This window comes from Pseudophryne corroboree, chromosome 5 (genome assembly GCF_028390025.1).
Source record: "Pseudophryne corroboree isolate aPseCor3 chromosome 5, aPseCor3.hap2, whole genome shotgun sequence".
NCBI lineage: Eukaryota > Metazoa > Chordata > Amphibia > Anura > Myobatrachidae > Pseudophryne > Pseudophryne corroboree.
In genome coordinates, this window is record NC_086448.1 from 238,142,343 (window position 1) to 238,214,431 (window position 72,089).

Below are 72,089 nucleotides of genomic sequence, written 5' to 3' on the forward strand. Positions count from 1 at the left end.
ACATGGAGATATTAAACATGTTTGGTTGTTAAATTAAAATTCAAATAATGTTCTTTCTTTTCATCCAAGAGTTGGAGATATTCTGTAAAACAGAGCAAACAAAAGACTTTCTGCACTGTAATGATAGGCACACAGCCATCCTGGAAGACATTCAGCAACTTAACCACATGACAATATTCTGCATTGAGATATTATGTTCAATCATAAATGCTAAAGTTAAAACTACATTTTATCCTGGCTACCTACAAACTCCTTTTCCTTTTTTAGGATGACTGGAGACTACACTTAAAAAAGAACCGCTGACCTCCAGCTATTTCCAATGTTTCTATTCTCTGTGTGGGGTGTAGCTGGAAAAACTAGTCACATTACATTTGCCTGCACCTTGTTGCAGCGTGGTGTATTCAGTGACAGTGTAATTAATTGAGTCACTGTCGGATGCAATACTGGTGTTCGTCCACCAGGTGTCTCTTTTGAAAACCACAGTTGTGCATGTGTGAAGTCTCCATTGTAAAGTCAAACGATGCTTGTAGTTTAAGAATTACTTTTTGTAGATGATCTCTACATTAATTAGAAATATGAACACAGAAAAAGATTGGCTCAGTATCTGCAACGCACACAAAGAAAAGCACAGGTCACAGTTCTACACAGCTCTCTATAAGAAATAAAATCATTACAATCAGCGATAGAGCTGGGACACACAGCACTATAAAAAAATTACAATGAGCGACATCACTATGTCACTGCTGGTGTCAGTCACCTGTATCCATGGCTCTCTTGGCATAGTGGTATCGCCACTACGAAGAGGCCAGGCCATAGTGGTAGCTTGTTTTGGAAAAATTCTAAAAAGACTGTGGATACTACTTTCTACACAGATATAAAATACAAGTGTATCCTTTGTGGGAATCGAACCCTAACTCATAGGCATGGTAACCATCGCTGATACCACTATGCCAAGAGAGCCATGGAGACAAGTGACTGACACTTGCAGTGACAAAGTGATGTTGCTCTTTTAATTTTTTTTGTATAGTGCTGTGTGTTCCAACTCTATCGCTGAATGTAATGATTTTTTTCTTTTCTTTTAGAGAGCTATGTAGAACTGTGAACTGTGCTTTTCTTTGTGTGCATTGGAGATGCTGAGCAAATCTTTTTCTGTGTTCATAGTTCTACTTAATGTAGGGATTATTTTATTCAGTGCACTAGGGGAGCTTTCAGTTGTAAGGCATGTGTCACTGGGTGCCTGCTGTTTCGGTGATTTTGTACTCCACCCTACAGTATTATTGTATTAAAAAAGAACTACTATATTAACCTTGCACTGGCCCACTTGTTAGGGCTAGATACATTGTTCAGTATTCTGTGGTGCCATAACAATCCACTGCTATTCAGCACTGTACTGTAGTTTTAATTAATGGAACAATTGCCACCCAGTGATGAAGCTGTATATTGCATGCTGTGGATCCTCTTGTGCCTTATCACGCCTTACTTTGCCTACCTGCACTTTTTGTATGGTGGGACTAGGATGTCTGTATGGTGCAGCAGCAGCAACATTGAGCATGGCTACAGCTGTACAGTATATAAGCACATTCCCCGTACATATTGCCTTTATGATTACTAGTAATATGGTTATAGATTAATGCCTCTTGAAGTATTATATACTTATAATTTAACACCCAACTGGCCTAACTCAATAGTAGTTGAAGGTGCCCCCTGTGCCATAAAGTACCAATTATCAGTACTTTGCGCATGTGCAGGACCTCTTCTGCATATGTGTAAAGGGGTCCTGTGACACAGGACAGAGGATGGCAGCAGACTGTCAGTGACTGACAGTCTGATGCCATAGGGGGGCTGGGAGGGGACATTAGGGAGAGGGAAGAGGCCATCGAACTCCGTCATAAGACAGAGATTTCCTGGCTTCTGTGATGGACAGCTTGTGTGTCATCATGAGTGCCGCAAGGCGCCTGATGGTGTCAGTTATCCGATGCGCCGTCCGTGGATGTAGGTTGTATCACTATTGCAGCAGGAAGCATCTACTTTTAATAGACACCTTCTGCTGCATTACCATACAGCGCTAATAGTAGAACAAGTGATAATCAATTTCAGTGGTCTGGGCATAATTGAGACACTTTTTTTTTAATAAAGGCATATCCTTTGCCAACACAATGAAATCCGTTCCATTCAATTGATGTATTGAATGGAAAATATTAAAAAAATGGTGCACAGACCACTGAAATTGATAATAACTTGTTCTACTATTAGTGAGGCTTTTTGGTGAGTGGGAAAAGCCACTCTTTTAAAGTTACACTTGTTCTTTATCTTTGTATTTGGGTTTTCTGTAAAAATGTGGGCAATGGTAAATCTTTGCATTTACTCACTCTTTCCATCTGTCCAGTTCCATATCTCTGGGTTAATGGTGATGCAGCCAATATTCATAATGATTACTGACTTCACTAGCATACAGTATCTGTCGCTTTTAATCTGGTAATACATTAGTGATCAAATTTATTTATTTTTCCAAGTGGGCATCTTGATTAATTTGACCTGCATCGTTCCTTTGATCATAAACTTGATTATTTCTGCCAATTGTATATTGTATGTATTTCTTCCTGTATTCCTGGGTAAGGTATGGTTGTTGTTCATAACCCCTTTAAAATAAATAAATAAATATATATATATATATATATACCTACAGTATATATATTTGGATGATTATGACAAAATTGAGTATAGAGACACAAATAATTGCTGTGATAATCATGTCAACAGTAAATTGTAGTAGGCAAATATCAAGGCCAAAAATACTGGGTAGTCGGGTAGTTTTCATAAACTTTTTTTCTTCCTTTTAAGGGAATGATTTCCAGTTCAGTTTTCTCTACTTTATATACATTATATACTGTGCTTTTACTATGCTTATTTTATTATGCTGATTTTAAACCTCCCCATGTAAGTTCATTGACCACATCGCAAATTAAGTTAATAGAGGCTTCACTAAATGCATTATGTGGTATAAGAGAAAAATTGTGAAACAGCGCGTGTTGTGTCTGGTACTTTAATATTGCAAATCAGGACTAAAATGTTTTAACTTTATACCATGTGAATGGTTTCAAACTTTTTGATTAATTTAAGTTGGTACTATACCAATTTGAACTATTACTTTATAATGAATAAAATATTTAACTCAAGTGACGGTCTAATAAGATTTACTGCATTTTAACATATAATAAGTTCATGTCAAGAAAATACCCAAGATGAGCGAATCCTCTGTAAATGTCCATGTATCACCTAAAATCAGGTGAGAGGCTCAATTAAAAATGTTAAGAAAATAACTAGTGGGAACATATGTCACTATCATCTCTTTTGTTTCCCCTTTGGTCTTGTGCTGATGAATAGCCAGATCTTCTTTCCAAATGTCTCAGATAAATACTATACACCCCCTCTTTGCTGCATCGAAAGAACAGAGTCTCTCAATAAATTAACTTTTTGATCAAAAGCTCTTTTTTTTTTTTAAAGAAGGGGCATTTTACCCTTGGAAGCAGCACCCCCTTAGAAATGGCACCCCCACACTCATAAGTAGCATTCCCACCCCTGCTATTTCTTACCTTAGCAGATGGAAGGGGGCAACACTTCCTGCTACCTTTAGCTTTTGACTGAGAGTTTGGCAATGACATTAAACATATAACAAATGTTAATAAAAACTCCTGTTATAATCTTATAATCCCCCTCCCCCCCAAAAAAAAATCAAGGACTGCTCTCAAGGATCTTCTGTCATGCATGAGTTATTATCTGGTATGCTGGTCTACTTAGTAGACAGGCAGTCATACAGCAGTGGCCTCATTTCTATCGGATGTAAGTTAAAATCATATGCATGGGGGCACTATTATTTTTTATTAAACATACTGGGGCACTATTATTTATTAATAAGGACATGGGAGCACTATTATTTATTTTATTTCCATGGTTCCCACCGGTGAGGGGTAATAGGAGGGGCACAATGCTGCTAGGTATTGGGATAGGTTCTAGGAATGTTTGTTTGGGCCTCATCCTCAAGGTCTGGGACTATGGTAAGTAAAACAGCCCATCAATGGAGGTGAGGGAGTTGTTATTTTGTTTCATTACTAATGGTGAAATCCCCTAAATCACATGACGTTTTGGGGTGTAAAAACTGTTGCACATTGCCAACAGGTTCAGTTTACACCCTCCAAATTGATGGAGGATACAACTGCCTACACTGTGTGACAGTTTCAAAAATCACAAACAAAATAAATGTTTGCTAAACATTTCCACCTATGGCTCATTTACTAATATTGCCAAAATGTGCACAGCAACCAGTCAGTAATGAACTTTTGCAAAATCTAGTGCAAATTTTACAGTGAAAGCAAATGCAGTCACTTTACTTCCAAGTGTGGGACCCGGCTGCACTAATGTGCATGCACAGTCATCAGACCACACAATTGCAAGTGGCCACTGCCAGAGAGGGATCCTACAAAACCATTTTTGATCCTTCAATGTCACCTCTTCCTATCATTGTGAAACAGGATTCACCAAACGTTGGACTGCTCACCTACTTATAGAGAATGTGAGCTGAGATACAACCCTACTGATGAAGTGTTGTTGCCATAGTAATTCTATGGATCCCTCTACTGGAATGTGTTACAGAATAAAAAGTAATTGTGAAGCATGCAATATCACAAGAGAGCGCTAGATACCGATCATTACTATATAAACATTTTATTCAATCACATAAAATAAAAGCATAAAAAATGCAATGCATTTTCTGATGAAACCGTGGTTTGATTTTCACGGAGAAACATGTTAAGGACATCTCACGCTGCTGTTTTTCCCTGAGATCTACACAAGCACAGCACCACAGTCCAGACTCCAGCACACGGCAAACTGCCTGAATTCTACAGCTACGAACGGCGCCCTCCCTCCCCGGTGAACTGAATAGAACACCGCCGCTCCCACCAACCACAATGGATTCCGCATGCTGACAGCCAGCCTCACATGAGACTCTAAGGAATAAGTGGTGAGCACAAAATTGTTTGGCGGTCGGGGGAGGTAGTAGCATAGCGCTCATCGTTTATACAGCTGAACATTCACCATCTAGTGAACACCATTCACATTCCCTAAAACAAATTGGGACTTTATAATTTGCTTTGGAGCGAACCAGCCACACTGGTCTTTTGGATGTGGACATCTGTGCAATATACAATTGGGATACAGTATATGGCAGCGTGTAAATAATATCAGCAGTGAGAATAATTCTTGTATGAAAATATGCATTGCATTTTTTATGCTTTTATTTTATGTGATTGAATAAAATGTTTACATAGTAATGATCGGTATCTAGCGCTCTCTTGTGATATTGCATGCTTCACAATTACTTTGTATCTATTTGAGTATCGCAGAATACTCATGTGGGAGCAGCTATAAGTATATAGATATCAGTATATCAATTCTATTATATAAATTGGGTGACCAACAGCTTTATTTTGTGCCTTATATCAGAGCGCCTGATTATCAAGCACTATATTACAGAATAAAACTCATAGGCTATAATCGTTAACACAGTGGTTCCAAAACTTGGGGCGATGGGGCACTTGCAGAGCTACCTCAGGTTGGTGGTCCAGGTCCAACTCAAATTATTTAAGGTCAATGTAATAGGCAAAACCAGTGCTTGTGACTTCCAATCATAAAATATGTGGACAAACAGAAGTGAATCCTTTCCCTCACCACATAACTGAATCTAATAATGACATATAAATACAATTTACTTAATTTAATATATTTTTCTGAATTTCTCAATAAGACCCTTTTGGTCTAGGAGTGGCGTGAAAATAAATTCTGACACTCTAGGGCACAGCAAAAATGTTTGGGAACCTCTGGGCTAATGTAATCTGAAGATGGCATTAGAAGATGGCTACTGAGGCCAAGCTCCAGAAGTCTATATTTGGCATTCTAGCAGCCCCATAGAAATATAAAGCACATTAAAATGACATCATTATCATGTTTTAATACATTAGTCAGGCTAGTATTACTTTCCAAAGATATGATCAGATGGTGGAGCTTTCAGAATATCTGCAATCCTATGAGAGATATAAATCATAAAATTAATGTTTAAACAACTTAAAGGAAACAGCATTATAACAATGTTTGCAAAAGTTGAATGGAAAATATTGCATTAATATTCAGAAAAAAAAGTGATCATCTATACCTTTGAATCTAGAATGTCATAAATCGCATACAAATGAATTGCTGTTTTCATATGATTTGAACCACTTCGTTTTAAATTGTTGTGTGATATCACTAGAGTCTGGCTAATTGATACTGGTTTAAAAAGAAGCCATAATTGAAAATACAAGTGTCAAACTCGGATCTACAATTTCTTGAGATGAATTTGTTTTCTTTCAATGTCAAAGGCAAAACACCTTCTACAGATGTTTCAGCATAAACTGTTGCTGCAGTTGCGCCAGACATCCTTTCTCAGTGTTCCAGGTCCCATGCATCTTTTTCAATCAACGTTGTGTCTTAGTTACAGCACAATGTGACAGAACTGCTTCACGTGACTGCATTAATTCATTTGATATGCGACTAAGTCTGCATCTGTATGCAAAGTACTGTACTACGATGAAGCGGCTGCTACTTTTTCATGCCAAGTTCTGTTATTCTTTGTATGCAGATTCAGACTGCCGTGCACATATATACAAGTGTCACATATCAAATGAATCAGTGCAATCTCATGAATTGGTCCTGTCTCATCACATTGGGAAAAAATACGTGAAACGATGATATACATCTTGTGACGCACAAAGTATTAAGGCTGTATGTGTGAGTACACATCTGTATGTTATCAAAATGTTACAGTCTTCTCAGAAGCGGTTAAAGATGAGGAGAGAGCCCATGTGCAGGCTCCGTGTAGGCATTCTCTCCTCTTGCAGTGTAGTAGACTCTGGCTTTATGTCTTTGAGCCTATTGCGCTGGTCTCTGCAAACACGGTGCTATTGTGCAGTACACAAACCAGCAGCCGCTGTGCCATTATCCTGGTGATTTTTGTTGTTCTGCAATGCCACCAAGGGTGGGACTATAGAGAAGTATGCATTGCAAAATTATAAGTGCAGGGTGTGCAGTGTGGGCTCCCCATGGACAGAGGGGCCCGTGCAAGCATTTATACAGTAAATGAGTGTTCAACCTAATCTTTAGCACAATGAGAGCCACTCTGAGCCTTAGTAGATATATTTGCAACAATCACAGATATGTATACTTTCTGATACAATGGCAGACTTTATAGCACAAATAAGCCAGTTTTCTATTGTTCCAAAGAAGAACATAACATGTCATAATATCTATAAATAAACCCTCAGAATACTGAACTTCACTAGATCAGTGGGTAAAGCACTAATCCTGTACCCTGAATAGCTGTCTTTACTTTGGAAAGCCACTGAAGCTAGGCAAAGTTTTGCAACTTCTTTACATCAATCTCACCTTGATTCATAATGTACATAATGTACTGAACATGTTCTGTTGAGACTATCATTACAAGATCCCATTGATTAGGTAGAGCTACACAAACAACGTGCACTTGCTGCAAGGAAGCGGGAAGCAACAAAGGAGCAATTCATTGTCTACTGACAGAGGTCTGACGTACATGAAAGGATCAGTGAGTACTTCCCGTATGTGCTGACATTTCAAAGATACAGATAACTGATCTTCCTTAGCAACATCTTTAAACATAGGAATAAGCAGCGCATCAAAAATGGGATGCTAAGATGGTCAGCAGTCAACAATTTTTGAAAAGGCAGCAACAATGTGTTTCTGATTTCAGGAAAAGGTGTTTTCAGGAAGAAGTCTTATTATAAGTATTAGATATTACTACAGTAAATTGTAGTAGCTAACATACTGATTTTATTACTCAAAATTATGTCATAGTAGAGTCAAAAATTACCTATGAAAGCTTAGAAATTAATTGAGCGCTATATGTTTTCTATGTGTGGTATACGTGGCACCTGTGGAAAAAGATTGGTTAAGAAGTTATAAAACATCCTTCTTTTTTCAAGAATCCTCAAAAAAGTGCACTGCTAGTGCACGAAACGCGTTGGACAAACAGAACGTGGAGACCATAATCAGCAACCGCTACCACTGTCCGGGAGCCACGATACCATCCAAAGCCACGGCTGAGTTGCGTCATTGGAAGTGGCCGACCGGGATAAGACGTACTCAGTCGGAGCAGTGGAAAACAATACAGCCACACTGAAGGTGAACGGAAGAATCAACCCGTTGGAAGAACTTGCCCGGACCTGCTGTATGGCCATAAGAGAGGACCTATTCTTCCCACAATTCCGGAAGGTAGGAAAAGATAGGTAACAGCACAAGTACAAATAAGAACTACTGGATTAAAAACAACTGGGGATCAAAACTCCACCACTTACCCAAAAGTGGGATGTAAACATATGTTTTATAACTTAATAACCAATCTTTTTCCAGGGTGGTATTCATGTGACCACCGGTCAGCTGACGGACAGTCACATGACCTCCTCCACCAGCCCGACGGGTCACTGTCCCGATGGTCGGCATGCCGACCAACAGGGACTATTTCCACTCGTGGGTGTCCACGACACCCATAGAGTGGGAATAGAACCCGTGGCGACCGCAGCCCCCCGAGCCCGCAGCGTGGTGAGCGCAGCGAGCCCGCAAGGGGCTTGCTGCACTCGCCCCTCCCCGCCGGGATCCCGGCGTCGGTATGCTGCCGGGATCCCGGCGTCGGTAAGCTGACCGGCGGTCAGGAGACCGCCGGTCAGCCGTACTACACCCCTTTTTCCACAGGTGTCACGTACACCACACGTAGAAAACATATAGTAATTAATTTCTAATCATTTATCTCTGTGGACTGAGCAGCTTAACTTACAAGCACGGAATAAACCTCAACCCTAAGTACCTATGAAAGCTAAAACATGTCAGGTGAGAATCAGGCTGTAGTTTCCTTAATTCCTTAGAGTATATACTTTAGTTTACATGAGCATTAAGTCTGGCAAGTAGAATTCAGCTCAAAGGCTTTTTTTGTCTTTCCTCCTTGTAAGCTTATGCAGTTTTTATACACACAAACACATATATAGTATATATATATATATAATACTTTTTCCCTTTAAATAAATACTTTTACATACTTAGAATTATAGGCTTCTTTGAAGGCAACTTATGGTAATATACTGTTAGTCTCCTTTGTAGCATGATTCTGAATTTTGATGATACTTACGGGTGCAAAACTTTCCCAAGTTGATAATGCGTTCGTTCATGGAAGTCATCGAACCTTTTTGAAACTATGTTACTGCCTTCTTTCCTGCAAAATAGTTTTTTTTAATACAATATTATTTTCATTTTTGATTTTAGTAGTCACTACAGTTTCATTAGGCACTTCTGTAGCTCACTCGCTAAATGAAATATTAAAATCTGAGTTTTACTGTCCCGGGCCTTGTAATGTTCACAAATTTACTGCGATACAATGATAAAGGCTCAGCTATCACATTTTGATTAGCTACAGTATTTCCTTATTATCCTGTTTGCCTGACCTTGCCATGTGTGTGGAATCACATAGACCAACAGTTTTAACAAGAACAGAAGAATAAAAATGAACCTCAAAATATGCATTTATATACTTATCTGAGGGAAAAAATGTGATGTGGGTGGTTTTTGGCAGATGTTGCTAAACTTTTCTGTTGCTCTTCTCCCTATTCTGGAATGCAATTGGTGTTATGAACCACAGGTAGTGGTTCATTCCTATTTTATGTTTATAGTTGTCTTGCAGGCCAGGATTTCCTGTTGCTCTGGTTTAAGAAGACTCTTGTTTGCTGCCGGTGGTGAGTCTGTGTAATTGCAGCTTGTTCCCATGTGTTCAGCCTCACCTGCCTGTTAATTGCACCTCTCAGTTGTGCAGCAGGGCAGCTGCACGACATAATTAATTAGGACTCTCTGTTATATTCTGGCTCAGTGCAATACACAGACGCTGGTGATAGTTCCAGAGTTCTTGAGTTCTGAGCTAGTCCCTGCCAGTTCCTGAGCTCCTGTCTAGCAGTGTCTGTCTAGCTGCTTCCAGTGTCGGTTCCAGTGTCGGTTCCAGTGTCTGATCCCGTGTCCTGCCGTGAAGCGTTCCTGTCCAGAAGTCCTGTGGCTTTGTCTGTGCCTGGTCGAGTGTCTGGCTTCTTGGAGTCCACCGGTCTGTCGTTTGGGATTCTGCCTGTCCTCCGGTTCTGAGAGTTTGTGTCGGCTGCATTGGGGGTTCCTGTCCGTTTGCCAGTATTTGTTCCGGTTCCGTGAGTAGCGGCTTTGCCGCGTCCGTCGGCCTAAACCGCAGTATTCTTTGGTTATATTTTGTTACTGGTGTTTTGCAGAGGGTTCTGCTTATGCTGTCACCGCAGGTACACAACAGTATTGTGTCGGCGTGTGGACAGCATTTCCTTTGTTGTTCTTTTCCTTTGGCGGCATGCCGCATATATATTTAGTTTTAGGGTTGTTAGTAGCCCCTAGCCTTCTGTTTGCTTTAGTTAGAGGTCCCCTTGTTATTATCCTGTCTCGGTTCACGCCTTGTCTCACTCTAAGACCTGGGGGCATCGGAGTTGGGCAGACCTAATCCGCCCTTCAAACGCGGCTGCCGTGGGCCCAAGAAACCATAGTCACTCAGGCGTGAACTGACCACACGGGTGAAACAATGGAGGTAGGGTGCTAGAGGCTATTTCCACACCACACCTTATTTCAGCGTCACGTTCTGGTGCTCTGGACTCACTACGCAACATCTCCCTTGTTCTGAGCACCAGGAACCTAACATTATCACCAGCCATACAACAAAAAAGAAACAAAGCTAAATAGTAGTTTTTTCTTTTTTGGTCCAGTGTCTTGTCTAGAATTCAGTGTTTAGAATCCAGTCCTGTCTAGAATTCAGTGTGCAGAATCCAGAACGGTGTTTAGAATCCAGTCCTGTCTAGAATTCAGTGTGCAGAATCCAGTCCGGTGTGCAGAATCCAGTCCTGTCTAGAACTCAGTGTGCAAAATCCAGTCCGGTGTTTAAAAATCCAGTCTTGTCTTGTCTAGTTTAAAAATCCAGTCCAGTCTTGTCTTGTCTAGAATCTTGTCTAAGAATCTTGTCTTAGAATCGTGTCTAGTCTTGTCTTGTCTAGTTTGAAATCCTCCTATGCCTACTATGCAAGCCCTGCAAGCGTCTCTCTCAGCCCTGAACTCTGCTTTCAGTGCTTTGAAACCTGAGCGACTGGAAGTTTTGCAGCAATCCTTAAAGCAACTGCAAAACCTTCTGTCTAAAATTTTGCTTATCTTGCCAGAAGTCGTTGAGAGTTCATCTACCTCTAAAGAGACTCTTGCTCACAATATGGTGACAAGAGAATCCTCAGGTTCAGTTGGAGAGAAAAAGTTTAAACGTTTTCTGCGGCCCAGGCTCTCAGAAGAGGAGCGTCTGCGTCGCAGAAACTTAAATTTATGCCTATATTGTGGGGGTTTAGGCCACTATACTTGCTCAAGCCAAAGTGTGGCGACAAGTCCTGCCCTCTGGCCAAGTTGAGTCAGGATACAAGACCTACTCCTGTCTCAACTGTGGCAGAGGTACTTGTCACACAACCCAAACTAAAAAGCACTCTGTCCTATAATTGGGGTCCTTGGGCTAGGGAGCCCCATTATAGATTCAGGAACCAAAGGAGAATGTTTCTCTCCTCTCTTGATTTTCCTGTTGAAGTAGAGTTGCAAACCCCTGGAGCGGTGCCCGATGCCCGGGGTCCTGGAGCGGTGCCCGATGCCCAGGGTCCTGGAGCGGTGCCCGATGCCCAGGGTCCTGGAGCGGTGCCCGATGCCCAGGGTCCTGGAGCGGTGCCCGATGCCCAGGGTCCTGGAGCGTTGCCCGATGCCCAGGGTCCTGGAGCGGTGCCGATGCCAAGAGTCCTGGAGCGGTGCCCGATGCCCAGAGTCCTGGAGCGGTACCCGATGCCCAGAGTCCTGGAGCGGTACCCGATGCCCAGAGTCCTGGAGCGGTACCCGATGCCCAGAGTCCTGGAGCGGTGCCCGATGCCCAGAGTCCTGGAGCGGTACCCGATGCCCAGAGCCCTGGAGCGGTACCCGATGCCCAGAGTCCTGGAGCGGTACCCGATGCCCAGAGTCCTGGAGCGGTGCCCGATGCCCAGAGTCCTGGAGCGGTACCCGATGCCCAGAGCCCTGGAGCGGTACCCGATGCCCAGAGTCCTGGAGAGGTACCCGATGCCCTGGGTCATAGAGGGACATCGAATATTATAGCTCAGGTGTCAATACCAGAAGGGGTCTCAGAAGCTGTTACCCCAGGTAGAGACTTGAAAAGCGCAACTCCAGAGAAGGTGTCTAAAACCATAGTTCTAGAAGGGAACTCGAGAAGCAAAACCCCAGAAGGGATCTTTGAAGTAATATCCCCAAGTGGGGTCTCGAGAGACACAGCCCCAGAGAAGGGTCTAGAAGTCGCTTCCCCAGGAAAGGGAGGCCGACGGCCCGGTCCCAGAGAGGGAGGCTGACGGCCCGGTCCCAGAGAGGGAGGCTGACAGCCTGGTCCTAGAGAAAAGAATCCGAGGTGCTGCCCCCAGCGGGGTTCCCGAAGGCCACTGCCCCAGAGGGGGTTCTGAGGGCCACTGCCCCGGGTGGGGTTCAGAAAGTCATTACCCCAGGTGGGGTTCCGAGGGCCACTGCCCCGGGTGGGGTTCAGAAAGTCACTGCCCCAGGTGGGGTTCCGAGGGTCACTGCCCCAGGTGGGGTTCCGAGGGTCACTGCCCCAGGTGGGGATCAGAAAGTCACTGCCCCAGGTGGTGTTCAGAAAGTCTCAGCCTCGAGTAAGGTCAGTAGTGACCAGGTCCTAGCAAAGCACTCTAGTCAGTCAGATGGGAAGGAAGCAGATCCTGACTTTGTTGATATCTCAACATCTATAATCTTTGATGGGGACTTAGTCCAATTTCTGGCGCTTTACAAACACTATTACATAATTATGTTGTCTAGACCATTTCTGGGCATCACTTCAGAGAACCTTGTGCTCTATCTGATATATTCCTTTAGAGGGGAGCCTTTTGAGTGGGCATCCAATTTAATGAAAACTGAAGATCCCATTCTTCAGGATCCCCCAGCATTCAGTGATGCAGTTATTAAAAGATATGGTTCCAAAGAAATTGGTTCAGGTTCCTCTAGGTCACCCGTCTTATCTGCTGAGAGTTCACCGTATACTGTAAACTCGGCACAAGAGTCTCAGCCCGTTGTTTTGACTGCAGGATGTGCTTTTCTGTCTTCTTCTAATAGTAGTACTTTGCCTGAAAGTTCAGCTCCCAAGGTTAAGAAACCAATCTCTGATTTGAACCCAGCCTTGCTGGGAGGTACCATCAGTTCAGACAATGTTGGGAAATTACCTTGGTCAGACCTCAAGAACTTTGTAAAAATAAGAAGAAGAAAAAGAAATAATTATTGACTCTTGCCTTGATATATAAAAAATAAAATATTTTTTTTTTCCTTGTCTTGTGTCCAGTGGGCACCGTCAAGGGGGGGGGGGGGGCACTGTTACAAGCTGTTGCCACAGCTTGTTTCTGTTTTCTTGCCTGTTAGACCAGTGTGTCAGGTTTTTTTTTGTATCCCTTGTTTTGGAAAGTCTGAATTTTGGGGTCCGTTGACCCCTCCTCAAGGGGGGGGTACTGTTATGAGCCACGGCTGTGTCTCATTCCTGTTTTTCATTTTGGTTATGTATTTTATGTTATACTTCTGTTTCTGTTCCCCGTGGGTGTCATGGGGTGTTCAGAGCCCACCCTTAAGGAGAGGGTACTGTTATTAACCACAGGTAGTGGTTCATTCCTATTTTATGTTTATAGTTGTCTTGCAGGCCAGGATTTCCCGTTGCTCTGGTTTAAGAAGACTCTTGTTTGCTGCCGGTGGTGAGTCTGTGTAATTGCAGCTTGTTCCCATGTGTTCAGCCTCACCTGTCTGTTAATTGCACCTCTCAGTTGTGCAGCAGGGCAGCTGCACGACATAATTAATTAGGACTCTCTGTTATATTCTGGCTCAGTGCAATACACAGACGCTGGTGATAGTTCCAGAGTTCTTGAGTTCTGAGCTAGTCCCTGCCAGTTCCTGAGCTCCTGTCTAGCAGTGTCTGTCTAGCTGCTTCCAGTGTCGGTTCCAGTGTCGGTTCCAGTGTCTGATCCCGTGTCCTGCCGTGAAGCGTTCCTGTCCAGAAGTCCTGTGGCTTTGTCTGTGCCTGGTCGAGTGTCTGGCTTCTTGGAGTCCACCGGTCTGTCGTTTGGGATTCTGCCTGTCCTCCGGTTCTGAGAGTCTGTGTCGGCTGCATTGGGGGTTCCTGTCCGTTTGCCAGTATTTGTTCCGGTTCCGTGAGTAGCGGCTTTGCCGCGTCCGTCGGCCTAGACCGCAGTATTCTTTGGTTATATTTTGTTACTGGTGTTTTGCAGAGGGTTCTGCTTATGCTGTCACCGCAGGTACACAACAGTATTGTGTCGGCGTTGGACAGCATTTCCTTTGTTGTTCTTTTCCTTTGGCGGCGTGCGCACATATATTTAGTTTTAGGGTTGTTAGTAGCCCCTAGCCTTCTGTTTGCTTTAGTTAGAGGTCCCCTTGTTATTATCCTGTCTCGGTTCACGCCTTGTCTCACTCTAAGACCTGGGGGCATCTGAGTTGGGCAAACCTAATCTGACCTTCAAACGCGGCTGCCGTGGGCCCAAGAAACCATAGTCACTCAGGCGTGAACTGACCACATGGGTGAAACAATGGAGGTAGGGTGCTAGGGGCTATTTCCACACCACACCTTATTTCAGCATCACGTTTGGGTGGTGCTCTGGACTCACTACGCAACATCTCCCTTGTTCTGAGCACCAGGAACCTAACAATTGGGTTCCATTTGCTTTTGAGATACTGTGTACTGGTAGAATGCACAGCATTTCCAACATTCTACTGCCGACAGAGCCAGGTGGTCAGACAGAAACCTGATGAAATACAGTAGTTTCTGGTATGTGTACCAGGCAGAGTGTGTCAGGATCAACCAAAGTTCATTCTGCTATGAGACCTTTGTTCCTACACTGTAGCACAGTCTTGCTACTGAGGAGGAGGTAGGCGTAGGGGAGGACACTCAGTGGCACCATCTCCAGGTCCTGGCATTTTAGGCAGTTGCCTAAAGCTGCCTAAATGAAACTGTGGGGGATAATATTAATACTGGGGACACACTGTGAGGCATAATACTAATACTGGGGACATTTTGTGGCATATTGAGTAAGCACAGTATGGCATATTATTAATATTGGAGTTACTGTGGGCATAATATTAATAATGGTGGGCATTGTGTGGCACAGTGAAGGGCAATCTGGGGCATAATGTTAATACTGGGGGCATTTTTGGCATAGTAGAAAAGCACTGTGGGGCATAATATTAATACTGAGGGCAATGTAAGCATAATATCAATATTGGGGACATTGTGTGGCATAGTGGGGGGCACTGTGGGGCATAATATTAACACTGGAGCATTGTATGGCATACTGAGGGGTATTTAGTGGCATAAAACTAATACTACTGGAGGCTTTGGGTGGCATAATCTGGGGGCATTGTGTAGCATAATACTAATAAGGGGGCATAGTGTGGCATTCTGTGGGCACTGTGTGGCATACTGGGGGACATTGTGCGACATACTGGGAGCACTGTGTGGCATAATACATTTTTATTGATAGGGCCCCCCACAAACTAGTTTCTGTGGAGCCCCCACAAGCCTTAATCAGGAATCTGGCTTGTGCAGACCCAGTGCTGGTTACAGGTTGCAAGTGGCTGTCAACCAATACACAACAATTACTATATTGTTCTGTAAACCTATGAGTTTTTGGAGAAATCTAGAACATGTACCCTACAAAGAATGTGTTGCACTGTGCCATGGTTATACTGCAGTTTGGTATTTTCTTAGTCAAATCTGTTACAATTAATATTTCTAAATCAATAATATAAAACCCACTTCAGTGACTTCAATTTAATTAATTCAACGATACAGTAAAAACCTACATTTTAGTTTCATGAAGACATCTTAAGGTTCGTTCTACATTTCTGCCATCATTGAAGTGAGGAGTTGACATTCCAAACCTTCTGTCCTTTTGTGAATTTGACCAGTCATAGTTTCTGTCTTTTATTTCACCTAAGATTTAAGCAATTGATCAGTTAGCAAATTAATAGTCTAAAAAAGCAGCTAAACTCAAACAAATAAATAGAAATTATCCATTTCATTTTGGGTGGTGCACATTAGAGTTATCCTTACCTCTTTGAATCATCTGATGCATGTATAATTTACACATTTAACCCTTACTTTAAGTGACCCAAATGCTATAGTAAAGTGAATAAGTCTAATGACAATACACTTAAGGGCTCTACACACTTGGTGATATCTTTGAAAGATATGAAAGATATCGTTAAAAAATGAACAATAAATCGGCCATATCTTTCAGTCTGTATGCAACAACGATGAATGATGCACGCCCCTGTAATCATAAATAGTTGATCGATCATCATTTAAACATGCAAGCCAATTTGGACGATATCGATGTATGTCCTGTCAAATTGTCCATTGACATCGTTCAGTGTGAATGCAAAAAATCGTTCATAAGCAATCGTTCATCTTTCAAATCTTGCACAAATCTATCAGTGTGTTGGCCCCATTAGCTTATTATCTTTCATTTCTGTTTATATTTGTCTTAATGGAAATATTAGGAGCTAAATGTAAATTAATATTTCTGTATGAGGGATTTTTAAATTAAAGAATCACCAGACTACAGAGTCTGGCATCACTGGGTGAGGATCCAATTATCATTGTTGATGGCTGGCATGAGAACAGCAAGGAAAGGAGAGATGGACATAGACTGTATGATTTTTCTCAGACTGCATAAAGAAAGCCTACTGTATGCGGTGTTGCAAGTAGAATTTTTTTATTATAGGCGCATGCCTGTAAGAAAAAAATCTGCATTTTCAGATAGGAATTTTACCATGGCAAACTTTGCTGATTTGCATGACTATTGAAACCACTTTATACATTATTGCTTTGCTCTTTTCATTTATTAGCTTATTATTATAATTATTTTAAATAAGCTAATAAAGTAAAGAAGATCAAAACAGTAATATATCAAATAGTTTCAACTGTTAGTCGTGCAAAGCTTGCCATGATCACATTCACATCTGAAAATGTAACTTTGTATTCTTTAGCCAGGCCCAAATATAAAAGTATTTAATTATTATCAGTCTTTGACTCTGTTTTAAGTCTATAAGTAAAACCATGTGCACTGCAGGGGAGGGGGGGGGGGGGGGGCAGATATAACATTTGCAGAGAGAGTTAGATTTGGGTGTGGTGAGTTCAATCTGCAATCTAAATTGCAGTGTAAAAATAAAGCAGCCAGTATTTACCCTGCACAGAAACAATATAACCCACCCAAATCTAACTCTCTCTGCACGTGTTATATCTGCCCCCCCCCCCCCCCCTCCCCTGCAGTGCACATGGTTTTGCCCAACTGCTAAAAAATTTCCTGCTGCGATCAACTTGGAATTACCCCCACAGTGCAGCCAAATGAGACATGCCCAGCCAGCCCAGCCTATGAAGAACAAGTGCAGCTGTGTCATACACTGTCACAGGGGTAGGATGGACAGTGAAGGGAAGCAGCTATTGCCAGCAAGGGATGCCATGGGAAGTGAGCCCAGACTCCTCTTCGCACCAGGCACCAGGAGAGGGAGCGTGATGTGATGCCATAATGTCACTGTAATGCTCACAGCAGCCCTGGAAAAGTGGGAGGCTCTGTCACAGCGCTGAGCACCATGGCCTTACTTGGCAGCGCACTACAGATAACTAATTGTGGTAATAGCAGATCATGGGTGCAAAGTATGTGATGGGCGGTACTGCGTACCAGCTGCCAATTGCTTATGGCTATGCTGTACCTAAGCATGCCCACATACTTGCACCACTGACTGTATGACCAACTTATGTATACCTTTGTGATTGCCACAATTATACAAAGAAATGTTTGGATGTTGGAGGATAGATAGATAGATAGATAGATAGATAGATAGATAGATAGATAGATAGATAGATAGATAGGAGAGTAGATATATATGAGATTGTGCTAATCAGATACATAAAAATCATTCTATCACTATCTGGATATACCCACTCACATTCTTCAACAGATACAATTTGATAATAGATATTTCACAATAAATCCCACAATATGTCCCACTGTACAGGTGTGGTGCTCTTTGGGCCTAATGCAGACCTGATCGCAGCAGCAAAATCTTTCTCTAATGGGCAAAACCATGTGCACTGCAGAAGGGGGGCAGATATAACATATGCAGGGAGAATTAGATTTGGGTGGGGTGTGTTCAAACTGAAATCTAAATTGCAGTGTAAAAATATAGCAGCCAGTATTTACCCTGCACAGAAACAACATAATCCACCCAAATCTAACTCTCGCTGCACATGTTATATCTGCCCCACCTGCAGTGTACATGGTTTTGCCCATTAGAGAAAGATTTTGCTGCTGCGGTCAGGTCTGAATTAGGCCCCTTATTGGGAGCAAGACATGCTTTTTCCAATAGTTCTCCTCTCATATCACTAATTTACAATAATACAATCTACCGTGTGTCCTTCATACTGTAGAGTGTACATTAATGAATGCCAGTTACAAACATGTCATGTTGTATCACAGGGACAAATATTACACTTCCTACTCAAAACAAACCATCCTGAAATCAATATGGTAATAATAATAATAATAATAATAATATATCTTTATTGTCATTAACAAACACCAAGGGATGTCAACGAAAAAAATCAATCAAAACCATATCACATAACATAAACGTGCAGCAAGTTGCATTTCAAGACCTAAGATTGAAACATTTTGACAATTTAGCAAGCGAACTGCACTCGGAAAGAAGCTGTTATGCAGCCTCTTTTTGCGTATTATGTGTCATTAAGGCAATTTCACAGCCATTGAACAGATTCCTCTTTAGGTTATTTATTCTATTTTAACCCAGGGAGGGCTGGGGTGAGGAAGACAGGGGGGCACCCGCCCACTTGGCCAGTAATAATTTAGTGCTGTGGAGCTGCTAGGCTACTTATTGCTGGAAGGCTCTTACCAGAGGAAGAACTCTGGGAGGCAAAGGAGTCATCTGCCGCCGGGCTCCTACTCTGAAGGGGGGAACCTCTCCTCCCATTCTGTGACACCATTGAATTAAGTTAATTGATAGCTGTCGCTGTCTTTTCAGTGGCCGACATCCTCACTGGTCCCTGCACCTTACAAATCACACCCTCTTTATTATACTGAATATACACATTTTACAAGTATCACACCCAGGATTAGAAACCACAACCTATTACACTGGAAGCAGGCACCTTACTGATGAAGCTGTTTGCTCCTGTATAGGAAATATGAGAATTTTAACTATATGAAGATACTTCTCTGACAATTACACGTAACTTCATATAGTTAGAATTCTCATGTTTCCTATACAGGAGCAAATAGCTCCATCAGTAAAGTGTCTGCTGTCAGTGTAACAGGTCATGGGTTCTAATCCTGGGTATGACTACTAAGAAATGTGTGATTTAAAATAAAAGGCAATTAAATGTATAAATACAGTATATACATTTTTTATCATACATCCTAGAGGATGCTGGGGACGACATCAAGACCATGGGGTATAGACGGGATCCACAGGAGACATGGGCACTCTAAAGACTTTTCATTGGGTGTGAACTGGCTCCTCCCTCTATGCCCCTCCTCTAGACCTCAGTTTTAGAAATGTGCCCAGGTAAACTGGATGCACTCTGAGGAGCTCTACTGAGTTTCTCTGAAAAGACTTATGTTAGGTTTTTTATTTTCAGGGAGATCTGCTGGCATCAGACTCCCTGCTTCGTGGGACTGAGGGGGCAGAAGCAGAACCAACTTCCTCAGAGTTTCATGGCTCTGCTTCTGGCTGACAGGACACCATTAGCTCCTGAAGGGAACTGAACGCTAGCCGTGTCTAGATGCTCACTCCCACAGCACGCTGTCACCCCCCTCACAGAGCCAGAAGTCAGAAGACAGGTGAGTATAAGAAGAATGATCTTCTATCAAGTAAGTGACGGCTGAGGTGCGGCGCGCCATTGCTGCCCACACACACAGGCACTACAGGGTGCAGGGCGAGGGGGGGGGGCACCCTGGTCAGCAATACCTCAAACTGGCTAAAAGGGGGCATAAGTTGCCGCTGGCACAGCCCTGCCCCGCCAGTATAAATATTACAGTGTTTGTATGAGTGTAAGGATGCGCCATTGCGGGGGCGGAGCTTCTTCCTCAGGCAGCAAGCACACTACTCAGGCTGCAGATAACACGCTGGTCCTCTCCTCCACTTCTGACAAGTACAGGGTGCTATTAAGGGGGGGCACAAAGCGATTGTGGTGCATTTGATAGTGTATATTACTATTTAAAAAGTGCTGTTAGACTGTGGACATACTGTGTTCACAGGAAATACTGGCGCTGGGATTGTGAACTGGCTGCTCCTATCCTGTGTCCCTCTAACAGATTTTACTGTGGGTCTGTCCCCAAAATAAGTCCCAGTGTGTCTGTGGGTGTGCTGTACCCGTGTGAGGCATGTCTGAGGCAGGGAGTTCCTCCCCGGAGGAAGCCATTTTAGGGACACAGAGTTGTAATATGGTGGCACTACCGGCACACCAAGAACCTGCATGGGTGAAAGAGATACGTGACAGTATGCATCTGATTAACCGTAGATTAGATAAGTCTGAATCTAAGGCTGCATGCTGGAGAAAATCTGTGGAAGATGTGATTTTTCAGGATGCTGTTTTTCCTTATGCGGGCAGCCCCTCTGGGTCACATAAGAGACCATTTGCAAATGTTGTAAACACTGATACCGACACGGATTCTGACTCTTGTGTTGACGATAGTGAATCCAGAGAGATAGATCATAAATTGGCAAAAAATATACAATATATGATTGTGGCTATAAGGGACGTGTTGGAGGTTACAGAAACCACTCCTGTACCTCAGGAGAAGGTGTATTTATGTAAGGAAAAGAAGTCCAAAGTCACGTTCCCCCCTTCACACAAACTAAATACTCTGTTTGAAGGGATGTGGGTGAATTCTTATAAAAGATTTCGTATTCCCAAAAGGATTCACATAGCTTACCCTTTCCCGGCTGAGGACATGAAAAAGTGGAAGTCACCCCCTGTGTTAGACAGTGCACTTTCCAGGTTGACAAGGAAGGTAATTCTCTCTGCTCCTGGCACGGCTTCTCTTAAAGAGCCGGCAGACCGCAAAATGGAAACGACATTGAAATCCATTTATGTTACCAATGGTACACTGGTTAGGCCAACTATTGCCTGCGCATGGGTGAGCTACTGAAAAATGGTCAAAAAGCGTGTCATCAGAAATTGACACGATTGATAAAGATGAGATACTCCTTAAGTTATGGAATATCAAGGACGCTGCCGCCTACATGCTGAAGGATATTGGACTCTTGAGTTGACAGGCCGCTACCATGGCAGTATCGGCTAGGCGGGCATTGTGGATTTGCCAGTGGAACGCGGATGCAGATTCCAAAAGAAACATGGAGGCTCTCCCATATAAAGGTGAGGCCTTATTTGGCGATGGCCTGGATGCATTAGTCTCGGCGGCTACCGCAGGTAAGTCGGTATTTTTGCCCTCTGCACCTGCACCGGCAAAAAAAAAGACCTATCACCCGCAAATGCAGTCCTTTCAGCCCAATAAATACAAAAAGGCGAGAGGTTCCCCCTTCTTTGCAAGTAGGGGAAGAGGAAAGAAGCCCACAGCGGCTCCAGGTTCCCAAGAGCAGAAGTCTACCCCTACTTCTGCCAAATCCCAAGCATGACGCTGGAGCTCCCTTGCGGGAGGCCGCTTGGGTGGGGGCATGTCTCAGAATCTTCAGCCAGGATTGGATTCTGTCTGGCCTGGATCCCTGGGTGTTGCAAATAGTATCCCAGGGGTACAAGCTGGAGTTTCCAGATGTTCCCCCATGCCGATTTTTCAAATCGACCTTGCCAGTTTCTCCGTCAGAAAGAGAAGCAGTAACAGCGGCAATCCAAAAATTATGTCAAGACCAGGTCATAGTCCTGGTACCGTTGTCACAACAAGGGAGGGGTCTTTTATTCAAGCCTCTTTGTGGTTCCGAAGCCGGACGGCTCGGTCAGACCGATCCTAAATCTAATGGATCTGAATGGTTACCTAAAAAGGTTCAAGTTCAAGATGGAATCACTTCGGGCAGTGATTGCCAGTCTGGAGGAGGGGGACTACTTGGTGTCGGTGGACATAAAGTATGCTTACCTGCATGTTCCCATTTATCCTCCTCACCAGGTTTATCTGAGATTCGCAGTTCAGGATTGCCGTTACCAATTCCAGACGTTATCTTTCGGTCTCTCCACGGCGCCGAGGGTATTCACCAAGGTGATGGCGGAGATGATGGTTCTCCTTCGTCAGAAAGGAGTCAATATAATGCCTTATCTGGACGACCTCCTGATAAAGGCGAGATCCAGGGAGCAGTTGTTACAAAACATATCACTCTCTCTATCAATACTACAACAACACGGGTGAATCATAAATTACCCAGAGTCACAGTTGGAACCGACGACAAGGTTGTCTTTCCTCTGGATGATTCTGGACATAGAAGTTTAGAGAGTATTTCTTCCGATGGAAAAGGCTCTGGAAATCAAGAAAATGGTAAAACAGATATTGAAACCATGAAGTGTGTCGATCCATCAGTGCATTCGGTTACGAGGCCATACAGTTTGGCAGGTTCCGTGCCAGAGTATTCCAGTGGGACCTGTTGGACAAGTGGTCGGGGTCACACCTACACATGCACAGAAAGATAATCCTGTCGTCAAAAACCAGGATTTCGCTCCTGTGGTGGTTACACAGCTCTCACCTACTAGAGGGATGCAGGTTCGGGATTCAGGACTGGGTCCTGGTAACCACGGATGCAAGTCTCTGAGGCTGGGGAGCAGTCTCTCAGGGAGAAAACTTCCAAGGACGTTGGTCACAACAGGAAGCCTGCCTTCACATAAACGTTCTGGAGCTAAGAGACATTTACAACGGCCTTCAACAAGCGGTACATCTTCTTCAAGACCGTCCCGTGCAGATCCAGGCGGACAATGTAACAGCAGTCGCATACATAAACAGGCAGGGCAGAACGAAAAGCAGAGTGGCAATGGCAGAGGCGACAAAAATCCTCCGCTTGGCAGAAAAACATCTACAAGCTCTGTCGGCAATATTCATTCCAGGAGTAGACAACTGGGAAGCAGACTTCCTCAGCAGACACGATCTCCATCCAGGAAAGTGGGGCCTCCACCAAAAAGTCTTCGCAGAGGTGACAAGTCTTTGGGGAGTTCCTCAAATAGACATGATGGCATCTCGTCTCAGCAAGAAGCTTCAGAGATACTGTTCCAGGTCGAGAGACCCTCAAGCAGTAGCAGTGGATGCACTGGTGACCCAGTGGGTGTTTCCGTCAGTGTATGCCTTGTCAGTGTTCTTCCAGAAACAATTGGCCTCTCTTCCAGAGGTTCAGACCTTTGTGAAAGGGGTTCTGCACATCCAGCCTCCATTCGTGCCTCCAGTGGCACCATGGGACCTTAACGTGGTATTGCAGTTCCTTCAATCGGATTGGTTTGAGCCTCTACAAAAGATAGAGTTGAAATTTCTCACTTGGAAAGTGGTGATGCTTTTGGCTTTGGCATCCGCAAGGCGGGTGTCTGAATTGGGGGCCTTGTCTCACAAGAGCCCTTACCTGATCTTCCATGAAGAAAGGGCAGAGTTGAGGACTCATCAACATTTTCTTCCGAAGGTGGTTTCATCTTTCCAAATAAACCAACCTATTGTAGTGCCAGTAGTTACTGACACATTCACTGATTCAAAAATCTCTAGATGTGGTTAGAGCTTTGAAAATCTATGTTGCTAGAACGGCTCGTATACAGAAAACAGAGACTCTATTTGTCCTGTATGATCACAACAAGATTGGCTGTCCTGCTTCCAAGCAGACTATTGCACGTTGGATTAGAAATATGATTCAGCAAGATCATACTACGGCTGGATTGCCGTTACCGATGTCGGAAAAGGCCCACTCCACTAGGAAGGTGGGCTTATCCTGGGCGGCTGCCGGGGGGGTCTCGGCATTACAACTTTGCCGAGCAGCTACTTGGTCAGGGTCAAAAACATTTGCTAAGTTCTACAAGTTTGACACCTTGGCTGATGAGGACCTCAAGTTTGGTCAATCGGTGTTGCAGGGTCATCCGCACTCTCCCGCCCGTACTGGAGCTTTGTTATAGACCCCATGGTCTTGATGTCATCCCCAGCATCCTCTAGGACATATGAGAAAATAGGATTTTGATAACCTACCGGTAAATCCTTTTCTCCTAGTCCGTAGAGGATGCTGGGCGCCCGTCCCAGTGCGTACTTTACCTGCAGTTTAGTTATTAGAGTTACACAAGTTGTGTTATCTTTCAGCATGTTGCTGCAATTGGTTCATGCCTGTTGGCGTGTGTTATGTTGAATGCCATGTGTGCGGCATGGTTGAGGGTGTGAGTTGGTAGATATCTCACCACTAGTTAAGTAATTCCTTTCCTCGAAAATGTCAGTCTCCCTGGCCACAGTTCCTACAACTGAGGTCTGGAGGAGGGGCATAGAGGGAGGAGCCAGTTCACACCCAATGAAAAGTCTTTAGAGTGCCCATGTCTCCTGCGGATCCCGTCTATACCCCATGGTCTTGATGTCGTCCCCAGCATCCTCTACGGACTAGGAGAAAAGGATTTACCGGTAGGTTATCAAAATCCTATTATTCAGAACACTCCATAAACACACACACAAACACACACACACACACACACACACACACACACACATACATACATACATACATACATACATACATATATTTATCTTAATAAAGGAAATAGGGGGGCACCAAGATTTATCTTGCCTCCGGGCAACAGTGACGAACTTACGCCACTGGCTCTTACCATCCACAAATCACAATGGTGAGATGTCTCCACGCGGTGGAAGCCTGGCGCTATCCACCAGAGTGCAGGAGGATGCAGTGACTGGAGAAGCAGCAAAGGACAGAAGAAGCCGAAAGGATGGTGAGTAACTTGATTGGGTTAATACACAAATCCGAGGTCTATTTTTTTTTTTTTAAGGAGAAGGAGGAAGAATGGGGGTGTTTTCAGAACAGGGGCTTGATTTTCAATTAAGGAAGGAGGCTGAAGATTTTAGGTCCAATTGTTAATACAGAAAATTAAAATAACTTTTTAAATGTATTCATGTTAGCTCCTTATGTAATGAATTTGTTGAAACTAAATGTAATAAAATCTTTTAAACTAATTATAAACTTCCTTAATGGTGGTTGCTTTGATATGGAATCACATGTAATTCACCCACCTCGTGTGCTTGGATATACTGTACATGCATATATCATTATGTATTAAGAGCTGGATGCATTTGTGCGACCATACTGCCCCCATCCATCTGCTTGTGAAAGCAGCAGGCATTATTATTAGTATTACTAACAGGGCATCACTATCAATATCACTAACCCAATTTTTGGCACCAGACATTCATCTACAATCAGCCACATCCCTCCATAAGCTTTCCTCTGAATAGCCCACAATTCCAGCTACACGCCCATGACCGACTTATTCTACATGTGAACACCCATTTTCTGCCTAGTTACGCTAACTAAGCCGCAAGTGGAATTGCGGCTGAGTTGCGGCTGATTCTGAATTACACGCAATTGCTCAAAATTGTGTATGCAGCTTCCAACTCAGTTGTAGCAAAACTGAAATTTGTCTGCAGAGAAGACTTCTGTGCAACTCAGACCTGGAATGTGAAAATGTCCAGACTGTTGGGGACTGTATCAAGCATTGGCTGAAGGTTGACTAAAAAAAAAGTATAGCATTGCTGATTAGTTTAATGAAAACACTATTAATAGACATTGATTTTGGCATACAAGCGCTCGTATTGTCAACATCTCTGTAACAGAGTAAAACAAATTAAGGAAAAGTCCAAAAACAATGGGGGTGATTCCGAGTTGTTCGCTCGCTAGCTGCTTTTAGCAGCATTGCACACGCTAAGCCACTGCCCTCTGGGAGTGTATCTTAGCTTAGCAGAAGTGCGACCGAAAGATTAGCAGAATTGCGAATAGAAATTTCTTAGCAGTTTCTGAGTAGCTCCAGACTTACTCAGCCATTGCGACCAGCTCAGTCCTTTTCATTCCTGGTTTGACATCACAAACACACCCAGCGTTTGCCGAACCACTCCCCCGTTTCTCCAGCCACTCCTGCATTTTGCAACTAGAACGCCTGCGTTTTTCCGCACACTCCCATAAAACAGACAGTTTCCGCCCAGAAACACCCACTTCCTGTCAATCACACTACGATCAGCACAGTGATGAAAAAATTTCGTTATGCCGTGAGTAAAATACCTAACTTTTGTGTAAAATAACTAAGCGCATGCACTCTGCGAACCTTGCGCATGCGCAGTAAGTTACTAATCGCAGTATAGCAAAAATCGTCAACAAGCGGACAACTCAGAATGACCCCCAATATCCATTGCATTTCGCTGAAGATTGTTTAAACAAGCTGGAAATACTTCTTACAAGTAGGGAAGAAGATTATGATATCGTTATTACAGACAAATTTGTACTTACTTGGAAAAAAATGTTGGAATCTTGGGGTCCACAGAATAAAAAAATATTGGATTTAACTTACTAAGTAGTGGCTTTTGTAACCTGTCACCACCCAGCAGGTTGGAGGTGAAAATGTGAACTGGTACTAGCAGTCAGTGTAAAGCCCAGTATGCTTTACCCACTGACTATGGGGTAAATTTTCTAAAGCTTCTAAAACAGAGAATTGGTGATGTTGCCCATAGCAACCAATCAGATGTTGTCTATCATTCCTCAATTGCCTTTTAGAAAATGATAGACGGCATCTGATTGGTTGCTATGGACAACATCACCAAATCTCTGATTTAGAAGCTTTGGTAAATTGACCCCCATGAGTGCTGTTTTAAATTTGTAATAAAGCCCCTATTCCCAATGCACAAACTGCTTTGAATCCCAGAAGGTTTAACAAAATCATTCTAAAGCAATGTTTCAATCCTACTAATTCCAGTCAGCAGCCTTTCCACATTAGCACTATAAATGTCCTCCTTCTCCTTCCCAGTGATGAGCTCCCAGTGATGCTCACTGAAGTGCTAATCTGGAGAATGTCCGTGTTATGTGGGAGGGATCGCCATGATCGTCCCCTCCCCTCTTCACCCACCTCTTGGATCCATCACTGATTCCAGTAAATTAATTGTAGATTATAGAGTACTAGCACATATAATTCTTAACTACATCCATTTCCTTTTCTGATCCATACATTTATCTCTTTCCACCACCTTCTTTTTCCTCTCTTACATTTACGCTGAAGATAGTTCTTAATAATATTGGCTGTATTTTGGGGTCGTTATCCTGCTCCAAAATAAATTTGGAGCCATTCAGATGCCTCGCTGGTGGTATTGCATGATGGACAAGTACCAGCCTGTATTTCTTAGCAATTGAAGCACAAAAAAACAGGCAACGTTGGGGACCATAGACGCAGTGGTCAGCCAAGGAAACTTAGTGCATTAAATAAAAGACACATCATGCTTACTTCCCTTTGAAATTGGAAGATGTTCAGCAGTGCCATCAGCTCAGAACTGGCAGAAACCAGTGGGATCCAGGTACACCCATCTACTGTTTGGAGACGTCCGGCCAGAAGTGTTCTACATGGAAGAATTGCGGCCAAAAAGCCATACCTTCCATGTGGAAATAAGGCCAAGTGCCTCACCTGTGCACGAAAACATAGGAGCTGGGGTGCAGAAAAATGGCAGCAGGTGCTCTGGACTGATGAGTCAAAATGTGAAACATCTGGCTGTAACAAAAGGCAGTTTGTTCGCCGAAGGACTGGACAGCAATACAATAATGAGTGTCTTCAGACAACAGTGAAGCATGGTGGAGGTTCCTTGCAAGTTTGGGGCTGCACTTCAGATGGAGTTGGGGATTTTGTCAGGATTAATGGTATTCTCAATGCTGAGAAATAAAGGCAGGTACTTATCAATCATTCAATACTATCAGGAAGGCATCTGATTAGCTCCAAATTATTCTGCAGGATGACAACGACCCCAAATATAAAGCCAATGTGATTAAGAACTATTTTCAACATAAAGAAGATCAAGGAGTCCTGGAAGTGATGATATGGCCCGCACAGAGCCCTGGTATCAACATCGTTGAGTCTGTCTGGGATTACATGAAGAGACAAAAGCATTTGAGCAAGCATACATCTACATAAGACCTGTAGTTCGTTCTCCATGATGTTTGGAACAACCTTCCTGCCAAGTTCCATCAAAAGCTGTGTGCAAGTGTACCTGTGTGCAAGTAAAGAATTGATGCTGTTTTGAAGGCAAAGGGTGGTCATACCAAATATAGGGCCTAATTCAGACTGGATCGCTGCAGCAGCAGCGATCGCAGTCTGAAGCCCTTTGGGGAGTGCGCTCGCACAGCGGGCACAGGCCCAGTGAGATGCTAAAAGCATCTCAGGGCTGCGATCGCCTCTGCCTGATTGACCGGCAGAGACGGTCGTGGGGCGGGAGCGGGCATGTCAACGGCATTCGAACACCATTGGTGGGGCGTGGTCTGGACAACGCAGGCGTGTCCGGACCATACCGGGGGTGGGCAGCGGCAGCTGAATTATGTCACACGCAGCCACTGCGACCCAAGACGTGGTGGGTAGCCGCGGGCCAGCACAGCTAGGCTGGGCTGGCAGGGAGCTACTCAGTGTTAGGCGCCGAGGGTCCGCTCGTCAGTGCGGCCCGGCGCCTAGCAACTAGGGACGCCGCATGCGGACAGCCGCCGGCTCCCTAGCAATGCTAGACGCCGGGCGCACGGAGCCGCACAGACCCTAGCAACGGGGACGCCACTGTCGGACCGCGTTCCCCGTTGCTGGGTCTAAGTTAATCACCTCACTGGTTCCTGGCCGTGCAGCATGCAGCTGCACGGCATGTTGTAATTAGCCCTGTCTGGCTCCTGATTGGAGGGCTCCCATTTAAAGGCACTCTCAGGACTTCTCACAGACGCCGGTAATAGCTTCCTGTTTGCTGTGTCAGTTGCAGAGAGTTTTCCAGTCCTGTTCTATCCGGTCGTTCCTGTCCTCAGTGATCCAGTACTCGGAAGTTGTCATCTTTTCCTGGAGTCCAGACCGAGCACCTTTAACATCCTGTGGTGTTCGTGAGTCGCGGCGTAGCCGTGTGTTGCGGCTTGACCGCTTACTATTTATTATTTGGTTATATTGTGTTTCGGAGCTTTTTGCGGAGGATTCCGCTCCCACAAATCCACTCTGGTATCCAGCGGTGCTGGATAGGAGTAACGGATTAGTGGATTTTTGGTTGTCCTTTTCCCTGGCGGTTTGTCCGCACATACTTCTGGTTTAAGTTAGTTAGCTTGTAGCCCCTGGCCTGGTTGCTTAGTCAGAGGGCCCCTTGTTATCACCCTGTCTCGGATTTCCCTTTGTCTCCCATTAAGACCTGAGGGGGCATCGGAGTTGGGCAGACATAATCCGCCCTTCAAACGCGGCTGCCATGGGCTCAAGCAACCATAGTCTCGCAGGGGATTTCTGATTACACGGGCGAGACAACGGAGTTAGGGCGCCAGGGGTTACTAGGCTTTCCCGCTCCCGTAACCAGCATTTCCTTCCAGTACTCTGGCCTCTGTCATAAGATCTCCTCTGGTCAGAAGTACTGGAATCATAACATTATTACCGGCCAGACCAAAACTTAAAATTAAACAGGGTTTGATTTTTTCCCTTATTCAGTTTAGAAGATTTGTCGGCCTCATGAATCCCACTGGTTTAGGGCCAAATCCTGGCCAGCTTCTAGTTAGCCAGATTCAAGAACTTACTCAGATGGTTCAGGATCTTTCCCTTCGGGTGAGGTCACAGGAAGATCTTTTACGGACTTCCCCGAGGGTCGTTCCTGAACCGAAAATGCATTTGCCTGACCGTTTTTCTGGTGATAGGAAGCAGTTTTTTAATTTTAAAGAGTCTTGTAAACTTTATTTTCGTTTAAGACCAGTCTCCTCAGGTACGGAATCTCAGCGGGTCGGAATTATTATTTCTTTACTTCAGGGGGATCCCCAGACCTGGGCTTTTGGTTTAAGAACAGAGGATCCGGCATTGTTGTCTGTAGACGCCTTTCTGGGGTCTTTAGGGCTATTGTATGATGACCCTGATAGAGAGGCATCCGCCGAGAGTCAGTTACGTGCTCTCAGACAGGGTAGGAATCCCGCAGAGATTTATTGTACGGAGTTTCGCCGTTGGTCGAACGACTGTGGATGGAATGACCCAGCCCTGCGCAGTCAGTTTCGCCTCGGCTTATCTGAGTCTATAAAAGACAGTCTCCTTCAGTATCCCGCTCCTGAGACTCTCGATAAACTCATGGAGCTTTCTATTAAGATTGATCGTCGTCTCAGAGAGCGGAGGGCTGAAAAAGGAGCACCTGTCGGGTCTACCCCTTGTGTTTTTTTCCATTCCTGTGGACATAGAGGAGCCCATGCAGGTGGGTCTCTCCAAGCTGTCTCCTGAAGAAAGGACCAGAAGGCAAAATTCTGGTCTTTGTTTGTACTGTGGGGGTAAAGGACATTTTGCCCGTAATTGTCCGAGCAAGTCGGGAAACGCCTCGACCAAGTGAATTGTGAGGGGGTTCACTTTGGTCTGCAGCTTATCTCCTCGAATAATTCCCTGTTAGTCCCAGCTAAAGTTTCCTTTGGCAGCCTCTGTTCTTCGGTGTCGGCTTTCGTTGACAGTGGAGCTGCAGGGAACTTTATGGACTTAACGTGGGCCAAGGCCTTAGGTATTCCTCAGTTAACCTTGGGTAGGCATATCACCATGCATGGTTTAGATGGGAATCCCTTATCCAATGGGGTTATTTCTCTCTGTACACCCCCTGTTCTACTTTCGGTAGGAGCTCTTCATTCCGAAAAAATTTAATTTTTCCTTACCCATTGCCCAGCAGTTCCAGTGGTTCTGGGTCACCCTTGGCTGGCCTTTCATAATCCCATCATTGATTGGCAGTCGGGGGAGATCTCACAATGGGGTACCATCTGTAATAAGGAATGTATTACGCTTCCCCTCAGAATTGCTGCTGTCATTCCCGCACCCATTCCCGTGGAATACCAGGATTTTGTTGATGTATTTTCCAAGGGCAATGCGGACATTCTGCCTCCCCATCGGCCTTATGATTGTGCTATTGAGCTAATTCCTGGTGCCACATTGCCAAAGGGAAGGTTATATGCATTGTCCGGACCAGAAACTGTGGCCATGAATGAGTATGTTAAAGAGAGCCTAGGGAAAGGATTTATCAGGCCATCTAAATCCCCTTTAAGTGCAGGCTTCTTCTTTGTGGAGAAGAAAGATGGATCACTCAGACCCTGCATTGACTTTAGAGCCTTGAATAAGATCTCAGTAAAAAAATACTTACCCTTTGCCGCTGATTTCTGTCCTCTTTGATCAGCTACGTTCGGCTGTGATTTTTTCTAAGATTGACCTGAGAGGAGCGTATAACCTCATCCGAATCAAGTCAGGAGATGAGTGGAAAACGGCATTCAGTACTCAATCGGGTCACTACGAGTATCTGGTTATGCCATTCGGCCTGTCTAACGCTCCGGCAGTTTTCCAGGATCTCATTAACGATGTGCTCCGTGATTTTCTTGGAAGATTCGTAGTCGTCTACTTAGACGATATCTTGATCTATTCTGACTCTATTGAACAACATGTTACCCAGGTGCGTCAGGTTCTTCAAAAATTACGTGAAAATCACCTATATGCCAAGCTGGAGAAGTGTGAATTTCATGTCATGGAGGTATCCTTTTTAGGGTACATTATTTCCCCTCGGGGATTCTGTATGGAACCAAAGAAGCTCCAAGCCATCCTTAGTTGGGCGCAACCCACCAACTTAAAAGCAATTCAGCGCTTTTTAGGGTTTGCGAATTATTATAGAAGATTTATTCATTCTTTCTCCGACCTGGTTGCTCCCATTGTGGCACTGACTAAGAAGGGAGCGGATCCAACCAACTGGTCACGTGAAGCTGAAGTATCTTTTCAGGCCTTGAAACAAGCCTTCATCTCAGCCCCAGTCCTCAGACATCCCAACCCAGAATTGCCTTTCATTGTTGAGGTTGATGCCTCGGAGGTTGGAGTAGGGGCTATCCTGTCTCAGAAGGCCGGACTCTCTAGAATTACATCCTTGTGCCTTTATGTCCAGGAAATTCTCTTCTGCTGAATCCAACTACGATGTTGGTAACCGGGAATTACTGGCTATTAAATGGGCTTTCGAGGAGTGGAGGCATTGGCTTGAGGGAGCAACACATACCATTTCAGTTTTGACTGATCACAAAAATCTTCAGTACATCGAATCAGCTAAACGGCTGAATGCCCGGCAGGCTCGTTGGGCTTTATTTTTTACTCGTTTCAAGTTTTTTATCACCTTCAGGCCAGGTTCCAAGAATACCAAGGCGGATGCCCTGTCACGCAGTTTTCTTCCAGTTCATGATAACAGTCCTGTTACTCCCATACTTCCGTCTTCAGTCATTCGGGCAGGTCTCACACAAGATTTATTCACCCAGTTAAAGCAGCTTCAACATCAAGCTCCTGGAAATACTCCTGCTGGTCGTCTTTATGTCCCTGAGTTTTTGAGAGCAACTGTTTTGACTGAGTTTCATGATAGCAAAGTTGCCGGGCATCCGGGGATCTCTAAGACTTTGGAATTAGTCTCCCGCTCAGTATGGTGGCCTGGTCTTTCCAAAGACATTAAGGAGTTTGTTTTTTCTTGTCAAGTCTGTGCACAGCATAAAGTTCCCCGTTCCTTGCCTATCGGTCAACTTATGCCCTTAAATGTTCCTCTCAGGCCATGGTCTCATATTTCCATGGATTTTGTGGTAGACCTCCCTCTGTCAGCCGGATGCCGAGTCATATGGGTAGTAGTGGACCGTTTTAGCAAGATGGCCCATTTCATTGCTCTTCCCCGACTGCCATCTGCCCAGGGATTGGCAGTTTTGTTCCTCCGCCATGTTTTCAGACTCCATGGATTACCCACTGATATTGTTTCTGATCGGGGTCCACAATTCATTGCACAATTTTGGAAGTCTTTTTGTGCCTCATTAAAGATGAAATTGTCTTTAACGTCCGGCTACCATCCCCAATCCAACGGGCAGACTGAGCGAGTTAATCAATCATTAAAACAGTATTTGCGTTTGTACTCGGCCAAACTCCAAAATGATTGGTCCGAGTTTCTTCCTTTGGCGGAGTTTGCTTACAACAATGCCTGTCATTCCTCCACCAATGTGTCTCCATTTTTTACAGTTTTCGGTTTTCACCCCAGGGCTAATTCCTTTTTTCAACATTCCTCTGTCTCCTCGCTGACCTTGACCTCTCATCTCAGACTCATTTGGAGAAAAGTGCACCTTGCTCTCAGAAAAGCGGCATTTCGGGAGAAAAAATTTTCTGACAGGCTCCGGCGGCCTTGCACTTTTAAAGTAGGAGATAGGGTATGGTTGTCGACTCGCAACATTAAACTTCGACAAACCTCAGCCAGATTGGGCCCCAAATTTATTGGACCATTTCATATTATAAAAAAAATCAACCCAGTTGCTTTCCGGTTACGTTTACCAAGAACTCTCCGGATCGGAAATACGTTCCATTGCTCCTTGTTGAAACCATACGTTTCTTCCAGTAGATTTCCTCGAAAGGTCTCTCAGGGGAAATCACCAGTAGATGTACAGGGTCAGCAGGAGTTCTTGGTGGAGAAGGTTCTCGATTCCAAGTTGTCCCGGGGTCGGCTTTATTTTCTGGTACATTGGAGAGGTTATAGTCCAGAAGAAAGGTCTTGGGTCCTGGATAAGGATCTCCATGCCCCGAGGCTCAAGAGGGCATTTTTTCGAGAATTTCCTCAGAAACCTGGCCTTAGGGGTTCCTTGACCCCTCCTCAAGGGGGGGGTACTGTTAGGCGCCGAGGGTCCGCTCGTCAGTGCGGCCCGGCGCCTAGCAACTAGGGACGCCGCATGCGGACAGCCGCCGGCTCCCTAGCAACGCTAGACGCCGGGCGCACGGAGCCGCACAGACCCTAGCAACGGGGACGCCACTGTCGGACCGCGTTCCCCGTTGCTGGGTCTAAGTTAATCACCTCACTGGCTCCTGGCCGTGCAGCATGCAGCTGCACGGCATGTTGTAATTAGCCCTGTCTGGCTCCTGATTGGAGGGCTCCCATTTAAAGGCACTCTCAGGACTTCTCACAGACGCCGGTAATAGCTTCCTGTTTGCTGTGTCAGTTGCAGAGAGTTTTCCAGTCCTGTTCTATCCGGTCGTTCCTGTCCTCAGTGATCCAGTACTCGGAAGTTGTCATCTTTTCCTGGAGTCCAGACCGAGCACCTTTAACATCCTGTGGTGTTCGTGAGTCGCGGCGTAGCCGTGTGTTGCGGCTTGACCGCTTACTATTTATTATTTGGTTATATTGTGTTTCGGAGCTTTTTGCGGAGGATTCCGCTCCCACAAATCCACTCTGGTATCCAGCGGTGCTGGATAGGAGTAACGGATTAGTGGATTTTTGGTTGTCCTTTTCCCTGGCGGTTTGTCCGCACATACTTCTGGTTTAAGTTAGTTAGCTTGTAGCCCCTGGCCTGGTTGCTTAGTCAGAGGGCCCCTTGTTATCACCCTGTCTCGGATTTCCCTTTGTCTCCCATTAAGACCTGAGGGGGCATCGGAGTTGGGCAGACATAATCCGCCCTTCAAACGCGGCTGCCATGGGCTCAAGCAACCATAGTCTCGCAGGGGATTTCTGATTACACGGGCGAGACAACGGAGTTAGGGCGCCTGGGGTTACTAGGCTTTCCCGCTCCCGTAACCAGCATTTCCTTCCAGTACTCTGGCCTCTGTCATAAGATCTCCTCTGGTCAGAAGTACTGGAATCATAACACTCAGTGGGTGCAAAAGCATTACCGATGTGCAATGCTTTCGCATCCGTGCCGGGGGGGGGGGGGGGCAGGGCCTGACATGCAGAGCGGACTAGCCCCGTGCTGGGCATCCCCCCGCATGTCTGACTAACTGATCGTAGATGTGCTAAATTTAGCACATCTACGATCAGATCTGAATCACCCCCATTGATTTGATTTAGATTTCTGTTCTGTTCACTCATTTTTTATTTGTTAATTGACCAAAATAAACTATTAGCACTTCTATTTTTGAAAGCATTCTTACTTTGTAGCATTTTTTCCATACCTACGTAAACATTTGCACAGTACTGTATATTTCTGTTAATATAGCTATATTGCAAACATGAATAGGTAAAACAATTGTCTTGGGTAACTATGAAGTTTTACTATTCACTAAAATATAATATTAATATTTTCAACATACAGTAGAATGTAATTATACTAATACAAAAATAAATTGCAAAGTGCAAATCTTTTGGTTTTACTTTCTTGAATAAACTAGTAGTAAAGTATAATACACACTCACCAACATCATAATCATTATGTGAAATAATATAATTCTTGTGTCCTTGGCATGATTCTTCATATATTTCTTGCAAGGATTTAGGTGGATTAATAAGAACAGAAGCTGATAAACCTAAATGCAAAACAAGAGAAAGATTTTCTATAATTAATTTAGATTTTATTACTATGAGAGTTAAACAATAGTTGTTAAATAAGTATAGCAGATTAATTCCTACTTGATAATGACATTATTATTAAAAAAGAACTCAGCTGCTTGTTCCTTGTCTGTCTGGAAACAGTTTGATGGGTCTGTAATCTAGGAACCTAGTATGGATATGTACTATCAGACACTGGGCCTTATTCAGACTATCACTGTATGGCAATGTTCTGGGAGTGGCTATAATATTTTTTATAGAAATATTGGAACCATTAACATCTGCACAGCTAATCCCACTATTTTCCTGATGAGGAATGTATGTTATAGTAGTAAATTGACAATGAAGATTGGTACTTTGGCAAACGTCACCAAAACAACAGAGATGGTACCAAATGACTGCACTTGGAGATGAAGCTATTGTAACCTTAACAATAGAAATGACTCAGCTCTCAAATTTCCATATACATCATGAATGGGGACCATATGACCCAGAGGAAGATTTACCACAAGGCAACCAAAGCAGCTGCTTAGGGTCCTGTTGGTCTCAGGGGGCCCTGCTGGTCCCAGGGGGCCCACCGACAAGGCTGTATAAAGGACATTCCTGATGGACCACGAGCTTCACCAAAATTGTCAGAGAGCTGGGCGGGTTGCATACTCCCAGCAGGCTGTCAGTGATTAGACAGCTGTTGGGTGCCGGCTCCAGTGCATGCCTGTGTCTCCAGTCCTGCAGCACTGTGCATGTGACTAGTCATACTGAGAGAGAAGAGCCGGGATGTGCACAGAAAAAAACCTGACGTCTTCCAGTGTACTTCAAATTCAAATCAGGTGGCAGTGGGGAATGGGGGGTGGACAGTGATATTTTAAGAACTCAGAGAGAAAAGCCGGGATGTGCACAGAAAAAAACCTGAGGTGTTCCAGTGTACTTTATTACTGTATTTTTTACATTTTATATAACATCCACCTACTTCAAATTCCAATCAATGAGGAATGGGGGGTGGACAGTGTTATTTTAAGTACAGTGTCTAACATCCGCCTGCTACAATCATGGCTGGGGAGGAGGCACACACTGACTGGTGATACAATATATCAATATGCTATAATACTCTATTCTAGTAAGGGGGGGGCACTCATATAATGCAGTCAACACTAATGTAAGTGGGAATAATAATAAGTATTTTAAGGTATGGGTGCCTGCACTATATATTAGTGCAACCCCCCCCTCCCCCAACACACACACACTGATTGTAGCATGTCTCCTATCCCCTATTAGCAGATCCCCCCATACTTTATAATATTCAGTATTGCACCCCTCATTCAGTGACTGTAGTGAACCCGCTATCGTGCACTAGCGGATTTACAACTAGGCAACCAAAGCAGCTGCAGGGGACTGGCAGGTCCCAAGGGGATCGCCGACTGATCATGGAGTCGGGAGAGCATTTCTGATTTCCGCTGAAAATGTCTGAGTCCTGGGCAGGCTAAATACTCCCGGCAGGCTGTCACTGACTAGATAGCTGCCAGTTGTAATTTTAAGGGAAGTACGGACAGTGTAATGGTTAGCATTACTGCCTCACAGCACTCAGGTCATGCGTTCAATTCCCACCATGGTCTAACTATGTGGAGTTTGTATATTCTTCCCGTACTTGCATGAGTTTCCTCCGGGTAGTCCAGTTTCCTCCCACAATCCAAAAATAAGCAGATACTGTAGGATTAACTGGCTCCCAACAAACCTAATGCACACATGAATGTGTGTATGTGGTAAGAATATAGATTGTAACTCCACTGGGGAAGGGACTGATGTGAATGGCCAAATGTTCTCTGTAAAGCACTGGGGAAATAATAATCAATACAACTACCAGCAGGGGACATGTCTGCTACAATTGGTGGGGAGAGGGGGCACACTGAGGATTGTCTGAGGAAGGGGGCCCCCAAATTGTTGTCTTGCTTAGGGCCCCATGAGGTCTAAATCCACCTCTGATGTGACCCGCAATGTCATCTAAGAATGGGAGACGAAACACAGAATATTGCCGTATATCTGTTTAAATAGGCAGTCATGTGATTGGGATTCTGAAGATTCCGATTGGAGTTTCCATAGAGACTGTTGAATAATGGACACGGAGAGGCTAAGGGTCCCAGCACACAGGATCATGGGACTTGTAGTTTCACTATCTATAGGGATTAGTTGTGCCGGGAACAATAAACAGTATTAGGACTGAGTTTGGCAATCACCTAGTTGGGATGACCTTGAGAAAGACCAGAGTAGGGTCGGAACACGTGGGTGCCTTGCGGAACCACCAGGAGCGACTGTATTTGGCTTGTCCAGTGTTTGTGGAGCAGAACTGAGACCAGGATGGAGACACAGAACTGCAGCAACATCACCCACTTGTTGTATGTACATTAAGAACTACAATAGCCAGTTCTTTCCACAAGCTGGTAATTGCTAATTTTACAGCCATTAACAAATTCCGCTATTGTGTGACTGCCAGAATTTTATTGTGATTCGTGATATCTATTGCTTGTATATCATTTTAAATTGTATTAAATGGTATTATACTATATGTCTTTTTCCCTTCCATTTTGGAGTTGTTCTCTATACACCTGCTGGTGTGTAGAGACTTGATCAATACCACGGAAAACCGGGTCTGTGAAACAGAAATTGAGAGAGCAACATCTAAAGTTGGGAGTTTACCAGTATATACTGTTATTCAAGAGCTGGTGGAGCGGTATATCTTGTACTGTGTGTATTTAGCCCCGCCAGCGTGAAACACCTGAGTTACTCAGATGATCAAAGTTCATGGAACATACAAAGATGCAGCTGCAGTGCCATTATCATGATAGTCTGAATAAGGCTATAGTACATTACCTTGCACTACTAAATTTTGGACCCACTATGTCCATACACGCCCTCGCTGCCTACACCCAGGATCACGGTTTGGGTTCTGGTCTCAAGGGACCTGGCCAATAGGGGATTCCTTCTTAACATCAGTACCCACCTGTTACTGACTCCACCCACTGTCCAGTGGGCTGGCATTTTGCTGCCACCACCAGGCTGCTACCACGTGCTACAAGACTCCTACCACAGGCACCTGAATACCAACTGCTGCTGTGTATGCGTTGACATGCTGCCAACACAGCTCCTGACTGGCGTTGGTTGACCCCCCTGTTTGCTGACCTGATCCAGGCTGGCACGGTAACTTACCGAGGGTGAAGCTTGGAGACTCTGGGCTCAAACCAGGACAGGCAGGGAATGGGACTACTTGTGTCGTATTCCTGCTTGTCGCAAGATGTAGATGAGATGTAGATGCAGTCGTCTTAAGGCAAGATGTTTATGTGCCCACAGTCTTAAAGCAGACCCTTCCTCCTTGAAAGCATTGCTCAGAGGGTACAGGCATACAAGATCTCCCAGACAGAGAATAACTCTCTCTCATTCAGGGCACACAGGCCCTTTATATATAGTCAGAAGACACAAAACAGCTCACACAGGAACTGGAAATTTACAATTCTCATTTCATATATTTATCCCATAGATTCAAAATAAGGTTTGCATTTGACTTCTCAAACGAACAAATGGATCTCATCCTTCTCTGTACATACCTTTTAGGATTCATGAACTGTATCAATTAGACACATCAGCTATCTTACAGTGACGTGCGGTGGGGTGAGGCAGGTGAGGTAGAGCCTTTCCTTTCATTCTAACGTATAAGCCAGAGTTTTGACTATATAAAGTATGTGAAAAATATAAAGAATATATTAGAAATAACTTCTTTGTATTATTCTAATAATTTTTATAGTCAAATCTCTGGAGTAAAAAGTCTAAGACAGGTGAGGCAATGCCTCCCCTGCCTAACTTTTCCGCACATCTCTGATCTAAACTCACCAAATTTCCAGCAGTATATACTGCTGCACTTGTGTATAATGCCACATGCCCCCTTATATATTGCTTGTAAATCTGGCTCTGGTACTAGCCAGTGCCTCCTGAGCCATTTACCTCATTGCACGTCAATGCTATCTTACCACACATAAATAAATACAGATAACATTCCAAAAGGGGTAACCCAATTTCCTTCTTCCCCTGATACAGTATATCTGTACAGGAAAACATTTGATTCAAATCAACTTGACATGTTAAATACAGAAACACAGAAGTCCACCTTTCCCACAGGAGCTGCAGAATCCAGGCACACTACCTGCTGTGCACTGACCAACATCAAAAGGTCTCGTCATTCACCAGACCTCCTGCTAGGAAATGACAATTTAGCATCCCATCTCCTAGGCAAAGAATATATTGATTCCTTATGCAGTACAGTCATATATAGTAAGTGCTTTTTTCCCTTTAAAATACATTTGAACACATCTTAGATATTGATACATTTTAAACATGCAATTATACAACTGTACCTAGAACACTAAATGTAACATGTTAAAACACATTATTAAACATACATTTAGTCATTTACAGTGCATGGTGCCTGTCAGTTTAAAATAGTGGAAAATGTGCCACGAGTTTATCCTGTGTGCCGGGCCTCCAGCCACATGCACCACATATGTACTGCTGTTATGTTCTATCCATCCCCCCCCTGGTCATGTGCGTCTCATAACATACAATTACACATTATTATGTTGTTTGGGGAGGGAAATGAGCTGCATTAAAACTGGAGATCCTTCATATAATTTCCATCAATGAAGCTGAGCTGTGTGCAGTTCCTGAGCAATGCTCAGCAATTGATGGATTTGCCAACTGTGTATGGATAAATAACAATAATGTAAGACCCCTAACAGAAGAAATATGACTATGAATGCCACGACAAGTTATGTCCACTGGGAGCCTTCTCTAATTGGGAAGAATACATGTGTCATAAGTATCTTCTTTGTATTATTTTAATCATTAATTACAGGGGAGGCTCTGGCTCCGCTGTCTTCACATCCCTGGCTCCTCTGTCTAACAAATGAAAGTGATATTGTTTAGCCACACAGCCATAGACTTCAAGTGGCCAAAACAGCAGAGAGTCCCAATCGGTGGGGGTACTGACTTACTGACACTCCCTGAAAGATAAGTCATAAGATAAGTCATCCTATCCTGATTCTGGGAATGTGGTGTATCCACCAGTGATTTGCGGTCAAGGTAGTCATACTCCAAAGTTTTGAATATAAAAATGATTAGAATAATACAAAGAAGATATTTAGAACTTATAAATATCATCTCTGTATTGTTCATATTATGTTTGTATTATTCTAATAATTTATATAGGTAAAACTCACCCACAAATCACATGTGTATGTGTAAATCTGTCTCTGATACTATCCAGCGCATCCCCAGCCATTGACCTCACCACACCTCACTGGTCTCCACAGGTATTTTCACATGGACCCAGGAAATCTCAGGGCACTTAATTGGAGGATGTAATGGAGGAAGTACATGTCTGCTTTGTTCTTGACGTGTGTGGCTGGAGGGTACATCCAACACTGGACAGTCGCAGCTTAGTCTCACTTAGGAAAAAGCAATGGGCTGCCTAGATATTACTACCAAAAAGGTCTGTATCCTTACATGTGGCCGTCAAAGCGAATGTCAATTGGAGGACTAACATCTCCCATATCTGGCCGAAGTAAGACAGTTGAATCCACAGTAGGGGCATCCTCTCACTAAGAAACAACAGCAGCATCCAGTGACCAATGCTCATTCAGTATTAAAGTTGGTTTGACCTTACTTGTGAGCTGGACTTTCCTATACAGTGCCTGATTATGAGTTGCATGCAAAGCAGCTGCAAGTCCGGACGGCTAATGCAGACAGATTTGGAGCCATCACCACAAATATTGGCACTTACATCTACCCCATGCTGGATGCAAGACACCACTCTGAAACAGGCATCCTTTAATCATACGCATGACTCAAAGTAGGGCAGAACTCCATGACACTCCCACAAGACATTTTTGTTTGTGTGTCCAAATTGTTATCACCCAATTGCCACCAAGAAAATACTATTTTACAGATCTATAGAAATGGCCAAGATCCATCCAACTCAGACTCACCTAGAGACACTCAAAGATGCATATATTTGATACTGCACATGCGTAGTTTGCTAAAATTCGATAGGTGCTGCCACATATGGTGCATGATTACATTCTATGTATAAACATAGTATTTTGAGCTCTAATTACCATTACCCTTGATTACGAACAATTCTGGACTTACAACAATGTTACTGCATTCTCCAAAACAGTGATTCTTACTTTATAGAAAGTTAGAAACTGCTCTTGCTTAACCATAATAAAGGAAAAAACATAATAATGTTTGTAATGTTTGGCAATTGAAAAAAAAATGAGAGCACAGCGTTAAAGTTATTGTAATATTTAGGTGGAGACTGGCTGGGAAACCTCTCCTAGAACCCACAATGTAACCTTAGCACCCCGGTGTCAGCTGTACAGTTATTCTGCACAATATTGTAAGACTTACATTTTTGCCCTGGCAATCACAGCGCTGACAGAACTTACAATTTGCATCAGGGAAGATCTATACTGTATAACTGCAGCTCACAACTACAATTGCTGTGACCAAAACACACCATATCTAGCTCTGACTTTGTTGACATCATATACTTCCATACAACTACATAGCCCACCCGCTGCAAGCCTATTCTTCCTTATTGGGAAATGTCTCTGAAAAAGATTTAATAAAACATTATAAGGGAAATATCAAATAGCTGCGGTTCATTACCGTGGCTAACTGATCCCTGGGGGGAGGTAATTAAATTATCCCCGATAGCCGACACTAAATGGGATTTATTCCACCTGCCCAGAAGCCGGACAAACAAAAGCTGTGATAACTTGCCATGTTTCATGGCCGCAAAAACAAATGGATCCAGGAATTTATCCCGGTTTCTGTGTTTTTGCAAGATAGCAAAAAAAATTGTACTGAGAAAAAACAGGCATTAATTGAACTGCACAATAAAAACAAAGGGATAAAGCCCTTTTTTGTGGTAAAATTTACCACGCTCAATTGAATTCCCTCCTATTTGTCTCATAAAAGCTCAGTTTAGCTTAATTTATTAAACAAAATAAACTATTTGAGTGGGGTGACATCTGTACTGCCTCTATTACATGTGACAATGTTGTATTTATTGCTTTGTTTTACCTTAAGCCAGTGGTTTCCAAACTTTTTTGAATCACGGCGCCCTAGAATATCAGAATTTTTTTCACGGCACCCCTAGGCCAAAAATGTCTTATTGAGAAATTTAGAAAGAAATATTACATTAAGTAGATCGCATTTTGTCATCCTTAGGGTCAGTTGTGTGGTGAGGGACAAGATTTGCTTCTGTTTGGCCACATATTTTATGACTGGCAGCCACCAGCACTGGTTTTGCCTATTATATTGACCATGAATAATTTGAATTGGTCCTGGACCACCAACCCAGGGCACCCCTGCAAGTGTCCCGAGGCATCCCAGGGAGCCACGGCACACAGTTTGGGAACCTCTGCCTTAAGCAAAGCATGGGGAATGACTAAAGGCAGCTATACACTGTTGGCTATTATCAGACCAATCAGACAATTATCTTCCATCATGTCTGACAGATGCAATAATTGGTGCATGGATTTGACAATGGTTAAACTCATCCTTGGGCAGATAGACAAATTGTTTAACAGTGTATAGCAATGTCAGATAATTGGTCGGACAGTCTGTCTGATGGTGACTGTCATCTGACAGTGTGTGGCCGCCATAACTAATAAGAGGCTGTTTGCTTGTTTATGTTACATCTCTCAATGATTTGATAAACACTCTAATGAAGGTTTTTTATTTGGGTGAAGACCAAGCTGCATTTCAAAGCTCACATTAGGTGACATACGCAAATGATGCCAATTTGTCTTGAGGACCAGATGCGGATCCAGATGGGTATTATTGGAGGACTTTGGACTGTAATGCCACATGACCTCTGCAGTTTGAATGAACTGTTTTTAATCATGATGTGGAATTTAATAGGATCAGTAAGGATGGGACATTGATGCCCTACTATCCAGTGGCGTCATTAAGGTGGTTGCCACCCATTGTGCCCACTAACCCTGTCACCCCCCCCATTGCAGTCATTCTTGTGCACAACACAGGAGTGCACTCTTGCAAAAGGGGACACAACCTTGTGTCAGTTTAGCCAAGACCCCTAGTGTATGATTTTTGGAGGCATGGCCTTGCGTCACACCCCCATTATCATCACTCCGGGGGCTTGTGCAGTACTCTGATGGCTGCTGGGCAGTCCCCAGCCTTTCCATGGTCTCACTGCTACTCAGTGACACCATCCGAGGGGGCTAACACCAAAATAGCAGAGTAGCTCTAGTTTTTTTGGTGTCAAACCGGTGCGGCCCACAACCCCCTAGCCACTGTGAATACCGATGTAACAATTTTAAGAGGATGCATCCAGCGGCAGTGCGGCATGTACACATAGGACAAATGCACTGTGCTTCTTCCACTGACTGGCAGGAGTAGATGCTGTAGATGCAAGTGTACTAATCTGCAGTACACATTGCTGGCCCCAGAGATGCTCTCATTCCCTGCAACCAACCATACGCTGATGTCCAAACACAAATGCCTTTTATTTATATGTATAGATTCTTAGGAAAATACCTCTCGCATAGGCCCGAATGTATTAAGTCTTAACAAGTGATAAAGTGGAGGTGGATAGAAAGTGATAAATGACCAGCCAATCAGCTCCTGTCACTTTTCAAACACAGCCTGTACCATGGCAGTTAGGAAGCGGATTGGCTGATCATTTATCACTCTTTATCCGTCTCCACTTTATCTCTTATTAAGGCTCAATAAATTTGGGCCGTAGTCCTAAAATGGAAACATAACTTCATTATAAATAATTCATGCTCATATTACAGTTAAAAGAGATATGCTATTAATACACAACTTACTAATAAAACCATAGTTTACTAACCTCTTTCATATTTTCGTCCAAATGTAGCTTCACTGAGATCCATGGTAGCTGGAAATGCACCTGTTGGATCACTTGATTTTCCTAGGGGAGCTCGTCTGCGACTAGAATATAAGGATTCTCTCTTCTCAATTAGTTTTTGCCGAAAAAAGGTGTTTGATGGCACATTAATTAATGAGGCAGCCTAGTTAGGGAAAATATAAGTAGACTAAACACAACAAGACTTTAAAATCTAATAAATAATATACTTATTACAAAGTGATAACACAACACTATGGGCCTAAATCAGACTTGATCGTAGCAGCAAATTTGGTAGCAGTTGGGCAGAAATATGGGCCTAATTCAGACCTGATCGTTGCCGTGCAAAATTTTGCGCGGCTACGATCAGCATCCCTGACATGCGGGGGGACGCTCAGCACAGGGCTAGTTTGCCCCGCATGTCTGGCCCTCCCCCCGCTGCACAGGTACAAAAGTATTGCACGGCGGCAATGCTTTTGAACCTGAAGAGTACCTCCCTACCAGCACAACTCCTGTGCACTGGCAGGGAGCTAGCCGTCACTCTCCGGGTCACAACGGCTGCATGTGACGTCACGCAGCCGCCGCGGCCCACCCCCCGCACGGTCCGGGCGAAAACGCACAGCAGCGATCAGGTCTAAATTAGGCCCCATGTGCACTGCAGGGTGTGTAGATATAACATGTGCAGAGATACTGTAATTAGATTTGGGTGGTAAATACTGTCTGCTTTATTTTTACTCTGCAATTTAGATTTTAGTTTGAACACACCCCACCCAAATCTAACTCTCTCTGCACATGTTACATCTGCCCCACCTGCAGTGCACAGGTTTTGCCCATCTGCTACAAATTTGCTGCTATGATCAGGTCTGAATTAGGCCCAATATTCAAGATCCATAATGGAGAATGAAAGCTGAAAAAGCCAATTAGGCAATACAATGCTAAGAAATGACGTAAAGCTGCCACAATTGCATAGCACTAAAGGAATTTCATGCAAAAATTATACATGCAATTCAATAACAAAATTATATTTTACACAATGTTAAGAATGAACTTCTGCATGTACTGCACAATCAACTTCTTACACTTAGCAAAGGGCGGGACCTCACGCCATGAGTCATAGAACTTGCTACGTCAGGATCATTTGCTTTTCCATAGAAAACAGTTTGAACTCCTGGATTTGGCCGCCTCGTATTAAGAAACTTTTGTACGACAGGTGGGGTAGTAGGCTGTAGAGAGAATAAAATAAAGCAGGATAATAAAACACTGATTGTGATAAACATTAAAGTAATTTTAGTAATAACAGAAATAAGCAGGAATGTGAAAAACAGCAGGAACTAAGGACATAATTCAGAGGGAATGGTACCAGGATTCTGGCACTTGGGATTCCAGTAGTCAGAAGCAGTGGCGGAACTAGCGAGCGGTGGGCCCAGGTGCGACAAAATGCTTTGTCGTCGTCGTCCCCCATCCAAGTCCACCCCCTCACCCCTGGGGAGGATCTGGTGAGGGGGACCTGCTCAGGGCCAGAGAGATGGATACCTAGCAACAGTGCCGTAACTAGACATTTTAGCAGTGTGTGCAAGAAACGGCATCGGAGCCCCACCCCTGCATGCAAAACAGGGGCAGTGCGCGCCGTAGGCGCGCGCAAAAATACATAGTGGCGTGGCTTCGTGGGGAAGGGGTGTGGCCACAAAATAATACCAATTCATAAAACGGTGCACAGTAGTCTCCATTATTCAAATTACGCCGCACAGTAGCACCACTACACCAGGTAGAGACCCTTTTACACCTTACGGCGGACAGATTCCTCTTTTTACACATTACGGTAGACAGCGTCCCCTTTTTACACATTACGGCAGACAACGTCCCCCTTTTTACACATTACGGCAGACAGCGTGCACTTTTTACACATAACGGCAGACAGCGTCCCCTTTTTACACATAACGGTAGACAGCGTGCCCTTGTTAAACATAACGGCAGACAGCGTGCCCTTGTTACACATAGCGGCACACAGCGTGCCCTTGTTACACATAGCGGCAGACAGCGTACACTTTTTACACATAACGGCAGATAGCGTGCCCTTGTTAAACATAGCGGCATACAGCGTACACTTTTTACACATAACGGCAGACAGCGTGCCCTTTTTACACATAACGGCAGACAGCGTCCCCTTTTTACACATTACGGCAGACAGCGTGCCCTTGTTTCACATTACGGCAGACAGCGTCCCCCTTTTTACACATTACAGCAGGCAGAATCCCCTTTTTATACATTGCGGCAGGCAGATTCCCCCTTTTTACACATCACGTCAGGCAGATTCTCCCTTTTTACACATTACGGCAAAGATTCCCCCTTTTTACACATTACATCAGGCAGATTCCCCCTTTTTACACATTACGGCAGGCAGATTCCCCCTTTTTACACATTGCGGCAGGCAGATTACACATTGCAGCAGACAGTCCAAAGAAAGAAAGAAAGAAAGAAAGAAAGAAAGAAAGAAAGAAAGAAAGAAAGAAAGAAAGAAAGAAAGAAAGAAAGAAAGAAAGAAAGAAAGAATTATACTGACCCTCTCCGCTGGCTCAGGCTCCTCGGTGCAGCTTCTGACGATTCCCGGGCAGACAGCCTATAGTGAATCAGAGGGGCAGCAGCAGCAGCGCCTCAACCAGTAACAAAGCGCTGCTGCGGCTCCCTCCTCCACCTCCCTCCTCCTCCTTCCCCCGTACCGCTGCTCCTCTCCTCTCTGGGCGGCTGGGCTCTGCGGGCAGCGGTTGCCCGCAGCGCACAGCGGCATGTAATGAGTCAGTTTGACTCATTACATGCTTTGGGCCCCTGGACAGAGGCGGGCCCCAGTGCAACGCACTGGTTGCACTGGCAGTAGTTCCGCCTCTGGTCAGAAGACCAATAGTGGCATTCCAACGCTCATTATCCTGACACATAATAGGCGCCGGCAGTGCAACCCATGTTGGGATCCCGGTGTCGAGATCCCCAGCGGTTGTGGGGATTCTTGCATAGGTATTCCGACTGCCGGGATCCCGAACGCTGGGATCCTGACCGTATCCCATTCAGCAATGCATGTAAATCTCTGATGTTTTTATGGAATCCCCATTGCTAGAATCCTGACACATCCCGGAGATAAGTACAGGAGTTGGGGTTAGGATTGGCAACTAGGAGGAGGGGGAGAGTTAGGGTTTGGCTGGGGAGTGGGAGAGGATAGGGTTAGGCTGCAGTGTGGGAAGGATAGGCTTAGGCTGCATAAGAGGGCAGTTAGGGTTAGGCTGCGGGAGAGGAAGGTTATAGTTAGGAGTAAGGTTTGGGGTACCGATAAAATACTTACCATGATGTGTCAGGATTCTGGCCATCAGGATCCCTCTGTCAGTTTCCTGTCGGGATTTCATATCCGGCCCATTCTTTTTAGATCTAAGCATGTGCAGAAGCAGCGCTGCATATGCAAAGATCTGGGGTTGCAATGTCATTCGCAGTGTCCCAAAATGCCCCAGCATGAGTGACAAGCTGTTGGCCTTTGGTGGTGGCAACAGGAAGTGTCTCAGAAAACGGGGGCATTTCAGCCCCATTTTCTGGATGTGCCAAAGCCAGTGCGTCGTTTAAAACTGCTTCACTGGCACTGGAATCATGTGTTTCCCAGCCATACTGAATAACCTAAGGGCTATACTGATGATCTGATGTTGTGTCTTAGCATCACAAAAGCTTCTTTCTACGACAGAAGCCTCCTGCTGCTTTTAGATATTTTGACACATCTGCTGTATACAAAGTCGCAATGGCTGCAAGGTGGAAAATTGTCTTACATCTAACTCTACCTCCCTCTTCATTTCAACTTCAAGTTGGCATTTCCGAAGACTCTGTCCTTGGCCCCCTTCTCCTTTTGTGATCTCATCAGCTTATTTGGACTACGGTACCATCTTTATGCTGATAATACACAAATGTACTTATTTTCCCCCGACCTCTGCTCTTCCGCCTTTTCTCACATCTCCAACTTTGAGGCATATTCAATCAGCTGCATGGGGTTAATTGAATGTGCCCTTGTATCTTTTCCTGGATGTTCCTGTGCCTCCTTGAACTCCACATGTCTATGACTGAGTTTATTCCCTGCTCATCTCTTCCTAGTTGACCTCCCAGTTATACTTCCCACTTACCTAGACTGTATGCTCTCACAAGTAGTGCCCTACACCCTCTCGGTTCTTAAACCCCGTACACACAGGGAAAGTTCTCCCAGATATGTGTGCTGAGCGATCTAGCATGAACGCTCAGCACACATCTCTCCCCCACTCAGCACACAGCGCGATGTGTGCTGAGCAAGGGGGGCGGGGCTCATTTCACCCAATGGTGAAATGAGCAATCGCTGTGGGGCATACACACTGAGAGATCCGTGCTTAACTTCTAAGCAATCTTGTCAGATTGCTTAGAATTTAAGCACGGATCTCCCCGTACCCTCCTCTTCATCTCCAGAGCACTCCCACTCCCAGTCAGCAACTCTGATACTTCTGTCCACAATTCCCATGGCATTGGGTCACTGAATGCTAATGATAGCAAATGTCACTACTGTTGTCTTTATATCTCACCATGATTTTTACCCTTGAACTGTCTATTTTAACCTTAGTATAATCCAGATTTTGCATATTTTCCCTGTATGGCTCTACAATCTAAACTACTATAAATAATATTTAATTATAAAGTGAATCATTGGATTTAAAAAAATAATAAGTCAGATAGCAAGGCATACAATCATACAGTGGGCATACTGCATACATAAATTACTTTTATAAACAAACAAACAAACAAACAAACATAAGACATTTTTATTCTTGTTTAAAGTATTGTTAAGAAGCAGTTTAGATTGTATTTTACATACCATTGGGAGGATTTCAGCGAAACAGCTAGAAGCTCTGTCTCCACTAGGAAATAGCTTACCAGCCTATAAAAGAAAAAATGTTACGTAATGTATTTATTTTGACTTGCAAATATCATATTTTTTTAATTTTATTATTATATTATATTATATTATTATTATATTATTATTTTTTACTGTACATTATTATATAGATTACTCAGTGGTGAATAGTCTATTTCTGTGGAAGTTCACTCCTACTTCAGTAAGAAGAATTTACTGTTTATAAAATTCCTGTCTTATTATTATTATTATAATTATTATTATTATTACCAGTTATTTATATAGCGCACACATATTCCACAGCGCAATATGTTGGGGAGTGGGATGATCAGCGCAACAACGTGCCCTGTCTCCTGTTTCGGGGCAGCTGGTACCAATGAGTTTTCCAAACTTGTCTGGTAAATGGTGATTACTGGGGGAGTGGTACCTGCGCTCACCACCTAGTGTTAGTAAGGAAATATGTGACAGATAAGCGTTGTGTATATCTATGCTTTTATCGAGACACAGTGCTCAGGCATAAAGAGTATAATCCATTCAAATAGCAAATGATAAAATACAGTGATTGTTAGAACACAGGTGATGGATCACAATTATGATCAATGTCCAGATGCTGATGACACAGACTGTGAAATATAGTAGGAATTTGTAGCTGAAAGGTAACAGTTATGATCAAATAGGTTCCAAATTCTGGTTCCAGTAAAAATGGTGTGTTCCTTGTTGCACAATAGTGCTGTGATACAGTAGATGTAAGGGTCTCTGTTCTAGAGAGCTGGTATCCCGACCCTCCAGGTACAGTACTCACCACTCCAGTGTACAATGGTGCCCTTTCTGGCACTGGCATCTAACTCCACGGTCCCAGCCAATGGTGTTATCCGTTTTGTTGCTGCACCTCTGTATAGTCTGTCCCTCTTTGCTGTCCCATCTAGAATCCCTGCTTGTACGGTGTGTATGGCAATGTACACCCATACACGCTGTGGAAGCAGAGATCCTAGATGGGATAGCACTAACACTAGGGGGTGAGCGCAGGTACCACTCCCCCAGTAATCACATATTCTGTAGCGCTTTACAGAGAATATTTGGCCATTAACCCACACACATTCATGCTAAGGTTAATTTTGTTGGGATCCAATTAACCTACCAGTATATTTTGGTATTTTAGAAGGAAACTGGAGCACCCGGAGGAAACCCACGCAAGTACCGGGAGAATATACAAACTCCACACAGTTAGGGCCATGGTGGGAATCAAACCCATGACCGCAGTGCTGTGAGGCAGTAACGCTAACCATTACACCATCCATACTGCCCTACAAATAGCTTTTATCAGTCTGGGTTATCGTTTGGATCCACACAAACCTTGTGTGTGCTGGTGACTTACTAGTTGGGGGTATTTATCAAAGCTTAAGGTCCATACACACTTAACGATATAATGAGCGACGTCGCTCATTTTCCCCGTCCTTGAGCGACGTCGCTCATTTTATCGTTAAGTGTGTATGCCGCCAGCGACGACCGATGCGCGGCCCCGCGGGTCGCCAACGATCGTCGCTGTCGGTAGGGCATGCATGAAGGATGTGGACTGTCGTCCACGACCTTCATGCAGGGCTGGCGGGGGCGTGACGTCACTGAGCGATATGAGCTGTCATATCGCTCAGTGCATACAGGCGGCCGCCGACCGGCCGGCCCGGGAGGGGGAAACGTTAGACGATGTCGCTCACAGAGCGACATCGTCTAATGTGTATGGGCCTTTAGAGAGAGATAAAATTGTGAGAAATTAAGTACCAACCAATCAGCTCCTAACTGTATTTTTTTCAAACACATCCTGTAAAATGTAAGGCAAAAGGTGATTGGCTGGTACTTTATCTCAAACTATTTTATCTCTCTCTGAGCTTTGATAAATAAATCAGCACACACCTGTTATGTAGTTTAACATTAACTATTACTCGAGTAAAACCCTAAATGCAAATCATATCACCCAACATTTCAGATAAAATACATCAGTAAAAAATACAAATAATGGACCATATGTAATAGAGTGAGAGTTTCAGAAAGTGAGAAATTTGGTAAGGTTTTGCATTTTTTTTTTAAAGTGGCAATCATTTACACAGCAAGATCAACCTGGTTTTGCAGTGTTAATGAGTGCCACTTAAAAAAAAAAAAAAAAACTGAAAAACCTTACCAAATCTCTCACTTTTTGAAACTCTCACTCTATTACATTTGGCCCAATATCTGTATGCCACTCTTCAAACAGAAAAAAAAATAATTTTCGTACTTAAGCATTTGTTTTGCTTTACCAACCCCCACTATCACCTTTTATTTCACAGCTACTGTATTTTGGTTACTTTTACAAGACCTGGTATAGTTATATGGGGATGCGGTCAAGATCCCGCCGGACGGAATCCCGGCGGTCGAAATACCGACACCGGAATCCCGACCGGCACAATCCCGACATATTCTCCATCCGTGGGTGTCCACGACACCCATAGAGGGAGAATAAATTAGTGTGCCGAGCGTAGCGAGGCACCGTGCCCGCAGTGTGGCGAGCGCAGCGAGCCCGCAAGGGGCTGCGTTCCGCTCGCCACCCCTGTCGGGATTGTGCTGGTCGGGATTTCTACCGCCGGGATCCTGTCCAGTGGGATTTCGTACTGATCCCGTTATGTGAGCAAATGATAAGAAAATGTCAAAATAAATCATTATTTTTCAACTAAATAATTGTATTATCTTGAAACTTTTTGTCACTTGTAAGAAATACAAGTAATGAAGTGTTGCATTTCAGATGAGGCAGGTAATGAAAACAACAAATGAGGTCTTATATACTGTAAATCACAATGAAGATGAAAATCAGATAACAATGCGGAGGTATTGGCCAGAAGTAATGCGATATCTAACTCTTGTTTAAGTAGTTTTGCATATTTTATGCACTGCACTGTATCCTAGGAACTTGTACATTGTTACAATAACAAAGGACGGAACTGTGACAGCCATATAGTATAACGCCGTCATATCTACAATATAACATCAGTACCCCTCAGTATGACACCCCAGTTCAGGAAGATTAGGGGCTGCCAGAGCCGGTGTAGTTACAGTACGAGCTCGCACAGTAGCAGGTGACTCACCGTGCGGATATGCGGAGAACGGTCTGTAAATCTCCCGCTGTAGACGGGGGCATCGTCGCTCTCGACCCTCGTGACTCCCATGATAACTCCAGATAGATCCACCGCCGTGACTTCCCCCAGCCCCACACTGTACACACACTGCCAGCGCCAGGCAACCGCCGCTATTTATCACACCTACTTGTTGCCTGGCAACCAGAAGCGTGAGAGCAGATCGCTGAGCAGGACGTTTGTGTGTAGACATGTATCGGTGTCACAGTCATTGACATACAGTAGTTGAATTATTCACAGAAATTGTACATATAAAATTTGTATTCGAAACACGTGTTATGGAATCCTGTCTCATTTCATAAAGATACAGTACTGTAACCAGGGCTGGATCTAGGGGGGGGCGAAGGGGGCGACCGCCCCCCCTAACACAGTCATAGCCACGCCCACTTTTGAGCAGAAGAGAGCTCTCCTGGGAGAGCCTGAGGCAGAATGATGTGCTGCAGCTTATACCACAGCAGCACAGAGGAGCCAGGAGAGCAAGGGTTACAGAGCATTTGCCCCTCACTTGCCGGTGTGTGGGTACTAGGTCTAATAAATACAATTACCCCATAGCACAGTCACATGTACACAGAACAATCACAAAGCTCTATCTCAGCCTCACTCAAAAAGTTCAGTCAGAATTGAGAGAGGAGGAGTTAGGATTGCAGATGGGAGGAGTTGGGACTGTAGAGGGAGGAGTCAAGATTAAACAGTAAACCGCCCCCCCTAAAGAAAAGTCTAGATCCGTCCCTGACTGTAACTGATTCACCAGTTTATTTCTTCCAATACCCTGAGCTGAATTCCACAATTTCTCAGCTTTTACCACGAAATCGCTTTGACAGATCTAGTGAAACTTGTTCTGTGAATAGTTGCTGACTGTGATTTCCAATGAGTTCCAGATTTTAAAGCTTTGTCCCTATTTTTGTTATGTGGTCTTTCTAAGTTAGAGGGTGCAATATTAGCGCTCCAGATAGTATTGCAATATGTGATTAAATTGGTTGATGTATTATCCAACACCTGCAAGGACAGGGGCTCTGAAAAGGAGCCCATCCCTGCAATGTGCTGTGATAGCTGCCGGGGCTTCTACCGAGGGCTTAAAGTGGTCCTGGAGAGGTGGTGGACAGGGTCGTATCTACCCATTGGCCAGGATGGCACTTGCCAGTGGCGCCAGGCAAGGAGGGGGCGCCGTCTGGCGGTGCCATCCATGGCCAGGGGGTAGAATCCAGTAGTACTGTCAGACTTGGTGAATGTGTGATAGTGCCGGCGCCAGTGTCAGGCAGCAGCGCACCGCACCTCACTTGTAATCAGACTCAACATAAACTACACTACTGACGTCACTCAGCCGCTCTAAAAATGCAGATGAACCAACCCCATTTTCCCCCACGCCACCCCTGCAACAGTCCGTCACCACCGCCTGCCCACCCCGAGGATGCCTCTGCCTGTCAATCAGATCAGAATGTGATCCAATCGCATACAGCGGTCGCACATACGCAGGACTGGGCGCTGAAAGCTGGGATATTGCGGTCGCATCCCTGAATGCGGTTTGACCGTATTCCCTTTATAAAAATAGAAATATATTTACTAGCACTGGTCCACATTCCCATTTTCTATTCGCATTCCCCATATGCCTTCTATAGACAGTGTTTCCTAAAGGGGTACTACTGTGTTGCATAACATGAATAAGAGACACTACTGTGCAGTGTAATGTGATACTGTGTGGCATAATTTGAATTGAAAGTACTATTGTGTGGCCACGCCCCTTCCCCACAAGGCTTTTTTTTATATACCCTCCTTATTTAAAATATGTTTGGGAGGGGGGCACCAGCCCTTACTTTACCAGGGGCGCTCGGACCCCTAGATACACCCCTGGTGGTGAAACGCATTTACCTGGATACCTGCCCCCCCATACATTAAGCGGAGACAGTGCTAGTGTTTTCGGTACCCCCCTGCAAATTGAAAATTTCAGTAGTGCCATACTTCCCAATCTTTATAAAGGGTCATTGATCTCACAATGAAGCAGGATGGTCACATAATAGAACCCCCAATACAAATTTCCCCACACAGTAATGCCCCTTATTCAGGTTACGTCACTTAGTAGTGTTCTTTATTCACATTGCATTACACAATGGTACCCTCTATAAACATTATGCCACACAGTAGTACCACTTATACACAATTCCCACAGTAGTAGCATGGACGTGCAGTCAGGGGAGGCAGGGGAGGCAGTGCCTCCCCTGTCATTCCCCTGTCATTAATGATTAAAATAATACAAAGAAGATACTTATGACACATATTCTGTGTCATAACTATCTTCTTTATATTATGGTAATCATTTTCAGTGTATATAAGTGTTTAAATTGATTTCGGAGGCACCAAGAGCGGTGCCTCACGCTGCCAATAGTAAATGTCCGGAAGCAGGTGGCGGGACCAAGCAGAGGGCTGTAAAAGCCCATTGAAAAAAACTGTGTAAACAGCACCCATACAAGTGCCTCAGTGCAGGGACGTGCTTTCAGCCCATATGAAAGCACGCCCCTGTCACTGAAGGCAGATGTGATTGGGCACCCAATCACTGTCAGTGCTGTACAGGAAGGGAGAAAGCCATTGTCAGCTCTCACATGTGGATCCGGTGGGAGGAAGGACGCGGGTCAGGTGCTCCCCCTGGAATTTCTGGCTTTCTTTAAAAAAAAAACAGTAGTCCGGTCCGCGTCCTCTAGTAACTGGCTGTGCGCCCGACAGCGCCGGACACCCCCCCCCGCCGCACCACGCGGCCCTCAGCCTCCGCTGCCTGCTGCCTGTCTTCAGAATGACCCGTCCCCTGTGGCTGCTGCAGAGTGAATGGGAGCAGGAGGAGGGGGACGCCGGAGCTTACTTACCCGGCCGACGTCTTCCTCTGTTGTGTATGGCTGCAGTCAGCGTCCGTGCTGTCCAAGGAGGAAGGCAGAGCGTTCGGGACCCGGCAGCAGCAGACAGGAGGTGACCCCCAGCAGCATAGGCATGACGGCATCTGACTGAAGTCAGATAGCCGGCGCCTGCTTTGAATACCGTCAGCAAGCTCCCTGCACCTGAACACGTACAGCTGGTGAATGCAGAAGTGTGGGATGACAGACTGCAGCGTTCAGGGTAAGTCTCTTCCACTCCATCCTGTCCCCTGCAGCCCACCACTGCTCACATCCTGATCCCTAATGTTCTCCACTACTCCCATCCTGACCCCTGCTGATCACCACTACTCCCATCCTGACCCCTACTGTCCACCACTACTCCCATCCTGACCCCTGCTGTCCACCACTACTCCCATCCTGACCCCTGCTGATCACCACTACTCCCATCCTGACCTCTACTGTCCACCACTACTCCCATCCTGACCCCTGCTGTCCACCACTACTCCCATCCTGACCCCTGCTGATCACCACTACTCCCATCCTGACCCCGGCAGTCTACCACTACTCCCATCCTGACCCCTGCTGATCACCACTACTCCCCACTTGGACCTGATGAGGGGATGAATGCTGTCCAACAGACAAAGCGTGTGTGAGTACCAGGAGGGGTGGGCTGTAAATTAAGGAAGACCATTGAGCCACCAGGACCTGAGGAAGAAGGAGGTGACTGCAGCTCATCAGTAACACTAGCGTCGCCTGCATAATCTATTCATGTAGGTGATGGGGCAGGTTTTTCTGTTGTAATTACTGTGCAGAGCAATGGAGGTGATGGAACTACTTCCCGCTACCATTACAGGTGGTGGAAGGCAGTTCCACCTCGTTCCCCCCCACACACACACACACACACACACTTTAACCCCTGCTTCTACCATTCACGGTTCCCAATTACCAAACAAGAACATAGACCACTTCCAGGGAATATTCAGGGTTACCCCTCTCCCACCAGCATATGAGGTGAGTACCACATAGGCTACCATGGGCTACCACCATAAGATGGTGGTAGCTGCAGGCAGGGCTGCCATCAGAAATGATGGGGCCCGGGACTGACAAATTTGGCAGCATTGCATCCTCTGTAGAAACCAGCTGCTGTGGAAATGGAGGGATCACAGCAGGTATCGGAGATATCTGCTGCAGTCCCTCCTATATACATTGCAGAGATGCTTAATATTTGTGATTGACCCCAGAAAACACCCACAAATATTATTTGATAAATGGGCCCCATAGTGTATTAAAGTGTAATATTTTAAAAGCAATTGTGCAAAATAATTGAAGGCAGCAAAAAAAAATGGTCCGGAACAGGGGGGCAAGTGGGCTGGTTATACCCCACACATTTGACAAGCACCAGTCAATATATTGGGCTACAGGGTACATTGTGGCAGCTGTAGGGTCACTACGGGCAGTGTCAGGATGGACATAAGGGGGTTATTCAGATTTGTAAGCAAACAAAAAAAATAAACAATTGGGCAAAACCATGTTGCACTGCAGGTGGGGCACATGTAACATGTGCAGAGAGATTTAGAGTTGGGTGGGTTATATTGTTTCTGTGCATAGTAAATACTGGCTGCTTAATTTCTACACTGCAATTTAGATTTCAGTTTGAACACACCACACCCAAATGCAAATCTTTCTGCACATGTTACATCTGCCTCACCTGCAGTGCAACATTGTTTTGCCCAGTTGCTTGCTCTTTTGGTTTGCTAACAAACCCGAATAAGGCCTATAATCCCTTATCCAACTGCAACACCTCCTCCCTTCCCATAGCCAATTTACAGTATAGCTGCTTTCCCGGTAATATGTCAGAACTTCACTCTTATGTTTGGGGTGGGAAGTCAAATCTTTGGAGTAGATCAGAATGTCATCTAGGTAGACCACAACATATTTATACAGGAGATCACAGAACATACTGTATATATATTTTTTGGAAGACTGCTGGTGCATTACTCAATCTGAAGGGCAAGACCAAATATTCGTAATGCCCATCACGGCTATTAAATGCCACTTTCCACTCATCCCCGGCTCTAAGTTTACCTAGTTGTAAGCGCAGGCCACGCATCGCTATCGCTGTGGGGGGTACACACGGACAGATTATGCTTAAAATCTAAGCAATCTAGTCAGATTGCTTAGATTATTGCTCCATGAGTACCCCCCTTTAGAGATTAAAGGCAGGCATACCAATCCTTTTTAGAAAAGGCATTTAATCCCCGGTAATTGTTACAGGGTTGAGGCCCACATCATTCTTTTAATAAATAAGAGCACATGCAGATGATTTTGATTATCAATTTGAGGTTTTCCTATAAAAACTCAGTTACTTGAGTCTCAGGAAGCATCAAGGAGAAGACTCATGCTCATGGAGGCATTTTCCCTGGTAATAAATGAATAAGAGACTCACATTCTTGGTGTGCAGGAAGAGGCAAGGAGTCAATTTGAGTCATAGTAGCAATTTGAATAATGCAATGTTAAGGAATGATTTCTTGATAGCACTTCTAATTGTAGCAAAGTCCCCAAGACAGGATTTGGTGTTTACTCCAATCAAGGATGGGAGTGTGTAAGCGTGACCAGGGGAGGACAAATATAATTGTTTTTCATGCCATTGGAAGTATAAAAAAAGGCATATAAGCTCCCTATGGAGAGCACCAACTTTGCAAGGTCAAACAATGGGTCTGATTTATTATTATTTATTAACAGTTTCTTCTATAGCGCAGCATATTGCATTGCGCTTTACAATGGAACAACAGTAATAGAACAAAACTAGATAATAACAGACAGACATAGAGGGAAGAAGGCCCTGCTCGCAACCTTACAATCTAGCGGGAAATGGGCATTGGTAGACAAGGATAGGTGCTACCTGTTGCATAATGGTCCTGCCAGATTGCAAAGGTTTGTAATAACTTGCCTGGTATGGTCGCATCAGATGCGACCCCACCACAGCGTGCTTTATCTGATCTGGTCACACAGGATGCGACCAGTCAGATAGAAAGTGTGTGCAGCTGCAGGGAAGAGAAACATCCTTCTGCTGCTGCTCTCAGAGGGACCGCAAGGTCCCTCTGCCTCCCTGCACTCTCCCCCAGTGTTTGCTGTTCTGTTGATCACTGCTGCAGCACGCAGGACCCCCAACCAATAGCAGACGCTGGGGAAGTGTAAATTAACCCCCACAAGCCCCCCTTGTGTACCTGATGGCTGTGATAATCGCAATGTTTTCAATGTTGCAGATGTTTTGATGATGATGTATGATTTTACGATGTTTGGGGGGGGAAAACACATTTTTATGCAAATATGACAAAATCTTTATTATTTTAAATAAAATAATTTTGGATACAATTAATTACATGTTCTCCACCTAATTCCCTCATAAAAAAACCCTGACAATTTATAACCGGTTTTTGGAAAAGAAATTCATCAGTTAAGTGGTTAATAGGCTGTATGATATGGTCAGTAGGATGTGGCAGTGAAGAAAGTGCATCGGAGGGCATTCCATAGAGTGGGTGCAGGAAAAAGTCTTGTAATTTTGAGTGGGAGTGAGTAATGCATGTGGTTTAGAGACGTAGGTCTTGTGCAGAGCGGAAAGGTCGGGTAGAGAGATATTTTGAGATGAGCCAAGAGATATATGTTGGTGTAGTTTAGTTAATTGCCTTGCATGTAAATAAAAGTATTTTATATTGAATGTGTAAGAATATCGGCAACCAACGGAGGGACTGACAGAGTGGATCTTCAGATGATGAACGTCTAGCGATGAAGATCAACCTCGCAGCTGCATTCAAAATGGATTGTAGTGGTGAGAGCCTATTTTGGGAAGACCAGTAAGGAGACTATTGCAATAATAAATGCTGGAGATGAGTGCATGGATTAGAGTTTTTGAAGTGTCTTGTGTAAGAAGAGATGGTCCTATTTTGGATATGTTTCTAATACCCCTTTTACACCGCCAGCTGGTAACACAGGTTTGTTGGAGATAAGCCTCCTTCTATCAGTCTCCTTCAATTGTCTGTTCGTTACCCTTTGTTTACCAATCGATTGGGAATCCCAGGAAGCCGACACCACACGTCAGTTATGTCCAGCAAAATGAGAGTAGCTCTACTTTATTCAGCAGGGCATTATATAGAAAAAGGTACTTGCATGAATACTTGATACACGTCATATTTCAAAACAATAATGCACCTCTTCTCGTAACTCCTCTCAGGCTGACATCCCCCTATGTGTCCTTCAGGAGAAGTCTAAACACACAGAGACTGTCTAATAACATGTTTTCAAGATTTATAGCTACGACCTTGCTTCGCACAGAATGTACTAACTATGAAATGTCAGCATTATTATGATTAACTCAACAAAGCATACTTCTATTTCACTACATCATGGCTGCTACTTAACAAAATGGCTGACACTGCTTAAGCTAAATACATCTATCTTCCTCAGGTTATTGCACATGAGCGTGTATAGCCCATGTTGCTCTTTGGTATTAAAGGGCCCAGTTGGAATAATCCAGGTTGAGTGACCCGGTATTCCAACTCGGGTAGTTTGCAGGGTTGAACACGTGTTCAACCTGGCAAGCTGTGCTGTGTAAATGGAAGCCGGGTTGATGCTCCCATTCACAATATATGTATGTATCAGCGGCGCTTGGCGATCGTGTGATTTCCAAGCACCGCCCCTGCCGCGTCACTGCTGATGTCAATATGCAGGGTTGGAGTTAGAGGTATGAAAGGGGCCTGAGGCGGGTCGAACTCAGGAAGCTCCCGTATCAAGCTCCCGGGAGCGACCTGCTAATTTTGGTCTAAAAGAGGTATTAGATGTATGTAACATGATTTTGAGAAAAATTGGATGTGGGGACAAAGGACTGTTCAGAGTCAAGGATAACACCTAGGATGCGAGCTTGTGGGGTAGGATTGATTATCAAGTAGATATCAGGTGGGTGGCTATTATTGGGTGGTGGAAATATAATTAATTCTGTTTTGGGAATATTAAGTTTGAGGTAGCAAGATGTCATCCAAGATGAAATGGCAGAGAAGCATTCAGTGACATGGCCCAATACAGATGGTGACAAATCTGGGAGGATAGGTAGATTTGAGTATCATCCACATACAGATGATACTGAAATCTGAAAGAACTGCTTAGTTTTCCAAGAGATGTGGCATAGATTGAGAAAAGTAGAGGACCTAAGACTGAGCCCTGCGGTACTCCAACCGAAAGAGGTAGCAAAGAGGAGGTGGATTCAGAGAAGTAGACACTGAAAGAGTGATTAGTTAGGTTTGACCTGGATTTAGGTATATGACACCAGCTAGTAAAAGCAGAAGGAGAGAGAGCTAAGTATAGTTGTAGGTGGTCTGTGATAGTTTTTATGGTGACAGGTTGAGGATGTTACAGTCAGTTGAGGATGTTACAGTCAGTGTATATAGATAAGTAAACAGTTCATGAGTGCTCATAAGAGGGGAGTAGATTAACCATTTGCCTGGCATGGTCGCATCATATGCGACTACACCAGCAAGTGCTTTATCTGACACACAGGATACGACTAGTCAGATACAGTGTTTGCAGCTGCAAGGAAGAGAAACTTCCCTCTGCTGCCACTCTCAGAGAGACTTTCTGGTACCTCTGCCTCCCCGCACCCTCCCCCAGTGTTTGCCATGCTGCCGATCATTGCTGATCAGTCAGCGCAGCAGGACTCCTCACCCAGCAGCTGAGACAAAAGCAGCAGCCTGGGAAGTGTAAATTAACCCATCATGCACCTCGCAGCTGTCCCGGCTGGTAAAACAAAAGTCACAATGATTGCGATGTTCCCGATGTTACGCTGATGCTGACCGATGTTCCGATGTTAAGGAGAAGGGGGTTTACAAATATAAAAAAAAAAAAATTTAACAAAAATAATTTTGGATAAGGTTAAATACATGTTTTTTACCTAATTCAGTCATTTTTTTTTTAACTGTTTTTTATTATTTTTTGTCATAGAAAAAGAGCAAATGAGCAAATGAACAATCAATACAATAAGTATGAACAGACAGTACATACAATAATTTCTGTAACTAATAGAGGTCAATGAACTATGAGTCAAGTTGCAGTATGAACCTCAGAAACAGGCCTAGATCAATAAATCATTACAAATGTCATCATACAATAAGAAATAAAATAAGGGGGTACAGGGAAGAGGAGTGGGGTTAGGGGGGCAGCACTCCCAAATTAAGAGCAAATAAGAATAAAAAATCTGACGACAATGGGTAGCATGTATACAGACATATCACATTGGAGGCATTATGAGAACAATAGTATAAATGTGGGCATGTGAGACGCAGCGCAGCCAGGTAGGAGAATTAAAATGTATCACATTGGAGGCATTATAAAAACCATAGTATAGATGCGAACATACGAGTCTCATCGCAGCCAGGTAGCAGAAGTAGAAGGATAGAAAGAGAAAAGAAGACAGATAGCAATGAGAGAACAGAGCCTAAAGTATTCGAGTAACTAGACCCGACAGAGCCACAGAGAGGGATATGGAGAAGAGAGTGAACTAGAATTAGAAGCGGATGCAGAGACAGTGGGTCCGATAGGTGGGAAGGAGCCCCCGACCAGGGAAACCTATTTGGACAGTTTCCAAGATGTGTTTTCGAATGCCTGGATAAACTGAGCATGAGTCGCGGGGTCCAGCGTGGATATGTAAGGATCTCATGTCCTGTGATAGCTCGCTAGACCAGAGTGGCCTGGTATCGTGGTGGTCCTACGATCTAGGTACAAATTCTGTAACATAATTTTCAAAACTTCCAACAATGATGGGGCGGATCTGACGATCCAGTGTTTTAAAATCGCCTTCTTTACGACTGTAAAAAGCATAGTGAGCATGGGCATTAGTGGTTTAACATCTCTAATGTGTGCCCAAATTGAAAAATTAATACAAAGGCATGCCAGGGGGTCAGGTTGAAGAGAGAGGGGAAAGTGCTGATTTATGAACCCAATCAATTTATTCCAAAAGCGCCAGATCTTAGTACAATTCCAGAAGCAGTGAAAAAACGTGACCCTCGCTCCCCTACATTTGGGACATCTATCGGTTATAGTTGGATCAATATAAGCTTGGATGCATGGGGATAGGTATGCTCTATGGAGGGACCTAAGGTGTACCTCTTGTAGGTAAGCCGAACCCAAGGTAGACATGGTGGAGCGGAAATGCAGCATGAGAGAATCAGGAGAGGTTACGTCTGGAATATCTTCTTTCCAAGTATCAAGTAGTCTATTTAGGTGCGGCTTAGCAGGGAGGTTGACTATTAGAGAATATACATGCTTGAGTTTGTAAGGGTGAGATTCCCAATATTTAAAAACTCTAGCTAGTGGGGAAGTGGGATTAGGAAGATAGGGGTCAAGCTGAAGCGAGGAAACATAGTGCCTGACTTGTAGAAACATGAAGAAGTGTGAGGAAGGAAGGGAATACCTGTCTCTCAGCGAGCCAAATTGGGTTACATGACCTCCGGGGGCAAACACATGTGAGGCAGAGCACAACCCTCTCTCATGCCATTGGAGAAAAAAAGCATTGTGAAGGGAGGGGAAAAATGAAGGGTTCCCCCATAGGGTAACACAGGGAGAGGAGGTGTGATCGGCTTTCAGTTTTTTATGGCTTTTAACCCAGCATAGGTATGTGTCTCTGAATAGGGGGTGTGTCATAATATGATCGGGGATAGAGGACTTTCGTGAGTGCAAAAGTGCACCAGGAGAGTAGGGGTGAAAAATGGAAGTATCCAAGGCTAGGTCAGTATATGTACTTTTTCCCATCAACCAATCGGCCGCGTATCGGAGAAAAACAACTAATGAGTATGAAAGAAAGTCGGGGACTCCAGCTCCACCAACTGATCGATCCATCACAAGTTTGGAAAAAGCAATTTTTGTTTTTTTCCCCTGCCACAGAAAACGTATCTTAGCCCTGCGTAATCGAGTCTCATCCGAGTCGCGGAGACGAATCGGGAGAGACTGGACAATGTAGAATATTTTCAGGAAGATTACAGACTTGAGGACGCCAATCCTGCCCAATAAAGATAGAGGAAGGGTGGCCCAACCCTCCAATTTGGCAATCACAGCCGAGACCACCGTCAGGAAATTAAGATCGTAAATGCGGGAAACATCACAAGCTATATTTACCCCCAGGTATTTGAAATGAGAAGCAGTGACCGTGAAGGGAAATGTTAGGGTGAGAGAGGAGAGAACAGGGGGGGGGGGGGGAATGTGTATTGGCAACAGTTCAGATTTGGTGACGTTGATCTTATAGCCTGCCATCTTCCCAAAGTCCGAGATCAGACGCATAATCTCTGGCACAGAAGAGAGGGGATCAGAGACAAACAACAACATGTCATCTGCGAATAGAGTTATCTTAAGCTCAACGTCACCAATAGAAACACCCTTGTAGATCTGAGACCGTCGGAGAGCCAGTGCTAAAGAAGAGGAGATAGAGGACTGCTGCGCCTCAGAGAGCTGCAGTGGGGATACCAACAGATGATCACTCAATCACCCTGGAACACTAATGCACAAGAAAATAAGGGATCCCTTCTGCGCTCATCAAACAACAATAAACAGTAATGCAGTGAATAATGAGTTCTCAAATGGATAAGTCTATGACTCAATTGTAGTCTCTTTTGGTTCTTCTAAAAAGCGGAAATGCTGGATGTAAGGAGACTCAATGCGTACCGTACTCACAAGGAGTCGTGGTATGTCCCGCGTATAAAGGTATCTTTAGTCGTTTGGTTCTTCTTTACCTTCTCCGAGGTGGAAAGATCTTATCCTCGTGGTTGGAAAGAAGAAAAAGTGGAAAAGAAGAACAACTGATGGTGTAGTATGTTCGTGCAAGCAGGAGATCGCTGGATAAAAATATGTGGTGGAATGCGGGAATATCCTCAACGTGACTCTAAGGGTAGTGGTCCGTAATTTTCATCATTTCTGTACGTGCTGATAAACAAATGGAGGTGCTGGGAGTGACTGGTGATTTAACGCGTACCTTACTCACGTTAAATCGGGGTTAATCTTCCATGTAAAGGTATCTTTGATCCTTCGTTGTTCGTCCTTCCTCTTATTGTACTTCCTTCGTCCCAGAGATAATCCTGGATCGGAGTTGTTTTCTCGGTGAAAAAGCAGGAGAGAACAGGTGATGGTGTAGTATGTACGTAATGACACGTGATTAGGTGACTGTTAAAGCAATCAATGACTATTGTACTGGGCTAGTGCGTACCACACTCACATCCATACGGGGAAGGAGAAAACGCATCAAGGTATCTTTTACTTGGACTGGAATTGTATCATTCAGTCATTCACACCCGGACTGGACATAGGATAGATGAGGAATGGGCGTACCCGACTCACACTCAGAGGTGTTGTGGTCTGCACATAAGGGTATCTTTGGGATGGTCCTATACGTCGTGGCTCTCCAATTCTCACGTGGATGGCGGTGTATAAGGAGGAGGAGAGTGGAGTGTCAATAAATAATGAATGAGGTATTGACACGTCAAAAAAGATTTATTCAATACAAACAAAAAAAATGGAAAAAATGGCAACAAACCAGTGGTCAATACAGAAAAGGCCCAGCGGGGATGGGTGAAAGATGTTGAAAAGGGTCCGGATTAACCTCACCTTAGCTGGTACCGTCCTGATTGGTCACTGGTAGTACTGGCCCTCACACCAAAGCGTTTCGACTTGGAAGTCTTTTTCAAGGTGTGTATAGAGGGCACTGGTACAGATATTTATACCCCCTGACAGGAAATCATGTGATGGGGGTGGAGTTACATCATTGTGCAATGGTTGCATAGAGTAAAGTAAAACATACATAGATAAAACTGAACAAGTAGACACTGTAATAATAAAATGACATACTTAAAACTTAATTAAAATACATAATAAAATACATCGTTTAGAAGGTATGAAAAGTTACTTCCTGCCGCGTGGAACGCATATATTACCGGAAGTGACGTCGATGCGTTCCACGCCGGACGGAGGGAATGATTAAATCATGTACTTTAAACATGATATGCTCCCCAGTGCTAAAGGTTCAAGAGCTATAGCAAAGAGAAGAGGGGAAAGAGGGCAGCCCTGTCTCGTTCCTATTCCTATGGGGAAGGCATCAGAGAAAACCATTGCATGAGATGCGGGAAGCAGGGGATGTGTATAGAGTTTGGATGGCTTGGATAAAGGAGTCCGGGAAGCAGAAACGACGTAAGGTGGCATATAGGTGTGGCCATTCAATAAGGTCAAAGGCCTTTTCTGCATCCAGGGAAATAATGGCGTGTCCAGAAGGGGAGGTGGGAGTCTGACATGACCATAAGGCCGCAAATACTTTCCTCACATTGACCACAGAGTGCCTGCCTGCTATAAACCCGGTTTGGTCCAGGTGGACAATGTGTGGGAGTATAATTTTAAGGCGATCCGCAAGGATCTTGGCTAGTAGTTTATAGTCAAGATTGAGCAAAGATATTGGACGGTAGAAGCCCGGGAGCGAATGGTCCCTGCCGGGCTTGGGGAGGATTTTAATAGGGGGCGGAGTTAAAATGTGGGGGGGAGATCCAGAGGACAACAAGGAGTTGAAAACAGCAACAAGGACATCACAGATACATTTATAAAATTCACCAGTATAGCCGTCAGGGCCAGGCGCCTTGTGGGGTTTCAACTGTCCAATTGCCTGCTGAACCTCTTGTAGAGAAATAGGGACTTGAAGTGAAGTAATCATGGCAGGCTCAAGGGTAGGAAAGAGGAGGTCATTCCAAAAAGGTGGGATGCTATGGGTCGAAGAGGAAGAAGCAGGGGGTGGAGGGGAAGAGAGAGAAGGAGAAGAAGAGGGATTATGCGGTGGAATATATTCGAAATCGGGCATGTCAGGAGGAGCAGGAGAGTAGAGATGTTCGTAGAAATTAGTGATGAGCGCCGGAAATTTTTCGGGTTTTGTGTTTTGGTTTTGGGTTCGGTTCCACGGTCGTGTTTTGGGTTCGAACGCGTTTTAGCAAAACCTCACCGAATATTTTTTGTCGGATGCGGGTGTGTTTTGGATTCGGGTGTTTTTTTCAAAAAACCCTAAAAAACAGCTTAAATCATAGAATTTGGGGGTCATTTTGATCCCAAAGTATTATTAACCTCAAAAACCATAATTTCCACCCATTTTCAGTCTATTCTGAACACCTCACACCTCACAATATTATTTTTAGTCCTAAAATTTGCACCGAGGTCGCTGGATGGCTAAGCTAAGCGACCCAAGTGGCTGACACAAACACCTGGCCCATCTAGGAGTGGCACTGCAGTGTCACGCAGGCTGGCCCTTCAAAAAACTACTCCCCAAACAGCACATGACGCAAAGAAAAAAAGAGGCGCAATGAGGTAGCTGTGTGAGTAAGCTAAGCGACCCAAGTGGCCGACACAAACACCTGGCCCATCTAGGAGTGGCACTGCAGTGTCACGCAGGCTGGCCCTTCAAAAAACTACTCCCCAAACAGCACATGACGCAAAGAAAAAAAGAGGCGCAATGAGGTAGCTCTGTGACTAAGATAAGCGACCCAAGTGGCCGACACAAACACCTGGCCCATCTAGGAGTGGCACTGCAGTGTCACGCAGGATGGCCCTTCAAAAAACTACTCCCCAAACAGCACATGACGCAAAGAAAAAAAGAGGCGCAATGAGGTAGCTGTGTGAGTAAGCTAAGCGACCCAAGTGGCCGACACAAACACCTGGCCCATCTAGGAGTGGCACTGCAGTGTCACGCAGGCTGGCCCTTCAAAAAACTACTCCCCAAACAGCACATGACGCAAAGAAAAAAAGAGGCGCAATGAGGTAGCTGTGTGAGTAAGCTAAGCGACCCAAGTGGCCGACACAAACACCTGGCCCATCTAGGAGTGGCACTGCAGTGTCACGCAGGCTGGCCCTTCAAAAAACTACTCCCCAAACAGCACATGACGCAAAGAAAAAAAGAGGCGCAATGAGGTAGCTCTGTGACTAAGATAAGCGACCCAAGTGGCCGACACAAACACCTGGCCCATCTAGGAGTGGCACTGCAGTGTCACGCAGGCTGGCCCTTCAAAAAACTACTCCCCAAACAGCACATGACGCAAAGAAAAAAAGAGGCGCAATGAGGTAGCTCTGTGACTAAGATAAGCGACCCAAGTGGCCGACAAACACCTGGCCCATCTAGGAGTGGCACTGCAGTGTCACGCAGGATGGCCCTTCAAAAAACTACTCCCCAAACAGCACATGATGCAAAGAAAAATTAAAGAAAAAAGAGGTGCAAGATGGAATTGTCCTTGGGCCCTCCCACCCACCCTTATGTTGTATAAACAGGACATGCATACTTTAACCAACCCATCATTTCAGTGACAGGGTCTGCCACACGACTGTGACTGAAATGACGGGTTGGTTTGGACCCCTACCAAAAAAGAAGCAATTAATCTCTCCTTGCACAAACTGGCTCTACAGAGGCAAGATGTCCACCTCATCATCATCCTCCGATATATCACCGTGTACATCCCCCTCCTCACAGATTATCAATTCGTCCCCACTGGAATCCACCATCTCAGCTCCCTGTGTACTTTGTGGAGGCAATTGCTGCTGGTCAATGTCTCCACGGAGGAATTGATTATAATTCATTTTAATGAACATCATCTTCTCCACATTTTCTGGATGTAACCTCGTACGCCGATTGCTGACAAGGTGAGCGGCGGCACTAAACACTCTTTCGGAGTACACACTTGTGGGAGGGCAACTTAGGTAGAATAAAGCCAGTTAGTGCAAGGGCCTCCAAATTGCCTCTTTTTCCTGCCAGTATAAGTACGGACTTTCTGACGTGCCTACTTGGATGCGGTCACTCATATAATCCTCCACCATTCTTTCAATGGGGAGAGAATCATATGCAGTGACAGTAGACGACATGTCCGTAATCGTTGTCAGGTCCTTCAGTCCGGACCAGATGTCAGCATCAGCAGTCGCTCCAGACTGCCCTGCATCAGCAGTCGCTCCAGACTGCCCTGCATCACCGCCAGCGGGTGGGCTCGGAATTCTGAGCCTTTTCCTCGCACCCCCAGTTGCGGGAGAATGTGAAGGAGGAGATGTTGACGGGTCGCATTCCGCTTGACTTGACAATTTTGTCACCAGCAGTTCTTTGAACCCCAGCAGACTTGTGTCTGCCAGAAAGAGAGATCCAAGGTAGGTTTTAAATCTAGGATCGAGCACGGTGGCCAAAATGTAGTGCTCTGATTTCAACAGATTGACCACCCGTGAATCCTTGTTAAGCGAATTAAGGGCTCCATCCACAAGTCCCACATGCCTAGCGGAATCGCTCTGTGTTAGCTCCTCCTTCAATGTCTCCAGCTTCTTCTGCAAAAGCCTGATGAGGGGAATGACCTGACTCAGGCTGGCAGTGTCTGAACTGACTTCACGTGTGGCAAGTTCAAAGGGCAGCAGAACCTTGCACAACGTTGAAATCATTCTCCACTGCGCTTGAGACAGGTGCATTCCACCTCCTATATCGTGCTCAATTGTATAGGCTTGAATGGCCTTTTGCTGCTCCTCCAACCTCTGAAGCATATAAAGGGTTGAATTCCACCTCGTTACCACTTCTTGCTTCAGATGATGGCAGGGCAGGTTCAGGCGTTTTTGGTGGTGCTCCAGTCTTCTGTACGTGGTGCCTGTACGCCGAAAGTGTCCCGCAATTCTTCTGGCCACCGACAGCATCTCTTGCACGCCCCTGTCGTTTTTTAAATAATTCTGCACCACCAAATTCAAGGTATGTGCAAAACATGGGACGTGCTGGAATTTGCCCAGATTTAATGCACACACAATATTGCTGGCGTTGTCCGATGCCACAAATCCACAGGAGAGTCCAATTGGGGTAAGCCATTCCGCGATGATCTTCCTCAGTTGCCGTAAGAGGTTTTTAGCTGTGTGCGTATTCTGGAAAGCGGTGATACAAAGCGTAGCCTGCCTAGGAAAGAGTTGGCGTTTGCGAGATGCTGCTACTGGTGCCGCCGCTGCTGTTCTTGCAGCGGGAGTCCATACATCTACCCAGTGGGCTGTCACAGTCATATAGTCCTGAGCCTGCCCTGCTCCACTTGTCCACATGTCCGTGGTTAAGTGGACATTGGGTACAACTGCATTTTTTTAGGACACTGGTGAGTCTTTTTCTGAGGTCTGTGTACATTTTCGGTATCGCCTGCCTAGAGAAATGGAACCTAGATGGTATTTGGTACCGGGGACACAGTACCTCCAACAAGTCTCTAGTTGGCTCTGCAGTAATGATGGATACCGGAACCACGTTTCTCACTGCCCAGGATGCCAAGGCCTCAGTTATCCGCTTTGCAGCAGGATGACTGCTGTGATATTTCATCTTCCTCGCAAAGGACTGTTGGACAGTCAATTGCTTGGTGGAAGTAGTAAAAGTGGTCTTACGATTTCCCCTCTGGGATGACCATCGACTCCCAGCAGCAACAACAGCAGCGCCAGCAGCAGTAGGCGTTACACGCAAGAATGCATCGGAGGAATCCCAGGCAGGAGAGGACTCGTCAGAATTGCCAGTGACATGGCCTGCAGGACTATTGGCATTCCTGGGGAAGGAGGAAATTGACACTGAGGGAGTTGGTGGGGTGGTTTGCGTGAGCTTGGTTACAAGAGGAAGGGATTTACTGGTCAGTGGACTGCTTCCGCTGTCGCCCAAAGTTTTTGAACTTGTCACTGACTTATGATGAATGCGCTGCAGGTGACGTATAAGGGAGGATGTTCCGAGGTGGTTAACGTCCTTACCCCTACTTATTACAGCTTGACAAAGGCATCACACGGCTTGACAAATGTTGTCCGCATTTCTGTTGAAATACTTCCACACCGAAGAGCTGATTTTTTTGGTATTTTCACCAGGCATGTCAATGGCCATATTCCTCCCACGGACAACAGGTGTCTCCCCGGGTGCCTGACTTAAACAAACCACCTCACCATCAGAATCCTCCTGGTCAATTTCCTCCCCAGCGCCAGCAACACCCATATCCTCCTCATCCTGGTGTACTTCAACACTGACATCTTCAATCTGACTATCAGGAACTGGACTGCGGGTGCTCCTTCCATCACTTGCAGGGGGCGTGCAAATGGTGGAAGGCGCATGCTCTTCACGTCCAGTGTTGGGAAGGTCAGGCATCGCAACCGACACAATTGGACTCTAATTGTGGATTTGTGATTTCGAAGAATGCACAGTTCTTTGCTGTGCTTTTGCCAGCTTGAGTCTTTTCATTTTTCTAGCGAGAGGCTGAGTGCTTCCATCCTCATGTGAAGCTGAACCACTAGCCATGAACATAGGCCAGGGCCTCAGCCGTTCCTTGCCACTCCGTGTGGTAAATGGCATATTGGCAAGTTTACGCTTCTCCTCCGACAATTTTATTTTAGATTTTTGAGTCCTTTTTTTACTGATATTTGGTGTTTTGGATTTTACATGCTCTGTACTATGACATTGGGCATCGGCCTTGGCAGACGACGTTGATGGCATTTCATCGTCTCAGCCATGACTAGTGGCAGCAGCTTCAGCACGAGGTGGAAGTCGATTTTGATCTTTCCCTATTTTTGGAACCTCAACATTTTTGTTCTCCCTATTTTAATAGGCACAACTAAAAGGCACCTCAGGTAAACAATGGAGATGGATGGATACTAGTATACTTATGGATGACGAGCGACTGCCGACACAGAGGTAGCTACAGCCGTGGACTACCGTACTGCGTCTGCTGCTAATATAGACTGGATGATAATGAGATAAAATATATATATATATCACTACTGCAGCCGGACAGGTATATATTATATAATGACGGACCTGCTGGACACTGTCAGCTCAGCACTGCAGACTCCTAAAGTAAGCTACTAGTATCAAGAAGATAGAAAAAAAAAAACACCACGGGTAGGTGGTATACAATTATGGATGGACGAGCGACTGCCGACACAGAGGTAGCTACAGCCGTGGACTACCGTACTGCGTCTGCTGCTAATATAGACTGGATGATAATGAGATATAAAATATATATATATCACTACTGCAGCCGGACAGGTATATATTATATAATGACGGACCTGCTGGACACTGTCAGCTCAGCACTGCAGACTCCTAAAGTAAGCTACTAGTATCAAGAAGATAGAAAAAAAAAACACCACGGGTAGGTGGTATACAATTATGGATGGACGAGCGACTGCCGACACAGAGGTAGCTACAGCCGTGGACTACCGTACTGCGTCTGCTGCTAATATATACTGGATGATAATGAGATAAAAAATATATATATATCACTACTGCAGCCGGACAGGTATATATTATATAATGACGGACCTGCTGGACACTGTCAGCTCAGCACTGCAGACTCCTAAAGTAAGCTACTAGTATCAAGAAGATAGAAAAAAAAAAAACACCACGGGTAGGTGGTATACAATTATGGATGGACGAGCGACTGCCGACACAGAGGTAGCTACAGCCGTGGACTACCGTACTGCGTCTGCTGCTAATATAGA

The 72,089-nt window shown here is 44.6% G+C and overlaps 1 protein-coding gene across 1 annotated transcript; it reads right to left on the reverse strand.

Annotated features, from left to right (window-relative positions):
* Positions 1–5,464: 5,464 nt before the first annotated feature.
* EFHB (EF-hand domain family member B) lies at positions 5,465–52,847 on the reverse strand. The gene is made up of 8 exons (XM_063922194.1): positions 52,669–52,847; positions 49,520–49,582; positions 45,738–45,881; positions 44,644–44,824; positions 35,588–35,698; positions 16,036–16,165; positions 9,245–9,328; positions 5,465–6,080 (listed from the first exon to the last, which is right to left on the reverse strand). Exons 1-8 carry the CDS (start codon positions 52,747–52,749, stop codon positions 6,029–6,031), a joined length of 846 nt encoding a protein of 281 aa, XP_063778264.1. The 5' UTR covers positions 52,750–52,847; the 3' UTR covers positions 5,465–6,028.
* Positions 52,848–72,089: the final 19,242 nt, after the last annotated feature.

Coding starts and splice junctions, on each gene's coding strand:
- EFHB (XM_063922194.1), bottom strand. CDS start 52,749: ATGGGAGTCACGAGGGTCGAGAGCGACGATGCCCCCGTCTACAGCGGG. Junction 45,882..49,519: donor TCGCTGAAATCCTCCCAATG/GTATGTAAAATA, acceptor TTCTCTCTACAG/CCTACTACCCCACCTGTCGT. Junction 44,825..45,737: donor GGTCCCGCCCTTTGCTAAGT/GTAAGAAGTTGA, acceptor TTCCCTAACTAG/GCTGCCTCATTAATTAATGT.